Source organism: Mesoplodon densirostris, chromosome 4 (assembly GCF_025265405.1).
Source record: "Mesoplodon densirostris isolate mMesDen1 chromosome 4, mMesDen1 primary haplotype, whole genome shotgun sequence".
Taxonomy (NCBI): Eukaryota; Metazoa; Chordata; class Mammalia; order Artiodactyla; family Ziphiidae; genus Mesoplodon; species Mesoplodon densirostris.
In genome coordinates, this window is record NC_082664.1 from 116,816,431 (window position 1) to 116,888,121 (window position 71,691).

The 71,691-nt window shown below is 44.7% G+C and overlaps 2 protein-coding genes across 2 annotated transcripts; both read right to left on the minus strand.

Moving 5' to 3' along the window:
• Positions 1 to 1,289: 1,289 nt before the first annotated feature.
• Positions 1,290 to 27,332, minus strand: CHRNA3 (cholinergic receptor nicotinic alpha 3 subunit). The gene is made up of 6 exons (XM_060095127.1): positions 27,236 to 27,332; positions 25,425 to 25,564; positions 25,267 to 25,311; positions 24,029 to 24,138; positions 8,530 to 9,541; positions 1,290 to 1,418 (listed from the first exon to the last, which is right to left on the minus strand). Exons 1-6 carry the CDS (start codon positions 27,330 to 27,332, stop codon positions 1,290 to 1,292), a joined length of 1,533 nt encoding a protein of 510 aa, XP_059951110.1.
• Positions 27,333 to 31,596: 4,264 nt separating this feature from the next.
• On the minus strand, positions 31,597 to 49,266 carry CHRNB4 (cholinergic receptor nicotinic beta 4 subunit). The gene is made up of 6 exons (XM_060095130.1): positions 49,212 to 49,266; positions 44,776 to 44,924; positions 37,460 to 37,504; positions 37,247 to 37,356; positions 35,167 to 36,154; positions 31,597 to 31,737 (listed from the first exon to the last, which is right to left on the minus strand). Exons 1-6 carry the CDS (start codon positions 49,264 to 49,266, stop codon positions 31,597 to 31,599), a joined length of 1,488 nt encoding a protein of 495 aa, XP_059951113.1.
• Between the last annotated feature and the right edge of the window lie 22,425 nt (positions 49,267 to 71,691).

A 71,691-nucleotide genomic window follows, 5' to 3' on the forward strand; every position in this document is an offset into this window, starting at 1 on the left:
AAGTAAACCTTGAAATGTCAAAAGCAAAGCCAGTAGCTTGATGATAGGAAGTGATGATAGGAAGCTCTATTAAGAAAAAGCTGAAGTGTAAGACCTAAAACAATAAAACTCTTAGAAGAAAACAGGACAGATGCTTTATGACATTGGATTTGGCAATGATTTCTTGGATATGACACAAAAAGCACAGGTAATGAAAGAAAAAGCAGACAGATTGGACTTCATTAAAATTAAATTTTGTGCATCAAAAGACACTATTGACAGTAAAAAGGCAACCCGCAGAATGGGAGAAAATATTTGCAAATCATATATCTGATAAAGGATTAATATCTAGAATACATAGCGACCTCCTAAAACTTAATAAAAAGCGCAATTCAAAAATGGACACAGATCTTGAATAGACTTTTCTCCAAAGAAGATACACAAATGGCCAATAAGCACGTGAAAAAATGCTCAAAATCACTAATCATTAGAGAAATGAAATCAAAACTACAATGAGATAGTGACTCACAACCAATAGGTTTGCTATTATCAAAAAAACAAAACAAGTATGATGAAGATGTGGAGAAACTGGGGAGAATCCACCCTTGTGCATTGTTGGTGGCAATATAAAATGGTATAGTTGTGGTGGAAAACAGTATGGCAGTTCCTCAAAAAATTAAAAATAGAATTGCCATATGATCGAGCAATTCCCCTTCTGGGTAAATCCCCAAAGGAACTGAAAGCAAGGTGTTGGAGAGAGTACACCCATGTTCATAGCAGCATTATCCACAACAGCTAAAACATGGGAGCAACCCAAGTGTCCATCAACAGATAAATGGATAAGCAAAATGTATATACTTAAAACTATTATTCAGCCTTAAAAAGTAAGGAAATTCTGCAATATGCTACAACATGGATGAACCTTAGGGACATTCTGTGAAGTGAAATAGGCGAGTCACAAAAAGACAAATACTGTATGATTCCACTTATATGAGGTACTTACAGTAGTCAAAGTCATAAAGACAAAGTGTAATGATGGTTGCTGGTGGGAGGGGAGAATGGGGAATTATTGTTTAACTGATCTATAGTTTTACAAGATGAAGAGTTATGGGGATGGATGGTGGTGATGGTTACACAACAATGTGAATATATTTAATACCACTGAACTGTGAACTTAAACATGGTTAAGATGATAAATTTTATGCTAAGTGAATTTTACCACAACAAAATATAAAATTAAAAAAACAGTGAGCCCCCTCTCCCCCAATACACATAAGTAATAACCTCATAAGTAACACACAGTTTAGTGCTTATGCATCATCTCTGGCCATCAAAGGTTGCAGAAACAATCCTGCTGTCCCTAAAATGCACACCAGAATGAAAACCCACAGAAATATACGATCAATCACCATGGCAACATACTTCCAGTCGTCTTGAATCTGAAAGACAAAACCAAAAATCATGAAAGAGGAAAAAATAAAGCGGGAAGGAAAAGGCAAGGTGAACACATTTTCAATATTGAATATCTAATAAATGTGTTTCAGTAGAAGAAGCCATTCTGCTGGCCAATATGCAAGAAACCTTTTTTTTCTAATTGATGTAGTCTGAGGAAATCTACCATTCTCAAGTTTCTCTTTATGCACTAGAGAAATAGGAATAAAATATCTGTCATATTAAATCTGTTTTAAATCAGAAATTTCTTAACATCTACGTAACCCTTTTTTTTCCCCCAAATTGAATTCCAATTTATAAAGTTAGTTAAAACCAGTTACTTGATTTACACCTCTGCAGGAGGATTCTGGGCCTTTGTTAGAATAGCTAATACAATCCAACATAATTCAAAGTACTAGCTCTTATCCAGTTTTAGATACTAATTTCCTTTTAACGTCTGTTTCAAAAATGAAATAAGCACATCAGGGCAAGCCCATCATCACTCTTCCTCTCCCACCGCCCCCTCTCCACAATGCCCAACTAGCCAAATATCATCTTCAATTAGAAGGCCAAAGTATCATGGAATTCTGTACAGTTATAGAACAGGTTCAAAATCAGAAATAGATGCTGACCATAAAGTGAAAGATGGAAGAAAGAGCAAGACTAATTGTATAGAAGACAGCTTCAATTTAGGCTTGAAATAGGAAGGAGAACTGCACATTAATTATACTAGACAACTCAGAAAGGAAACCGTAATTGGACTGAGAAAAAGAGAACCCATGAATCAACTGATTTTGAAGAAATCACATAATGAAGAGGCAGCATGTTATTTAGTAATTTAATTAAGTGCACTGAAATGGGGCTGGGAGACAAGGATTTTATTTCACCATTATGAGCTTGAGTGAAAGCGTCCCTCCAATGACACTGGGAAGTCAGTGGATTAGAGCTATAATGCCCTATTTGCCACCGGTTACTTTACTTGAATTCCTAAGACTTTGGGTGTAAAAGATTCCAATATACAATAGACCCTGTGATTCCTGCCCACCCCCTACTGGCTAAACCTCTTAGGGCCTATAGGAGGCAGTGGGGTGGGAAAACCAAGACTTGTTATGATCCCAGCTCTGCTCGTGGGAGAGAGAGGCATGAGAATCTGGGTAAATTATGTGACCTCTCTCAGCCTCAATTTCCTTCTTGGTCAATGGGGGATACGAACAGTACCTACTTCAGAGAGTTGTTATGAGTATTAAATGAGATATGTGCCTGGTACAGGGTCCTTAATGAATAATACCTACTGATATTAATGCTGATTTTAAAAATGACCATTAACCAAGTATAAATCTCCCTCTGAGAGCACTTCACATGGTTTAGCCTGGTGAAGAAAGAGGGGACTTGGGTTTTACACATGAATACAAACAGTGCTGCTAATAGAGCCGGGTGAAAATTTTATGTCTAACTCTGAGTCTTTAAGGCACAATGATACTGGTCATTCTCTGGAAACGTTGGCACTAATGATGCATGAACAGGTAGATGAGTGTTAGGCAGAATGGTGAACTAGCCCAAGCCCGACTCTGTCTCCCAGCCCAACCCTGGAGATGTCCCAGAAACAAGAGGAGACTGTGCCTTAAGGACGGTTAGAAACCTGGGCAGGTGTGGCCTGCTGAGCGTGAGCATGTGGTTGGAAGAGGAGGGTCTCGGTGGAGGGAAGGACTGGGGAAGGCTTGGTTGTGCTCTTCTCTCCCCCAACCCTGTGCCTCTTTCCAGCCTGCCATTCCCAGCCCAGAGATGCAGGCAGGGCCACTTGTCAGCAAAGTAGGGCCTGGCTGAGGGGAACAGCAGAGCAGAGAAGCGCCCACTGACTGGTGGGGCCTGAGGCTTCCCTCCTCGCTCCCCACATCAAAGATGAACAACTGCAGTTGAGTGAAAGGGACGTGGAGGAGATCCTCACCGACAAGGTCAGCTGGAGGGGAGGAAACGCCCCTGAAGGGGCGTCTAGCCCAGTTTGTGGCCATGTGGGTCCTCTGCCTTGGGAAGCCTGGGTTTGGGCTCCCCAAACACAGTTCAGTAAGGATGGCTGACACCCCCAGAAAAGGTGAGTTTACAGGCCCCCAATACACAAACTTAGGTATTTGAAAGAAAATTCATGGAACAGATAGGTTAAGGATTTAAACTAAACAAGACAGTCTTTTGAGACTATCCAGATAGTCACTGGATAGGAGAGAATATTGGAAACACGAAGTTAGGAACAAGCAGTGTTATAGAAGAATCAAGTGGAAATACAAGTGTGAACAACAGACAAGTCGCAATAAAGAACTCAAGAGCTGGGATGACTGGCAAGGGTAAATACAGGCCCGGAAAGAAACAGGGAGGAGAGTAAGGACCTCACCTGGGGCAGCGATGTAAAAGAAAAGCTAGGAGATGGAGAAGCTAGGAGCAGAGGTATCCCATCTGTACAACAACAGTTCAGGGAAAGAGAAAAGAGGGGTGAACAGGAGATCTTTACAGAAATAACGTTGACTTCCCCAGAGTTAAAGCGAGATGAAAAACCTTGGAATTAAATGGCTCACAGGAATGCCAAACAGACTAGGAGAGACCCACACCAACACGTTGTGTTTGGTGTCATTCGATTTCTCTACAAACAGAAAATTCTAATAGCTTCTAGATAGAATAGATTACTTGCAAAGGAACAACATTCAGATTAACTTAAAACTTTTTCAGAAATGACACTGAGGCAAAAAGGCCATGGAGTGTTATTTAAGTATTTAAGGAAAAGAACTTCAACCCTAGAATTTCGTATCCAGCTAAACTCGCACTTAAAAGTGAGGGCACGATACAGTTTTAAAAAAAATATTATTTATTTTTGGCTGTGTTGGATCTTTGTTGCTTCGTGTGGGCTTTCCCTAGTTGCGGTGAGTGGGGTCTACTCTTCATTGTGGTGTGCGGGCTTCTCATTGCGGTGGCTTCTCTTGTTGTGGAGCACGGGCTCTAAGCGCGTGGGCTCAGTAGTTGTGGCTCGTGGGCTCTAGAGCGCAGGCTCAGTAGTTGTGGCGCACGGGCTTAGTTGCTCCACAGCATGTGGGATCTTCCTGGATGAGGGCTCGAACCCGTGTCCCCTGCATTGTCAGGCAGATTCTTAACCACTGCGCCACCAGGGAAGCCCCACAATACATTTTTAAGCCTACAGGCCCCAAAAGGTTTACCCATAAACACTCTTGAGAAGGCATGCCAACACAAAGAAATAAATCCAGGAGGACACCATAAGATAGATGTGAGGGGTGACTATAGACTAAAAAAAAAAGGGGGGCCTCCCTGGTGGCGCAAGTGGTTGAGAGTCCGCCTGCCGATGCAGGGGATGCGGGTTCGTGCCCCGGTCTGGGAGGATCCCATATGCCGCGGAGCGGCTGGGCCCGTGAGCCATGGCCGCTGGGCCTGCGCATCCGGAGCCTGTGCTCCGCAACGGGAGAGGCCACAGCAGTGAGAGGCCCAAATACCGCAAAAAGAAAAAAAAAAAAAAAAAAAAAAAAAGGAAGGTCAAAAACCAAAACATATATTCATGAAAAACCAAAACTAAAGCTCTAGTAACACCCAGGTAACCAAAGCAGTGAGGAAGATCAGAGGGGAAGGACAGTGGGGTGGGGGGCAAAACACAGATACTTAAAAATGTAAGAGACCGATTGATATGGAAACGGAACTTGAGCATGGGTTTAAATCAGTTAGGAAGAGCTAGTAGAAGAATAAAAATAAAGCACATGACTTTCAACCAGCAAAACATATTCAAACTTTCTAGTAAACAGCAAGAACTGAGGCAAAAAAAATAAATAAATGGAAAACATGAAATAAGATGGCCAAAATTTAACCCTAGAAAACAGTAATTACAACACATGTAAATAAATCATTGATCAGAAGTCTGACTCTAGTTGGAATGAATGAACTAACAGATATACATACATATATATAGATATAGATATATCTCTGTATCTGAACCAAACAAAACAACTTGTATCAGGGCTATTAGCTCAGAAGATCATGTCCCTGATCTATGCACACCTCCAAGACCTCAAGAACAACCCATACAGTGGAACCAACTTCAAATGATCAGCCGTCAAATCTGTAAAACGGAGAGTATTAACATGAGACCACAAGCTCCCTAACTAGTTTTCTTACTTGTAACCCAATCCTAGCCCTAACTCTGAACTTAGAGTATTAAACACCTCACAAGTGTAAGCAAGTAGGGGTGACCAACACAAACAACTTGAAAAGAGAATAGCCAAGGCAGGTGACACGATGACACTCCTGTCCCTTTGGGATCTGGTGTGTCCAGGGACAGTCATTCACAGGCTCTCAGCACCCTCAGGAGATGGCTCTGGGAGAACTAAGCCTGTTCATTCCAAGTTCCTAGGAGCCCAGGACAGTTAAAACCAACCAAGTTGGAGCCAGGGAATTAGGAAATTAAAATACCTCTAAAAAACTCTATGTAAACAGCAGCATGTCCATCACACAGTAAGAGAGAAAGAAGGCATCCTTCAGACAGCCTGACTCTCCTCAGAGCACTGAGTAGGCATCTTTATTCTAACACTTGCCACCCTTTCATAAACAGGTTGCAATCCACTGGACGGTGGTCCAGATTTCTGCTTTCTCTGGAAAAACAATGGGACCACATTCACCTGTGGTAACAGATGACCAGAAGTGAGCAGTGGCTGCCCCTTGAGATGAACCATGTGCCTCTAGCTGGCCACATTCAGGCTATTTCACTAATTTACCTTCCTGGCATTTCAGCTGTGACTTCCCTTTCAGTAACATTTTTTTTTTTTTTTTTTTTACTGTCTGCCTCCATCACACATCTTGTGGAAACTCTAACGCTAACTAAAACCCTCGTGAAACTCTTAACACCTTGTATGGTTCCTAGTAAATAATTTTTGGAATAAAGATAGTTTCTAATAGCCCGACAAAGACGATGGGTACTTAGATCTCAATCTTTAGTAAATTATCTCTCAAAAGAAGTGATTATTTTAAAAGTGGATAAAGAAAGGGTAGAGAATATCTGCAAAAGTGATTAGTGTTAGACAAGTGAGATTCTCTAATCATATACTTAATGTCCAACAACTGCTTCAGGGACTTCCTGGTGGTCCAGTGGTTAAGACTTCGCCTTCCAATGCAGGGGGTGTGGGTTCGATCCCTGGTCCCGGAGCTAAGATCCCACGTGCCATAGGGCCAAAAAACCAAAACATAAAACAGAAGCAATGTTGTAACAAATTCAATAAAGACTTGGAAAAAAAAAAAAAAAAACCAACAGCTTCAACTGAATTTAAAGGAGGGCCTGACTTTTTGACTAAATTTCTGGTATCAGTGGGAGGTTTTGCATTGTTACAGTCACAAGACGGGCTCAGAGTTGCTCAGATGGGTGGGGTGAGGACACGGGGCCACTGTTGCTATCTCCCTCCTGTCTCATCTACTTTTTTTTTTTTGCGGTACACGGGCCTCTCACTGCTGTGGCCTCTCCCATTGCGGAGCACAGGCTCCGGATGCACAGGCCCAGCGGCCATGGCTCATGGGCCCAGCCGCTCCACGGCATGTGGGATCCTCCCGGATCGGGGCACGAACCCGTGTCCCCTGCATTGGCAGGTGGACTCTCAACCACTGCGCCACCAGGGAAGCCCTCATCCACTTTAATATGCCGTTCACAGCTGAATAAAAGAGGCTCCAGACATTCCCTACCAACATTAATTACCTACAGTGCATCAGGAGCTGAAATTATCTGGTAATTAGCTCTTTGCTAATAATCAACTTAAAGCAGAACCAGTTAATTTTAAAGCAGAGCTTTTTAAAAAATTATTGAACATGATTCTGGTAACCTTGGGGGTAAACAGAGTGGGAGCAGCCAAACACCTAAGTGTAAAGCTTCCCCATTACTAATACCTATCACTAGTTCTAGCGTAAGATTTTTGAAGGAAATAGAAGTTCACCCAATTAAAAAAAGATGGGCAAGAGTGTGAATAGATATTTCACAAAAGAAGATATCCAAATGGCCAATAAGCATATGAAAAGGAGCCCTAATCATTAGTCCACAGGGACAAGAAAGGCCACTTCACCCCCGTTTGGCGAGGAAAGGCAGCAGCTGGGACTCTCAAACATTGCCAGGGGGCGTGTCAATTGGCTCAAACCCTTTGGAAACCTGACAGTGTCTACTTAAGTGAAAAATACACCTCTCCAATGATCCAGCAATTCCACCCTAGGAATGTAGCCAGGAGAAACGAGTGTATATATTCACCAAATGGTATGTATAAATTTATAGCAGCTTTATTCATATCCTCCCAAACTGGAAATAACCAAATGTCCAACAACTGTAGAATGAATAAACAGAAGGCAGTGTTGTCAATACTGTAGAATCTTACACACCAATAACAAACCAAAAGCATAAACCTCAGACATCTTTGTACACTTTGCTGAATGAAAGAAGTCCGATATGAAAGTTTATACTATGCAATTCCACTTATATGAAGTTCAAGGATAGGTAAAATTAATTAACATAAAAGAGGTCGGGATCAGTGGTTACTGAGGAGGGAGGGAGGGGGTTGCTGACTGGGGAGGGGCACAAGGGAACTGTGTGGGGCACTGGAAATGTTCTATATCTTTACCTAGATCATGGTTACGTGGGTGTACACATAATGTAAAAATTCAGAGATGTAGACTTAAGGGGTGTGTACTTTATGTAAATTACTCTTAAAGGGGAGTAGGGAGACAATTAGTAAAGTTTAAAATGTCAGCTCAGCTGATCAATACTAATTGGAGATCATCTGACCTCATGCCCTCTTCCAGCCTACCTCCTAATCCACTCACTCAGCATCAGGTGTTCCAGTGGCCCAAACTGCTGGCAGCCCAGCAGCTAAATGCAGGGCACCACATACAACCTTTATCATCCCATTTTACAGATGAAAAGACAGACTCACAGAGGTCAGGCAGTGTATCCAAGGATAAATAACTGGTAAATGAGGAGCTGGTCTGAACACAAGCCACTGATGCCAGTCTAATTCCTTAACCCCACCCTAAGCCTTGCCCACAAGGAACCAATAAAATGTTTGTTGAATGAATGAATGACCAATGTAATAACAGACATATCCTTACCTCTTTGGCTTCATTTTGTGCTTTCATATTTTCAGCAATATACTTGACACTTTGGATAGCTTCTTTGATTTCCGGTGACAGAGCAGAGAGGGACAGCACGGCATTGACAGATTCAGAACTGGAGCTTCTCGTGAGATTGGCACTGAAATTCAGGATTTTGACCCTGCGGTGGTGGCAGTGGCCACATAGCCCGTCCTGGCAGGGGTAGCCTTCTTTGCAGCTCTTGGACTCTATGTGGCTGAAGCAATTCAGGTTTGAGAGCTCAGCACTATTGAAGGGTCTTGGCCTCTGAGTGTTACCCTCACTGCTTGCCGGCCTGGTCATGAACATGACCCTGGGAAGAAAGTTCAGGAATATGGTCTTCACCCACATGGGCATCGTGTGCGTGGTGGGGGTCCTATAGTGCACGTTGAGCACGAAGACGGTGATGACGATGGACAAGGTTACAAAAATCATGGTGAACAGGAGGTACTCGCCGATCAGGGGAATCACCAGAGAGGTGGACGGGATGGTCTCAGTGATCACCAGGAGAAACACAGTCAAGGAGAGGAGGACCGAGATGCAGAGGGTCACCTTCTCGCCGCAGTCAGAGGGCAGGTAGAAGACGAGCACAGTCAGGAAGGAGATGAGCAGGCAGGGGATGATGAGGTTGATGGTGTAGAACAGGGGCAGGCGCCGGATGTACAGCGAGTATGTGATGTCCGTGTAGATCTCCTCGCAGCAGTTGTACTTGATGTCATGTTTGTAGCCGGGGGCTTTGATGATGGCCCACTCGCCACTCTCCCAGTAGTCCCTGAGGTTCATGGAGGAGCCGATCAGGACCAGGTCGATTTTTGCCTTGTCATAGGACCAGGAACCAAACTTCATGGTGCAGTTCTGGTAATCGAATGGGAAGTAGGTCACATCGATTTTGCACGAGCTCTTAAAGATGGCCGGGGGGATCCAAGTCACTTCCCCCGTGTACTTGAGCAAAGCTTTGGTCTTGTCGTCCACCTGGAAATCCCCAACAGCACTGCGGAGACAAAGAGGAGGTGTGCGGCACACAGGTCATTACCACGTGGTCATCTTGTCCAGCTTCTCCCGCCGCCAGCAGGTAAACGGCAAGTGATGATTTGTAAAACTGCAGAATATGAGAGCTCAAAGTGCTGTAAAAGGTCTCGCAGTTCACCATCCCATTTACCAGTGGGGATACTGAGGCCCAGGACCCCCCAACCCCCAACAATCTGACACACTCATCACCCCCCCGCCCTGGGGCATGTCATGGGTTCATTCCACACAACTCCCAACTTGATATTTATGGAGACACTCCCAAATGCCAGAGATTTTTTTTCTCTTTTAATTGAAGAAGTAAAAGGAATTAATGAAAGTGGTCATCAGGAGGCAGGTGTTTAGGTGACCTTTGGGGATATTTGCCACTTGCTGTCCCTACGGTTTGGCCCTGGTAATGCCTCCTCATTCTGTCTGCATTGGGAGCCCAATGTGTGTACACACACGGATGTCAAACCAGACCGTGGACCTGGAAGGGGCTGCAGAGACCACCGTAGGAGCCCACTGCCATTAAACTGAGCCTGTTAGATGGGTCTATTACCAGGCCCTATCTCTCGACCCTGGTTCTACCGTTTACCAAACTCCCCATTCCTCCCTGTACTGTTTTAGAATGAATAATCATGTTTTCTGATTCCTTGTCTTTCAAACCCAGCATGACAGGTTCCTTTGCCTTCTGTGTCCCTATCCTTCCCCATTTTCTCCCCATGTTCCTTCTCCCTTCTGTTTAGCTATGTGCACCGTTTCTATGCAGAGACATACATTCTTCCTAGAATTGGCTTGTTGGCATTTATCAGCTGGTTTGTGCAGTGGAAGATTTGCTGACGACCAGCTCAACACCCTGTCCAGTCTCGCATCTGAGCATGAAGCCAGCCAGTCCTCATGACAATGGCCTTGCCCAGTGAAAGCTCTTGACATTTCCGTGGGTCAGCCCTGTTGATTTCTTAGAGTTCTGCATTTGAAGGCATGTACGTCCTTCTAAAGGGAGCAACCACTATACCCATTTGCCTGAAGAGCTGGAAAAAAAAAAAAAAAGACAAACTTGAACACTTAGGGATATCCTGTCTGGTTGTTACTGGATAGCACTGTGTGAAGACAGGAGGGGGTGTGTCCAGGGCCTGTCTCCTTGTTGGTCTCTGGCCCTCCCACCCTCACGTGCGTCTGTCGAGCAGGACAGTCGATACACGTGAAGACTTGATGTCAAATCCACTACCCGCCTTCACTCCAGCCGGCTGGGTTGTCCCAAAGGTGCCCTGCTGTGTTTATATGTTCTTAGCCCCACTTTATCCTACTGGGCCCTCAATTCCCCACAAGAAGATGATTCACAGCTCCAGGAGGAAAGCAGGGGTATGAGAAGTGGGGAGGGGGTGGGGACCCGCACAGCCCCAAGTGGACTTGACCATGTTGGGCACCAAGGAGTCCTGGGAGGCTGGCCTACACTATGCAGAGGGCTGAGAGGACCCCTGGGAAGGCAGAGGCCTCCAGAACAACTTTCCTTAGGGCATCCTGGATCAACAAAATGGACCTTCAGAGCCCAGGGACTAGTCCAGGGCAAAGTATGGCCCACTGGCCTGCCCCCTATTTCTGTACATAAATTTTTATTGGAGCACACAGCCATACCCATTTGTGGTCTATTGTCTGCAGCTACTTTTAAGCTACAAGGGCAGGACTGAGTAGCTGCGACAGAGACTCTAAGGCCCACAAAGCCTAAAATACTTAACTACCTGGCCCTTCACAGAAAAGCTGAATGATCCCTGCTTTAGTCTGATCCCCTCATTTTACTGACGAGGAAACTGAAGGTCAGAGAGCAGGACTCGCTTGCTCAGGGTCCCACAGAGAGTTTGTGGCAGAGCCCTGACCAGTCGGAACTTGAGTCCTCAAGTCTGTGTGTCCAAAAGGCCAAACACTGGAGATCAGCTTACCTTAGTTGCTGGTGCACATGTCTGCTATTTTCCAGGGATCCTGGTCACTGTGGCGGCTGCCTACAGACGCCCGCAGCTGTGTCTGCCCAGACCAGGAGGCCTGCTTGCTGACAGTGTCAGCGGCCTAGCTCTGCCACCAGGAGACCGAAGATGAAGACCTCGCTGGGTACCAGGGTCTGGCAGAGCCCCAGCCCCAGAGACGGCGCTCGGTAAGTACTAGCTGACTGAACGGATGACCAAAAAAAATAAATGAAGCTCTCACCCCCCTGCCTGCCCAAGAGATGGCTGGCAGCAAGGGTCAGCTGAGGGGGAAAGGTCTCACTCAGCCAGTGTGTTGCTGAACCATGTGAGTTGATTAAAAAAAGAAAAGGCAGGCTGGGTGCAAATGATTAGTTGAGGTATCACTTTAATAGAAGGAAAGAGTAAGAGCTGAAGTGGGGCGAGGGTGGTGAGTGGTATGAGAAAGACCACGATGGCATCCGTTTCTTTAACCTTTCCAAATTTCCTCAGAAAAACAAGGCAACAAGATAGCAAAAGAAAAATCCCACTGCCCACGTGGTCAACAAAGTTAGGTTACGTGGAACTCCAAGAACCTCAGGTGTGAGAGAGTGGGGTCGAACCACCACCACCAGCGGGAACTGCGTGGGATTCGGGTGGGGTTAGCTGCTGTGGAAGTGGCTGAGGGAAGAGGAAGGGGAGTTCTCCTGTCCCCAGAGCCCCAGACAGAAATCACCAAGAGGTATCTGCCCCTCAAAAAAGAGGACCCCGCTCTGCACTGCATCCTCAGCAAGGGGAACGGTGAAACAGAGATGGCGCCACAGGTTCCAGTTTGTGGGAGAGGACAAAAAGATGGGGAGCCACCAGGGTCTGCAGAGGAGGCTGGGCTGGGCTCGATCTCAGAAATACCTCCCACCCCAACTGCCTTCCAGAAGGACAGAGACCCACCCAGAAAAAAGCTGCATAGGGTAGGCTTCAAATTGAACAGCGTGGGAAACTGAGGGTAAGAAAAAGAAGATGGTTGAGAAAGTAGAGAAGCAGGTGTCTAGAAGTGGCAGCTCTCAGACTGTGGAGGTGGCTACACGGAGTATTTATATGCTTCAAGGGAACCACTTGAGGAGGGAACTCCCAAGCAGGTGACACAAGAGACCCACCCTTACCCACTCCCATCCCCTCTGGGAACCTGTCCTAAAAGTACAGCAAAGGCCATCTATTTAAACAAGAGCAACAGAAAACGATTAGACTGAACCTCATATTAACATATTGTAAGAAAAATATGAAAAGTAATTGAATAACAATAACATACAAGCAGACAAGTGCACACCGCAAATATATAACCTCAGAGAAAACCATAATTCAAAAAGAGACATGTACCAAAATGTTCATTGCAGCTCTATTCACAATAGCCCGGAGCTGGAAACAACCTAAGTGTCCATCATCGGATGAATGGATAAAGAAGAAGTGGCACATATATACAATGGAATATTACTCAGCCATAAAAAGAAATGAAACTGAGCTATTTGTAATGAGGTGGATAGACCTAGAGTCTGTCATACAGAGTGAAGTAAGTCAGAAAGAGAAAGACAAATACCGTATGCTAACACATATATATGGAATTAAAAAAAAAATGTCGTGAAGAACCTAGGGGTAAAACGGGAATAAAGACACAGACCTACTTGAGAATGGACTTGAGGATATGGGGAGGGGGAAGGGTAAGCTGTGACAAAGCGAAAGAGAGGCATGGACATATATACACTACCAAACGTAAGGTAGATAGATAGTGGGAAGCAGCCGCAGAGCACAGGGAGATCAGCTCGGTGCTTTGTGACCGCCTGGAGGGGTGGGATGGGGAGGGTGGGAGGGAGGGAGATGCATGAGGGAAGGGATGTGGGAAGAGATGTATATGTATGACTGATTCACTTTGTTATAAAGCAGAAACTAATAAAAAATATATATATAACCTCAGAGCAGATGATGAAACTGATAATCCGACATTACAAATTAAGCTAATAGAAAGAATGATCTTTAGAAACTTTGAAAGAGCAGCATAAATTAGAAATAGAAAAGTTAAGAATTTGGGTAAGCAACAGGAGGATGAATAAAGAACTGACAGAACTTAGGAAAGAATGGGAAGAAAGAAATTAAAAAAAGCATTTTAGAAATAAAAACTAAAATGTAACAATAAGCAGATACCATGGAAAGTATTGTGATGAAAATAAAAAACAGAAAGGAGAAAAAAAATTCTTTTAAATCAAAAAGAGACAAAGAAAAAGAATTTGAGAGAAAATAATATGGAGAGAATATAGGTAAAGCAGTTCAAATATATGTGAAAATGGAGTTCCTGGAGAGATAAAGCAATAGAACAGATCTTAAAAACTCTAATTCACAAAAAGTTTACTGGAATAAAAGAAGGCTTATTATGTATATGGTACAGAGTAAAACAACTAGATTTTAAAGATAAAGGATAAAATATCTTTGGGTTACCCAAGAAGAAGAACAACCCCCTTGTAAACAAGCTGACTATGCATCCCAATTCATCCAGGACAGTCCTGGTTTACATCTGTGGTCCTGGCACACTTATTAAGAGTCCCTTTTCTCTCCCCAAAGTCACCAGATTTTACAAGAAAAAAAGAAAATTAGACTGGCAATCGTTTTTGACAGCAACACTTCATACCAGAACATGAGTCAGCATTTTTAAGATTTTCATGGAAGGAAAATATGAGCCAAGGATTTTATATCAGCAAGATGACCTAAAAGTATTACCTAAAAAGGCTACAATGAGTTATGAACTTGTAAGAGCTTAGGGTATATTGTGTGTCCACGAACACTTTCTGGGGATTCTACTAGAGAACGAACTTCAAAGAACAAAACCATGGCAGGAGAAACTGGCATAAGAAGGTAAAAAGTGTTTCTAGTGTGTTGAAATGAAAAGAAACTGGGCTTCCCTGGTGGCGCAGTGGTTGAGAGACCGCCTGCCGATGCAGGGGACACGGGTTCGTGCCCCGTTCCGGGAAGATACCACATGCCGCGGAGCGGCTGGGCCCGTGAGCCATGGCCACTGAGCCTGCGCATCCGGAGCCTGTGCTCCACAACGGGAAAGGCCACAACAGTGAGAGGCCCGCGTACCGCAAAAAAAAAAAAAGGAAAAAGAAAAGAAACTCTCACCAGAGGTTTAGAGAAACTGAAGTTTTAGTTAGGAGAGAGGAATTGAAGGATATTCCTTAAATCTTATTTTCAGCTTCAGATTCCAAGGAAATTCCTTATGATATTTGCTCCTCTCCATATCCGATTGAAGCTTTTCACTGTCTCTCAGTATTGTTAAAAGCACACATCCCTAAAGCACCCCAGCTGTTCACCCAAGATTGCCAGCAAGAAAACAGCTATGAAATTAAAATCATAAGATTAAGATCTGTGCCCACTTTCTTAATTCTAACTTAGCAAAAATTCTTACCACCCTGCTCAGCTCCTTAAGAGCCTTTGGACCAGGAGATTGCTAGGATGGCGCATATTCTGCAAACCAGTTAATTTATCTCCTGTCCCAGTTCTTTAAGGACCAATTTACAAGTTGCATGAAAGAAACATATTTATGAATGCTGTCTTTTCTTGGGAAAGCAGTAAACAAAACATGGACCTCTAAGAGTTTTATAGTTTCTGGCCTTCCATTTAGGTCTTTAATCCATTTTTAGTTTATTTTTGGGAATGGTGTTAGGGAGTATTCTAATTTCATTCTTTTACATGCAGCTGTCCAGTTTTCCCAGCACCACTTGTTGAAGAGGCTGTCTTTTCTCCATTGTATATTCTTGCCTCCTTTATCAAAGATAAGGTGACCATATGTGTGTGGGTTTATCTCTGGGCTTTCTATCCTGTTCCATTGATCTATATTTCTGTTTTTGTGCCAGTACCATACTGTCTTGATTACTGTAGCTTAAACCATAATTCAAAAAGAGTCATGTACCCCAATGTTCATTGCAGCTCTATTTACAATAGCCAGGACATGGAAGCAACCTAAGTGTCCAGCGACAGATGAATGGATAAAGAAGATGTGGCACATATATACAGTGGAATATTACTCAGCCATAAAAAGAAATGAAATTGAGTTATTTGTAGTGAGGTGGATGGACCTAGAATCTGTCGTACAGACTGAAGTCAGTCAGAAAGAGAAAAACAAATACCGTATGCTAACACATATATATGGAATCTAAAAAAAAAGGTTATGAAGAACCTAGGGGCAGGACGGGAATAAAGACGCAGACCTACTAGAGAATGGACTTGAGGACGTGGGGAGGGGGAAGGGTAAGCTGGGACAAAATGAGAGAGTGGCATGGACATATATACACTACCAAATGTAAAACTGATAGCTAGTGGGAAGCAGCCACATAGCACAGGGAGATCAGCTCAGTGCTTTGTGACCACCTAGAGGGGTGGCACAGGGAGGGAGGGAGATGCAAGAGGGAAGAGAGATGGGGATATATGTATATGTATATGTATATGTATAGCTGATTCACTTTGTTATAAAGCACACACCATTGTAAAGCAATTATACGCCAATAAAGATGTTAAAAAAAATAAAAACACGGACCATCTTTGGAGTGGTTAAAGAACACTTCTCTTTTAACCCATGACTAGAAAGTGGGATTCAGCCAAAAACGTAGCTTCTCTAGTCCCAATACGAACAGTAAAACATATTGATTTGTACTAATACGGCATACAAACCTAAAAATAGAATGCTTTAAAATCTGATTAGACTAATTCTATACGAAGTGTTTTGTTGAAAAATACTCAGTGGTTTTTTAAGACATTAGAACTCCAGAGATAAAGCATGGTTACAAAATTGAAGTCTGTCAATAACCTGGAGAACAAACTAATACACACTGTAAAATATCAATTAAAATTATGTTTGTCTAATAACAGAGGTTAAATGTGGAAGGTGTCAGGTTTGTATGGGCTTAGGAAAGAGCGGCAGGTTTTGGAGGTGCCACAACGGGCAGATTCAGATAGGCAGAGGAAGAACCTTTGAGAGAGGGAAAAAGGTGCAGCTTCCTGTGGCTGGCGGGCAGATGCACGTGTGCAGCAGGGAGGGAGCATTCGTCGGGTGAGTGAAAGAATGAAGCTTGGAGAGGAACCAAGATGGCGGAGTAGAAGGACGTGCTGTCACTCCCTCTTGCGAGAACACCAGAATCACAACTAGCTGCTGGACAATCATTGACAGGAAGACACTGGAACTCACCAAAAAAGATACCCCACATCCAAAGACAAAGGAGAAGCCACAATGAAATGGTAGGAGGGGCGCAATCACAGTAAAATCAAGTCCCATAACTGCTGGGTGGGTGACTCACAGATTGGGGAACACTTATACTGCAGAAGTCCAGCCACTGGAGTGAAGATTCTGAGCTCCACATCAGGATTCCGAACCTGGGGGTCCGGCAATGGGAGGAGGAATTCCTAGAGAATCAGACCTTGAAGCCTAGTGGGAATTGATTGCAGGACTTCGACAGGACTAGGGGAAACAGAGACTCCACTCTTGGAGGGCACACACAAAGTAGTGTGCGCATCAGGACCCAGGGTAAGGATTAGTGACCCCAGGGGAGACTGAACCAGACCAACCTGCTAGTGTTGGAGGGTCTCCTGCAGAGGCGGGGCGGGGGGGGGGGCACTGTGGCTAACCGTGAGGACAATGACACTGACAGCAGAAGTTCTGGAAGTACTCCTTGCCATGAGCCCTCCCAGAGTCTGTCATTAGCCCCACCAAAGAGCCCAGGTAGGCTCCAGTGTTGGGTTGCCTCAGGCCAAACAACCAACAGGGAGGAAACCCAGCCCCACCCATCAACAGTCAAGCGGATTAAAGTTTAACTGAGCTCTGCCCACCAGAGCAACAGTCAGCTCTACCCAGCACCAGTCCCTCCCATCAAACCTCTTAGATAGCCTCATCCACCAGAGGGCAGAGAGCAGAAGCAAGAAGAATTACAATCCTGCAGCCTGTGGAAGAAAAACCACATTCACAGAAAGATAGACAAGATGAAAAGGCAGAGGGCTATGTACCAGATGAAGGAACAAGATAAAACCCCAGAAAAACAACTAAATGAAGTGGAGATAGGCAACCTTCCAGAAAAAGAATTCAGAATAATGATAGTGAAGATGATCCAGGACCTCAGAAAAACAACAGAGGCAAAGATCGAGAAGATGCAAGAAATGTTTAACAAAGACCTAGAAGAATTAAAGAACAAACAGAGGGCTTCCCTGGTGGCGCAGTGGTTGGGAGTCCGCCTGCCAATGCAGGGGACACGGGTTCGTGCCCCGGTCTGGAAGATCCCATATGCCGTGGAGTGGCTGAGCCCATGAACCATGGCCGCTGAGCCTGCGTGTGCGGAGCCTGTGCTCTGCAGTGGGAGAGGCCACAGCAGTGAGAGGCCCACGTACTGCAAAAAAAAAAAAAAAAAAAAAAAAAAAAAAAAAAAAAAAAGAACAAACAGAGATGAACAATACAATAACTGAAATGAAAACTACACTAGAAGGAATCAATAGCAGAATAACTGAGGCAGAAGAACGGATAAGTGAACTGGAAGAATGGTGGAATTCACTGCTGCAGAACAGAATGAAGAAAAAAGAATGAAAAGAAATGAAGACAGCCTAAGAGACCTCTGGGACAACATAAATGCAACATTCACATTATAGGGGTCCCAGAAGGAGAAGAGAGAGAGAAAGAACCCGAGAAAATATTTGAAGAGATTATAGTCAAAAACTTCCCAAACATGGGAAAGGAAATAGCGACCCAAGTCCAGGAAGCACAGTGAGTCCCATACAGGATAAACCCAAGGAGAAACACGCCGAGACACACAGTAATCAAATTGGCAAAAATTAAAGACAAAGAAAAATTATTGAAAGCAGCAAGAGAAAAATGAAAAATAACATACAAGGGAACTCCCATAAGGTTAACAGCTGATTTCTCAGCAGAAACTCTACAAGCCAGAAGGGAGTGGCATGATATACTTAAAGTGATGAAAGGGAAGAACCTACAACCAAGATTACTCTACCTGGCAAGGATCTCATTCAGGTTTCTTGGAGAAATCAAAAGCTTTACAGACAAGCAAAAGCTAAGAGAATTCAGCACCACCAAACCAGCTCTACAACAAATGCTAAAGGAACTTCTCTAGGCAGGAAACACAAGACAAGGAAAAGACTTACAATAACAAACCCAAAACAATTAAGAAAATGGTCATAGGAACATACATATCCATAATCACCTTAAACATGAATGGATTAAATGCTCCAACCAAAAGACACAGGCTTGCTGAATGGATACAAAAACAACACCCATCTATATGCTGTCTACAAGAGACCCACTTCAGACCTAGGGACACATACAGACTGAAAGTGAGGGGATGGAAAAAGATATTCCATGCAAATGGAAATCAAAAGAAAGCTGGAGTAGCTATACTCATATCAGATAAAATAGACTTAAAAATAAAGAATGTTACAAGAGACAAGGAAGGACACAACATAATGATCAAGGGATGAATCCAAGAAGAAGATATAACAATTATAAAAATATATGCACCCAACATAGGAACACCTCAATACATAAGGCAACTGCTAACAGCTATAAAAGAGGAAATCGACAGTAACACAATAATAGTGGGGGACTTTAACACCTCACTTACACCAATGGACAGATCATCCAAAATGAAAATAAACAAGGAAACAGAAGCTTTAAATGACACAGACCAGATAGATTTAATTGATATTTACAGGACATTTCATCCAAAAACAGCAGATTACACTTTCTTCTCAAGTGCACACAGAATATTCTCCAGGTTAGATCACATCTTGGGTCACAAATCAAGCCTCAGTAAATTTAAGAAAATTGAAATCATATCAAGCATCTTTTCTGACCACAATGCTATGAGATTAGAAATGAATTACAGGGAAAAAAACGTAAAAAACACAAACATATGGAGGCTAAACAATATGTTACTAAATAACCAAGAGATCACTGAAGAAATCAAAGAGGAAATCAAAAAATACCTAGAGACAAATGACAATGAAAACATGATGATCCAAAACCTATGAGATGCAGCAAAAGCAGTTCTAAGAGGGAACTTTATAGCTATACAAGCCTACCTCAAGAAACAAGGAAAATCTCAAGTAAACAATCCAACCTTACACCTAAAGGAACTAGAGAAAGAAGAATAAACAAAACCCAAATTTAGCAGAAGGAAAGAAATCATAAAGATCAGAGCAGAAATAAATGAAATGGAAACAAAGAAAGCAATAGCAATGATCAATAAAACTAAAAGCTGGTTCTTTGAGAAGATAAATAAAATTGATAAACCATTAGCCAGACTCAACAAGAGGGAGAGGACTCAAATCAATAAAATTAGAAATGAAAAAGGAGAAGTTACAACAGACATGGCAGAAATACAAAGCATCCTAAGAGACTACTACAAGCAACTCTATACCAGTAAAGTGGACAACCTGGAAGAAATGGACAAATTCTTAGAAAGGTATAACCTTCCAAGACTGAACCAGGAAGAAACAGAAACTATGAACAGACCAATCACAAGTAATGAAATTGAAACTGTGATTAAAAATCTTCCAACAAACAAAAGTCCAGGACCAGATGGCTTCACAGGTGAATTCTACCAAACATTTAGAGAAGAGCTAACACCCATCCTTCTCAAACTCTTCCAAAAAATCACAGAGGAAGGAACACTCCCAAACTCATTCTCTGAGGCCACCATCACCCTGATACCAAAACCAGACAAAGATACTACCAAAAAAGAAAATTACCAACCAATATCACTGATGAATATAGATGCAAAAATCCTCAACAAAATACTGGCAAACAGAATCCAACAACACATTAAAAGGATCATACACCATGATCAAGTGGGATTTATCCCAGGGATGCAAGGATTCTTCAGTATATGCAAATCAATCAATGTAATACACCGTATTAACAAATTGAAGAATAAAAACCATATGATCATCTCCATAGATGCAGAAAAAACTTCTGACAAAATTCAACACCAATTTATGATAAAAACTCTCCTGAAAGTGGGCACAGAGGGAACCTACCTCAACATAATAAAGGCCATATACGACAAACCCACAGCAAACATCATTCTCAATGGTGAAAAACTGAAAGCATTTCCTCTAAGATCAGGAACGAGACAAGGATGTCCACTCTCACCACTATTATTCAATATAGTTTTGGAAGTCCTAGCCGTGGCAATCAGAGAAGCAAAAGAAATAAAAGGAATACAAATTGGAGAAGAAGAAGTAAAACTGTCACTGTGTGCAGATGACATGATACTATATATAGAGAATCCTAAAACTGCCACCAGAAAACTACTAGAGCTAATCAATGGATTTGGTAAAGTTGTGGGATACAAAATTAATGCACAGAAATCTCTTGCATTCCTATACACTAATGATGAAAAATCTGAAAAAGAAATTATGGAAACACTCCCGTTTACCACTGCAACAAAAAGAATAAAATACCTAGGAATAAACCTACCTAGGGAGACAAAAGACCTGTATGCAGAAAACTATAAGACACTGATGAAAAAAATTAAAGATGATACCAACAGAAGGAGAGATATACCATGTTCTTGGATTGGAAGAATCAATATTGTGAAAATGACTATACTACCCAAAGCAATCTACAGATTCAATGCAATCCCTATCAAATTACCAATGGCGTTTTTTACAGAACTAGAACAAATCATCTTAAAATTTGTACAGAGACACAAAAGACCCGAATAGCCAAGGGGGTCTTGAGGGAAAAAAACGGAGCTGGAGAAATCAGACTCCCTGACTTCAGACTATACAACAAATCTAGAGTAATCAAGACAATATGGTACTGGCACAAAAAAAGAAATATAGATCAATGGAACAAAATAGAAAGCCCAGAGATAAACCCACGCACCTATGGTCAACTAATCTATGAGAAAGGAGGCAAGGATATACAATGGAGAAAAGACAGTCTCTTCAATAAGTGGTGCTGGGAAAACTGGACAGCTACATGTAAAAGAATGAAATTAGAACACTCTCTAACACCATACACAAAAATAAACTCAAAATGGATTCGAGACCTAAATGTAAGACTTAGATGAAAACATAGGAAGAACACTTTTTGACATAAATGACAGCAAGATCTTTTTTGATCCACCTCCTAGAGTAATGGAAATAAAGACAAAAATAAACGAATGGGACCTAATGAAACTTCAAAGCTTTTGCACAGCAAAGGAAACCATAAGACGAAAAGACAACCCTCAGAATGGGAGAATATATTTGCAAACGAATCAATGGACAAGGGATTAATCTTCAAAATATATAAACAGCTCATGCAGCTCAATATTAAAGAAACAAACGACCCAATCCAAAAATGGGCAGAAGACCTAAATAGACATTTCTCCAAAGAAGACATACAGATGGCCAAGAAGCACATGAAAAGCTGCTCAACATCACTAATTGTTAGAGAAATGCAAATCAAAACTACAATGGGGTAGCACCTCACAGCAGTTAGAATGGGCATCATCAAAAAATCTACAAACAACAAATGCTGGAGAGGGTGTGGAGAAAAGGGAACCCTCTTGCACTGTTGGTGGGAATGTAATTTGATACAGCCCCTATGGAGAACAGTATGGAGATTCCTTAAAAAACTAAAAATAGAATTACCATATGATCCTGCAATCCCACTACTGGGCATATACCCAGAGAAAACCATAATTCAAAAAGACACATGCACCCCAATGTTCATTGCAGCACTATTTACAATAGCCAGGTCATGGAAGCAGCCTAAATGCCCATCAACAGACGGATGGATAAAGAAGATGTGGTACATATATACAATGGAATATTATTCAGCCATAAAAAGGAACGAAATTGAGTCATGTGTTGAGCCGTGGATGGATCTAGAGACTGTCATACAGAGTGAAGTAAGTCAGAAAGAGAAAAACAAATATAGTATATTAACGCATGTATGTGGAACCTAGAAAAATGGTGCAGATGAACTGGTTTGCAGGGCAGAAGTTGAGACACAGATGTAGAGAACAAATGTATGGACACCAAGGGGGGAAAAGCTCAGTGGGTTGGGGATGGTGGTGTGCTGAATTGGGTGATTGGGATTGACATGTATACACTGATGTGTATAAAATTGATGACTGATAAGAACCTGCAGTACAGAAAAACAAACCAAAAAAACAACTAATACTAAACTTTCTTTGGGTTATTTGTATGGAAATATGTTAATATAAATGTTTCAAACATTACATGAAATTTCTAAAAATCTTATATGTGCTGGTATAATGTTATAAGTCATAATTCTAGATATTACTTTAAAATGTATATCTCAGAAATAACTAAATTTCCTTGTCAATTGCATTATTATGAACTTTCATCAAATCTTTAACTGTGGTCATTTTTAAGTCTTCTGTCATTTACAGAGAGTTCTGGGTGTACTCTGATGCTTTCGCAAAATGTTCCTATAAAAGGGTTTCAGGGCCTCCCTGGTGGCGCAAGTGGTTGAGAGTCCGCCTGCCGATGCAGGGGATACGGGTTCGTGCCCCGGTCTGGGAGGATCCCATATGCCGCGGAGCGGCTGGGCCCGTGAGCCATGGCCGCTGAGCCTGCGCGTCCGGAGCCTGCGCGTCCGGAGCCTGTGCTCCGCGACGGGGGAGGCCACAACAGTGAGAGGCCCGCATACCGCAAAAAAAAAAAAAAAAAAGGGTTTCATCTTCAAGGAATTCATGGAAAAGACTCTGACAAGTACAGTTTTCTGGTAACTGACTGTACTGCTGAACTGAATGAATAAGCATTTTCAGAACTCTAATGGAAAACTGATGAATTCATAAAAGTGCTAACAAAAGATCAAGATGAAAAAAAATGAATTACATGGGACTGAGTGAACTGATGAGGATGATTATAATTTTTGTGACTTTCTGTTTGAATAAAAAAAAAATCCCACAAGGACTCAGAGGCAAAAAATATACAAATCAATTTTCACTGCAAAGTAAAGGAGCTGTTACAGTGGAGGATTACTGGACTGAATGTCAATATTATGACATAATATGAGTGTGTTTTGTGTTTGGTAGTTGCAATCATTGTTGCTTTTGTTGTGGTCATCCATTAAGAAAAAAGAATGAAGCTTTCCTGTGGTCTAACCATGGGGCGCAGCTGCAGCCTGACTTACAGGGAAGGTCAGGTTCTGCCTTGGTGACAGAAGCCCATCCCCATGTATTTCCTTCCTTGCCCTTCCTCCAGTCTGTAATTGCATATTTGGATACTGTAACTCATTCCTGCCTTCCCTGGTGTGTCTGATAAACTCCTAGAGGCAAGGGGGAGGGTATGTATCTTGTGCCACAGTGTCTCTAGGACCTGGCATATAGTAGGTCAATAAATACCTGTGGAATGAACCAAATGAATGGAGCTCTCTTGGAAAAGGTCCCAGGAAGACCAGGCTGTAAAGCACAGCAGGCCAAGGACCCAGGTCCAGGCTGACAGCCCTGAGAGGTGGGGGCCACCCAGCACCTTACTTGTTATACAGCACAATGTCTGGCTTCCAGATCTTCTGTGCAGGGACACGCATGAACTCTGCTCCATTGTAGTCGGAGGGGTCCCACTTCAGCTTGTAGTCATTCCAGATCTGGGGGGAGAAGGCAAGGAGGGAGAGGGGGGCAGTGGAAGGACAAGCATGGTTTTACTTCTTTTGACACCACTCATCTTGGTGACCTCCCCACCTCGGCTGCACATCAGAGCCGCCTCTGCAATGCAGACCACACTGGCCCATTCCTCATGTGGGTGCTAGTGGGGAGACAGCACCGGGCTGAGTGTGCAGGCTGCCTCCTAGCTGCCCCCATGAGTGGGGCAAGCCCAGCCCCCATCAATCAGTCAGGACCACTAGGGCTTTCTCCAGTCATTTCCAGCGCCAGGTCCAGGTCCCTGCCTTAAGCTCCTGCTGTTTACATTCCTGAAATGGCTTGGACATGCCATCAAGCCCCAGTAACGGCGCTAAGGACACACAGAACCCTCTTCCACCTCCGGGTTGAGCAGGGTTAGCCTCTGAAGGGTCTGAGGAAGGAGCCATGATCCCACCAGGGCCCAGGAAGTGTTTGGGTGCAGAGGCTGGGAGATGTGAGTCCTGAGCACCTGAGGGGAGAGAGGTGATGCTGTGGCTGGAGGGAACGTGTACCATAGGGTGCTGAGTGGGCACCGTGCCCATCTGGCTTGCCAGCCTCCTAGGAAGGAAGCCTGAGCTGGTGTAAGGATCACCCTTAGGCCAGTGAGTTATCTGTCCATGTCTGCACAAAGCCTCCCTGGGGAGAACATGTGGAAGCCCATTTCTTTGGTCCCAATCTGAACAGGAAAATCCAGAACCCCGGCTCCCACCCTCCCAACAACAACAACGGCATATGATTCTGACTTAAGGATGAGTTTTTAGCAAGAGGAAGGGGAAGAGGTGCCTCAGGCGCCAGACTAGAGTCAGGGCCAGGGCTCCAGGCCCGGGTCAGCCCCATTTTGTCTGAGCATGGAGGTCTCTCTTTCCAGGACGCAGTCTATCGTCTGTGACTTGAGGGGCTGGGCCCTGCAGTCCTTCCACAGGGGTGTAGAGCAGTGTATATGACCCCAAGCCCAGGTAGAGACAGACCAGCCAGTCAGTGGACCTCAATCTGGGTCCACAGGAGTGAAGTAGGGGTTTTGGCCCTTGGTTCACAGACAGCAAATAAAGTAGTCACCACCAGGGGGCAGCAGTACCCAGGGTCTGGTCACTTACTTGCTTGAGCCACAGGTTGGTCTCCATGATCTGGTTTACTTCATCCTAGAAAGAGAGATTAAAGTAGACGGTGAATTACAAAAACAAGGCTAGTTCTGGGAAAGGCTATTCCAGAAGCTCCACACCCCACGGCCACAGCTTGTGGCTCTGGCACTCACCACCTTCACCAGCTGAGACATGGACACTTCAAACTGGATGATGACTGGATCAGACACATTGGCCACTGGCCTGATGATCTCATTGTAATCTTCGAACAACCGCTCAAACAGACGATGCTCGGCGTCGGAGGCTCTGGCCACTGAGGGAAGTAGCCCTGTCAGATCCTGGGGAAGTCACTTTTCCCCTCACCAGGGACACCATCCACCTACAGCCTCCTCTCCATCTGCTGAGGGTACTCTCTGGAACTCCAGACTTTCAGACTAGTCCTACTCCTTGAAGTTAAAGACTAGGAAACTGAGGCCCAAGAGAGAAGGGATTCCATCAGGTCACACACATTCGTTGAGAAGCATAATGATTACAAGCCTGGGCTCTGAATTTGGATAGATCTGGTGCAAATCCTGACAGACTACTTGTGAGCTGTGTGAGCTTAGGCAAGTGGCTTAACCTCTCTAAACCTCATTTCCTTCATCTGTGAAAGACTATAAATGTATCCACCTCTTAGGGTTGTTATGAGTGAAGTGCTTAGCTCCATGCAGGCATATGGTAAGAGCTCATGAACCGTCCTCACCATCTTTGTTACTGCATGGCAGCAGTGGGATCCAAATGCAATCTGCCTGCATACAGCCCCAATGGAGAGACGACCAGTCCACTCCCAGGGCAGGAGTACCCCAGGGCCCAAGGGAGACTACAACCTAGGACTGGGGCTTCCTTCTTCCCACCCAGGACCCTGTAGGGGTTTGGCCACCAAACATCTTAGAAGCGGGTGCCTACGTGGCTCCCATGATCTCAAGAGTGCGACCCACGGTTCCTGCTGATGTTGTCTTCACATCCTGATCAAAGACCCTTCCCTCTCTGAAACCCTTGGGGACCCTCTGTTTATAAGCCACACTCCAGACATCTTGAGTCAGCTGTCTGTTGTTTCTCACGGATCTGGGAAAAATCTGGGGAAGGGATGAGGGGAATCCTTTAAGTCCAACCCAACTTCTCCAGGGATTTTGACTGCCTCCCCAAATAAAGAAGCGGCCACATTCAGGAGCTCGGTGGGGAGTGTTCCGCGCTCTGAGTAGTGGGGGCCTCAGCACCGGAGGGGCAGGAACAGCGCTCTGAGTGCACGGTCACAACGTGGTCTCCCAACAGACTTCCCCACCCAGCTGCAGGGACCGCCTGCAGCCCTGCCAAATCCCTCGTCCCCTGGTATCTACCACCCTTCCCAGGACACTCAAAAACCTTTCTGTCAGGGCCGGCTTCTCCCTAACAGCCTCCTCTTAGAGACCGGGCAGAAGGCGAAGGCGGGGAGGTGCCAGGAGTGCGAAGAGGCGAGGACAAGGAGGAGAGGCTGGCGCCCCTTAACGACTCCCCTCTGCCCCAGGTGGCCTTGATCAAATCTTGAGCCCTCTCTGGCCTCAGCTTCCCCATCTATTCGTAAAACGAGGAGGTGGACGGGATGCAGACAGTGGAACCCGCGGCCTGGGCGCGTCAGTTCAGCACCCAGTGCGCCAAGCAGGACAATGGGCAGGGCCGAGACTCGAATCTGTAACGCTGGGCTGTGGAAGGAAGGGCCCCAGTGCGGGCCCTCCTCGCGCCTCCCGGGAGCGCACAAATCACTTTCAAGGATGGGGCAGCCGAGGAGGAAACACGCATCCCCCACCTAACTCGCCGCCGGGCCGGAGCCAGTCCACGCGAGTTTCGGGTCCCCAGCCACGGCGCTCTTCTCCCCACCTCCTCGCGCTGCGCTCCGGGCCGCATCCCCTTCGGACCCCGCTCGGGCGGGGCGCCCGTCCCTCCAGTCCCCCTCGCCCCGCGCCCGTACCTGGCAGCAGCAGCAGCAGCAGAAACAGCAGCAGCGGCGGCGGCGCCCAGGGAGGCAAGAGCTTCGCGACGCGGACTCCGCGCGGCTGGGCGCCCATGACTGGTCTGTCCTCTGGCCAGAGGTTCCGCGCGGACCGGGCGGGCGGCGTGGGGCGGAGGGCAGACGGAGCAGAGCCGGACGGTCGGGAGCCGGCGGGACAGTGGCAGAGAGAGACTCCAGGCGCTGCCCGCCCACTCGGAGCGGGACCAGGGCGCGGCGCGCGGAGCCCCGGCAGCTCCAGCCCCACCCCCAATCCCGGGCGCAGCCCCGCCCGCCGCTGTGGGGTTTCCGAGCCTCTGCGGGGGAGAGAGGTGCGCTCGCGTCCGAGAACAGGGATGCGCTGGCCCTCTAGTGCGCTGTGCTGGGAGGTCTCATCCCTCCCTCTGTGGTCGGTGTAGACCACGGACGGCTCCGCGCCGGGCCAATCCGGGCAGGTACTGGCAAACCACGGGGAAGAACAGGGGTCGAATCTGTTCCTGGCTTCCAGGGTGAGTGCGAGTCTCTCCTTTCCCCCGGGCTTGGGGACCACCGGGCTAGACGGACGGTCGCCGGCCTGCCTGAAAGGTTCTAACACATCCTTAAGACGAGGACTCAAGATTTCGACACTATTAAGTAATTGTTAAATATTTTAGGAGTGATAATAGTATTTGTGTTTTTAAGAGTCCTTAGGGTTACCATGAGGAGGAGGGTTGCAGTTGAAACAATATCGGCCATTGAGTTGGTAATTGATGAGGCTAGATGAGAAACACCTGGAGGTTTGTTATCCTAGTTTACTGTCGAATATGTTGCAATGTCTTGATAAAAAGTAAAACAAAAGACAGAAATAACAAAATTAAAAATAAGTCTTGGAGATGGAGCCATCAGAGAAAGCACTGCCCTTCCTGGCCCCTGGACCCTGCAGAACCTCCTCTGCCCACCGGCCCATCTGCACCCTGGGTGCACCAGGATGGTTCTGTGATGGAGCAGACCACCCTGGGGCCCCTTGGTCTCTCGGACCACCCACCAGGAGTGGGGTGGGGTACCTGCAGGCTTCCTTGGAGTTCCTCTATCACAGGACAGGTCAGTCACCTTTATTATTTCCAGAATGGGTCACCTACCCACATTAAAACCAAACAAAAGGAGACATTTTGCAGGATTCAGAAAATGTTTGTAAGAATTGGGACTTACTGTCAGGCCCCCATTTCGAGAATTTTCATTCTCCTGACAAGAATCCCTTTATCTGGAAAATATTGCAAATCACATATCCAACCAAGGACTTGTATCCAGAACATATAAAGAACCCTCAAAACTCAAAAGGAAGAGTAGATGGGTATGAGTGATCTTATTGGGGTGATGTCAGTGTTCTAAAACTGGGTTATAGTGATAAACTTACTAAACTCATTGAACTGTACACTTAAAATGTGTGAATTTTATGATATGTAAATTATACCTAGTTATTTTTAAGATCTCAAGTAAGAAAACTAAAACCCAGTTTTACACATGAGCAAAAGAGTTAAACAGACACTTGACCAAAAAAGGCAAAAAGCTCACGAAAAGATGTCCAACATTTGCTGCTAGTGTTGCAGCAAAAATAGAAATGAGACTTCTGTTTTCTGATAAACAAGGAAAATAAGGAAACAATGAACAGGCTGGGGAAACAACATAAACAGGCCTGAAAGAGTTAATCAATCGTGGTTATTCTTTAGCTGTTACTTCTAGCAAACACTTGTAGCTAGACGCCCTTCACAAAGCTGATTACTCTCTGACTCCATTTGAATTACCCTTTGCACCTGGCATTTCTTCTCCCGCTACACTCCCTTGTAGCACTCTTCATTTCGGACAGAAGGTCCCGGGCTGATAACTTCAGGGACACCAGACCCGGTTGTTGAGCCACCTGATGACAGCTTTGACCATGAATTTGTAGAACAAAAGAAATGCAAGACTTTCATTACTTTGAGCTTTATCACCTACCCCAGACCATGAACCCCAGGCTATATAACCTTTCCCTATTCCCCAGGGAAGGGGGCACAGCTCTTGAGGCTCTAGCTTGCTGTGTTACCCCCTTTGCCAGGCAAAGATTAAAGCCATTTTTCTCGTTTGTCCAAAACTCTGTCTCCATATTTCTTTTTGGCATCGGTACACAGCCAATATTTTGGTATCACTAGCCATTAGGGAAAGCAAATTAAAACCAGGGTGATATACCACTTAACAGCCACTGGGATGGCTAAAATAAAAAAATACTGTCAATACCAAGTGCAGATGAGGAAACAGAGCAACTGGATCTCTCATACTTTGCTGGTGGGAATGCAAAACAGTATGGCTACTCCAGAAAACAGTTGGACAGTTTCATATAAAGTTAAACATACTCTCCCCATATAACCCAGCAATCACATTACTGAGTATTTATCTAGAAAATGAAAAGTTTTGTTCACACAAAATCCTATAAGTGAAATGTTTGTAGTAACAGTATTGATAATTGCCCCAAACTGGTAACAACCTAAATGTGCCGTATGATGGATGCAAAAGAACAAACTATTGTTACACTCTTCAACTTGGATGAATCTCAAAGGCATTATGCTGAGTGAAAGAAGCCACTCTCCAGTGGTTCCATACTAACGTTGGTGCGTGCAGGATCTTTAATTGTGGCCCGTGGGATCTAGTTCTATTTCCCTGACCAGGGATTGAACCTGGGCCCCCTGCATGGGGAGCATGGAGTCCTAACCGCTGGACCACCAGGGAAGTCCCCATTAGAGGTTATTCTTTTTTTTTATATATAAATTTATTTATTTTTGGCTGTGTTGGGTCTTCATTGCTGCACGCAGGCTTTCTCTAGTTGCGGTGAGCGGGGTCTACTCTTCATTGTGGTGCGCGGGCTTCTCATTGCAGTGGCTTCTCTTGTTGCGGAGCACGGGCTCTAGGCGGGTAGGCTTCAGTAATTGTGGCAAGTGGGCTCAGTAGTTGTGGCTCACAGGCATAGTTGCTCTGCGGCGTGTGGGATCTTCCCAGACCGGTCTTGAACCCATGTCCCCTGCATTGGCAGGCAGATTCTTAACCACTGCACCACCAGGGAAGTCCCTAGAGGTTATTCTTGAAGAGACTAAACTATAGTGATGGAAAAGCTCAGTGGTTGCAGGGGGTTAGGGGTGGAGGGGCACGTGACCATAAAGGAGTAGCAGGTGGGAGCTGTTCTGGGTGATGAGTGACTCCTACATCCCGATTACATGAATCTATACATATGTTAAAATTAATAGAACAGCACCTAAAAAGTCAGTTTTATTGTATAATAATTTTTAAAATAGATTTTTTGAAAAGTCCTCCTCCATCGCACAAATATTTTGAGTGCTTACGACATGCCAGGCACTGTGCAAAAGACAGTATGTAGGGGAAACCAATCAGAGCATCTGTGAGGGAGACACACCTGACCCAGCCGGGATAAAAAGCAGAACATGACCATGGAGCGGAGCATGGAGGAGAGAGCCATTCCTTTCAGCTGGGGAACCAGGGAAAGCTGCTGAGGGGAGGGGGCATCTGAGATTGAAGGAGGAATAGGAGCCATGTCTTCATTCAACAAACATTTATTGAGCACCTACTATGGGCCGATCTCTGTCCTAGGCCCTGAGGATACTGCAGCGAACACGAAGGGCCAGGTCCCTGCTCTCACGGAGCTCACACTCTAGTGGGTGAGAGCCTCGGGTACCGAGGGCTGCTGGAGGAAGGTGTCGGGGTAACGTGGCTGTGGGGAGAATGCTTTGGAATGAGTGACTGGGGAAGGCCCCTGGGGGAGGTGACATTGGACAAATGATGGATTGGAGCCGAGCCCTGAATGATGCAGCCGTGGGAAGAGCTTACGAGACATCTGGGGAAGAAGGTTTGGGTAGAAGGTACAGCAAATGCAGAGGCTCTAAGCTGGGAAGATCTTGAAGCATGTAAGGGACTACAAGGAGGCCAGTGAACCTAGTGGAGAAGGAGGGGTGGAGGGAGATGGAGTGAGAGGTAAGCCGGCACGCGGACCAGATGCCTGGCACACTGTGGGTGCCACTGCTACACGCATCTTTATCCCCAGTGCCTGCTTCAGGGAAGGAAGCCAGGCCGGAATTAAGGTGTCCAAAGACCCTCCTGCAGCAGGTTTCCTGGGGTTCCTCCAAGGCCTTCAGAGAGGATGGTCCAGGCCCCCCCATCCTTGCCCCTCCCATGGCCATGGCTGTTTGATGGGGCTGATGGCTGACAGACTCATTTATTTAGGGCCTCATCAGCCGTGACCCAGAAGGAAGCAGCAGACTGTCCGTCTGGCCACTCACATCATCACACCCCGCATCCTGGGGGCCTCAGACATGCAGGGCAGCCTAGGGCCCTTCAGAAGGCGTGTGGGTCTGGAAGAGGGGAGGTAGGAAGAGCCCCACAGTGCCGAGCACGCACACAACCACGAACACCCACAGGAACAGCCGGTCCACCACCATGGCCACGTACTTCCAGTCCTCAATGACCTGTGGGCAGACAGAGGGGCCGGTTACAGGCACCGAGCGTGGAGGTCCTCCCTGCTTTCCCTCCTCCCCCGAGCTGGGGCCTCACTACCTGGCCAGGGACCCCGTAGGCCACTTAGAACATGGAGTGGTAAGTTCTGAGTCTGAGGCTGGTCTTTCAGCTGGGTACCTGGGTGCCTCTCGGGTCCTCAATCCACCCCTACTCGCCCTGCATGGCATCAGGGAGCCACTGGGAACCAGGCTGTATGGGAAGGTTAGGAATGGAAGGGGTTATTAACACCACATATGTGATTCGAAACCAAACTGGATTATAAATAAGGGGAATGAAACCTGAGGATCACAAGGCCCCTGCTCTCATTTTCACCCCAAGCCCCCTGCCTGAGCTGGCTTCGCCCAAAGGAAGACTTGAGGTGCACCTAGCTGAGAGGCGGTTGGGCAATGGGACCTGCAGGACACCTGGAAATCCTGTTTAATTTGCGCAGTTCCATTAATGGCAGTGTCTGCTAGTTCCTGTAATTAAGACCCAGCCTCCTTCCACATCATCTGGGTTTCTCTCCACCTCCTTCCCCGCTCCCCCATCTTCTCAGGCCCAGGTGTGGGGTATAGGATTGGCAGAAACATGGCTAGCCTCCTGAGGTGCCACCACAGATGTGCCTGCCTCCTTGGCCTGGGGGAGATGCCCCCAGAGAGGCCCAGCATTCTGGTCTCCCTTCCCCTCACCCGCTTTCACACCCCAGCCTGTCTGGATCCTTCTGCATGCGTACTTGTCCTGGTGGAGAGTGGCTGCATCAGCAGAACTCAGCAGAGGCTCTGGAGCTGGAAATTCGGGCAGCAATGGGCAAGCGATGTCGGTGACCCAATTTGTCAGAGCCCTGGTCAGTGGTGTGCATCTCCCCTCCAGGATGATCCCTGCTCAACCAGCCCCACACCCCCAGCCAAACACAGCTGCTGTTTCCTAGATGCAGCAGGCACCTCCCACTTTCCACACGGCATTCTTGGGTTTCTTTATGACAGCCCTAATTGCAAACAACTCTGTGTGTGTGTGTGCGCATGTGTGCACGTGCGCGTGTGCGTGTGTGCATGCGCGTGTGTGTGTACGCACCTTTCCCCCTCTTTTTATATTTTTGTGCTATTTATAGTGACCAGTTAATCACCAGGGAGGGTGAAAGTGCTGAAGATGAGAAACAGCCCAGGCTGGCTTAGGGGCGGGCATGCTCTGGAAGGGAAGAAAGCCTCTTCTCTCCAGCTAGACATGAGAAAGTCGATCAACCAATAAGGCCCCCATGTGTGTCAGTTCAGGGCAAGGCACTGCGAAGGGCAAGGAATGTTAAATGACATCAGAAAGGTCTGAGTACGGAGCTTGGCTCTGCTCTGTGCCAGCTGTGTGACCTTGGGCAAGTTAATGAGCCTCTCTGGGCCTAGCTTTTTTTTCTATTGTAGAATCGGGATTCAAGTAAATGACACTTCACAGGTTCCTGTCAGAATTAGCAGTAACATATGTCACGTCCTGGTAGAGTGCCTGATGTGTGGTTGGAGCTCAATGAACACTGGCAAATATAATAACTGTGGGCCCTGCCTGGCTCCTTCCCACAAAATGCTTTTAATTAATTGAGTTAGAAAGAGGCAGAGGCCTGTGAGTGTCTAGGGGGTAGTGAGACCTTTAGAAGAGAGAGCTAAGGATGCGGGTGGCTCAGCCAGGGCTACAGGAGACCAGTTTCTCAACCTGCATATGCACAGGAACCAGCGGGGATCTGGTGAAAAATGCAGCTGCTGGACCACCTCCCACAGAGATCCCAGCTCAGTCAGAACAGGTGGCCCCAAAGCTGTATTTTGAAAAGTTGCCCAAGTGGTTCCTAATTAGCCAGGAGGGCCCCAGTCTGTATATTAATATTTGGGAGTCAATGAATTAGGTGATACTGAGCTACTGAATGGTTCTGAACTAAAGCAAGCATAATTAAATTAATTTTTTAGAAAGTGAAATCTGATAATCCTATAGAGCTGTGCTTCTCAAACTGGACCGAGCCTAGGAATCCCCTGGGGATCTGGTGAAACTGTAGCTGCTGAGCCAGCAGGTCTGGGGTGGGGCCTGAGATGCAGCATTTTTAAACAGCTCCCAGGTGAGACCGGTGCTGCTGGTCCAAGGACCACACTCTGAGGACAAGGGTGTAGAAGAACTTGTGTCCTATATTCCGCTTGTTAGCAATTCTTTCTTTTTTTTCACAGTGTAATTTTGGAGCTTTTCCACCCTGCTCTTTTCTCTTGGCACTAAATAATGGAATCCCCGTGCTTTCCCTTGAGAATGTGGCTAGTGAAAAGGAATCACAGAAAGGTAAGAACAAGGCGATGCCCTCCTTTTCACATGCAGCTGCATGTTGTGCCGTAAAAACCTGTTCAAAGAATCTGATTTGATAAGGTGTTAAAATGCAAACATTCCCAAGACTCTGAAGCTTGTTCTCCAACACAGTCTGGAAATGTGTGTGCAAATTTCTAACCGTACCATCACGTTCTGTGTTTAGTTATAAAATTGTCCTTTGAAGCATTAACTTGTTCAGAGGAGTCGGTCAAGACACCTAAACTCTAGAACTCACGGCTTTGTCCTGTGGAAGTAAACTTAACCTCTTTTTAGAAATCTGTAATTGTACTTGATAATTTATTATCCTGGTAGCAATAATATTTAAATGGATGGTTCTATACTCCTAAGAGTTATAAACGTTTGTATGGCTTCTTGGCAAACCTGACAAGGATGGGAGCATACGCCCTTGGTGCCCTGGCCCACCTGTGTCCCTAAAGGCTGCAGAATCATTTTCCAGCCCACGACAGCCTTCCACTTTCTGCCTGCTTCTCCTCTCTTCTCTGCCCCAGGGCTTTCTCTAGCACCAAAACTGCTTGCTCCACAACCAGTTGGCAAAACCAGGAAGTGCAGGGGAGTTAATGCCCCCAAGGTTACTAGAGCCTTGGGGATGGGAGCTAATGGGCAAATACCCTCCTCCCTCCTGGGGGATGATTCTGAGGCTTGCTGCCATGCTTCCAGCTTCCGCAGAGGCTCTCTGACTGGACTAGCCCCCAGAGCCCGTGGCAGTATCCTTCTCACTGAAACCGACCTTGGCTTTCCGCCTTTCCCTGTCTCACTTTCTCTGCTTCCTCACTGTGTTTCCTGGGATCACTTCTCAAAAAAACTCCCTCTGCCCAGGTGCTTATATCAGGCTCTGCTTTTGGGGAACCCACAACAAACCAAAAAGGATCACTTGGACTTCCTTCCTATCCCTCGATGCACGAAACTAGAATAAAACTCATTTCAGTCTTGGATTCCTTATTCAAACAAAGAGTTTGAGAACCCTTGTCTCATGAATTAACTTCAGGAAATGGGAAACTGACTATATTATCCCAGCCTCTTCCATTGGGCGGGTGTTGGGGGCTGGGCTAGCAACTTACACTCTGGTCCTGATCGTCACTCTTCATGTGCTGGGCAATGAAGCTGACACCCTCTAAAGCCTCCTGCACATCCTGCTTGAACCTCCCAGAAGACCTCAGCCGGAAATCCCTGGGGATACCCGCTGAGTCAGAGCCGGCTGGAGACTTGGGAGCAGCAGAGGCAGGGTTCACAAAGTACATGGAGTTCCCGTAGAGGTTGGAGGAGCTGGCGGGGCCCATGGCCGAGGCGGTGGTGGCGGCCTTGGACTTGGTCAGGTGAGCCTGGCTGGGCTGGGGGGCCCTGAAGGGGCTGCTGTCAGGGCGCTTCATGAAAAGCAAAGTGGGCAGCTTGTGTAGGAAGCAGCGCTTGACCCAGGGCGCCATGGTGTGAGTGCTGGGTGAGCGGTGGTGCACATTGAGCACACAGACGCTGGTGACGATGGAGAAGGTAACCAGCACCATGGTGAACATGAGGTATTTGCCGATGAGCGGCACGTCGAGGGAGGTGGGCGGCACGATCTTGGAGATGAGCAGCAGGAAGACGGTGAGCGCCAGCAGCACGGAGATGCACAGCGTCATCTTCTCACCGCAGTCGGAGGGCAGGTAGAAGACGAGGATGGCCAGGGAGGTGATGAGCACGCAGGGGATGATGAGGTTGATGGTGTAGAAGAGCGGCTTGCGCTTGATGATGAAGTCGTAAGTCACGTCCACGTAGCTGGGGTCCTGCGGGTTCACCGTCCTTCGCCCAGGGAGGGCAACTATGTCCCATTCACCACTGGGGGTGAAGTCATCCATGCTGGCCGTGGGTGACTTGAGGACCATGTCGATCTCTGTGTGGTCGTAGGTCCAAGAGCGGAACTTGAGGGTGCAGTTCTGCTGGTCAAAGGGGAAGTGCTTCACCTCGATCTTGCAGGCACTCTTGTAGATGGCCGGGGGCAGCCACATGATGCTTCCACTGGAGCGGACCACCACATTGGTATAGAGAGACACCTCGTAGGTACCGTCGGCACTGGGGGTGGGGGCAGGGCATGGAGGAGAATATCATGAAATCCATAGATGATGCCCGGCTGTTCTTAGAACTCGCCAAAGAGCCCTGCAGGATTATTTCTCACTAATCACTCTTCCAAACCCCCATGCCCTCACTGGAAAGGCCTGCTTTACTTGGCAACTGCCTGGCGGCGAGAGCCCTGCCATGAAACAGCTTGAAGGCTTTACGTAGATTTGCTCATTTAAGCCTCACAACAGTCCAATGACGTAGATATTATTATCATCCCCATTTTACAGATGGGAACAACAAGGCTCAGAGAAGTTGTCCTCTTCAAGGTCAGAAAACTAGTAAGCAGTACAGCTAAGATTTGAAGTCAGGTCTTTCTGTCCTTAGACCACCTACTCCTAATCATTTCTTGCTTCTGCTGGTACAACTACGACCTGGGAAGTCTCTTTATCCCCCTCCACCTACCTGAGATATTTATGCATATCAAATCAGTGCTACCAACACCCAACACTGACAAAGCAACCAAAGGTCAGAAAGAGGACAGTACGGGGCTTCCCTGGTGGCGCAGTGGTTGAGAATCTGCCTGCCAATGCAGGGTACATGGGTTCGAGCCCTGGTCTGGGAAGATCCCACATGCCGCGGAGCAACTAGGCCCGTGAGCCACAACTACTGAGCCTGCGTGTCTGGAGCCTGTGCTCCGCAACAAGAGAGGCCGCGATAGTGAGAGGCCCGCGCACTGCAATGAAGAGTGGCCCCTGCTTGCCCCAACTAGAGAAAGCCCTCACACAGAAATGAAGACCCAACACAGCCAAAAATAAATAAATAAATAAATTAATTAATTAAAAAGCAAGTTTAAAAAGAAAGAGGACAGTATGGAGGACAGAAAGAGCACTGGACTTGGGGTCAGGATGGTGGCCCTGGTCCCAGCTGTGCCTGAGTGAGTCACAAGACCCTCCCCATCTCTGGCCTCCAGTTCCCCATCTGTAACTGAGGGTGCTGGCTCTGCTCATCTCTAATTCCTCTTGCAGCCTGACAGCTTGGAAGTCTGGGTGAAGCACAGGACTGGAGGCCTGGCCCTCACCACCTTGGCCAACCCTGCCACTTAACTTGTTGTAAAGCACGATGTCAGGCAGCCAGATGCGCTTTGCGGGGATCCTCAGGATGTTCACACCCTCATAGCGGGAGCTGTTCCAGGCCAGGCGGTAGTCTGTCCATTCCTGAGCAGACAGGCAAGGCCCCGTCACTTGTAGGTCCCTCGCCGCCAAGGGGCAGCCCTGGAGAAAACACCTTCTTGGGCTGGGGACCCGGCAGGGCACTTACCTGTTTCAGCCAGACATTGGTGGTCATGATCTGTTCTCGCTCATTCTGGGGAGGGAAATGAGGTTATCAGTTCACCTGTTAGGAGGTGATAGACCCCATTTTATCAAGCAAAAGTCTCTGAGCTCCAAGGCCATGTGACCAACCACCAACTTAACATCCTCGGAGGGCTCAGACGTATTTCCCACCCAACATGCCTGAGACAAACCTCATGATCTTCACCCAGACCTGGGCCTCCACTGGCATCATCATCTCAGTGAATGGCATCCCCCAGCCATACAATTCCACAAGCCAGAAACCTGGCAGTTGTCCCTGATCCCCTGCTCTCTGATCCATAAGTAAGTCCTATAGATTGTACCTCCTACATGAGCCTCAAATTTGTCTGCTTCTCCCCATCTCCTCTGCCACCATCATCTATTACCTGGACTATTGCAGTAGCCTCCCAACTGGCCTTCCTGCTCTGCCTTGGCCTGCCTTTAGTCTATTCTCTATAGAGCAACATGGGTAATCCTTTTAAAATCTCAGCTCCTCAGACTACATCTCTCTGCTGAAACCCCCCACTCCCCTCCCGTCTCATGTAAAGTGAAAGCCAAAGTTCTGCCCAGGGCCTACAAGGCCATCCATGATCTGCCCCCCTCCCCCAGCTCCATCCCTATTAACTCTAGTACCTCTTACCTCAACACTTTCCTGTTTGCTCATCCCACTTCAGCTATACGTGTCTCTTTGCTTCTGCCGTTGCACATTATTCCCTCTTCCTGGAAATCCACACAGCTGACTTCCTCACTTTCTTCAGGTCTTCCCTGACCTTTCTACATAAAATAGCACCCCGTTCCCCTCTCTCCCTGCTTCATTTTTCTTCTTTTTAAAAATTAATTAATTAATTAATTAATTAATTAATTAATTAATTAATGTTTTTGGCTGTGTTGGGTCTTCGTTGCTGTGCACAGGCTTTCTCTAGTTGTGGCAAGCGGGGGCTACTCTTTGTTGCAGTGTGCGGGCTTCTCATTGTGGTGGCTTCTCTTTGTTGCAGAGCACAGGCTCTAGGCATGCGGGCTGCAGTAGTTGTGGCTCGCGGGCTCTAGAGCGCAGGCTCAGTAGTTGTGGCACACGGGCTTAGTCGCTCTGCGGCATGTGGGATCTTCCCAGACCAGGGCTCGAACCCATGTCCTCTGCATTGGCAGGCGGATTCTTAACCACTGCGTCACCCCTGCTTCATTTTTCTTTATAGCTCTTATCACCATTGGCCACCTCTATTTGTGTATTATATGCCACCTCCTACTAGCATCTAAGTTTCTTGAGGGCAGATAGCACCTAGAAGGGTATCTGGGATGTATCAGATGTGCAATAAATATTTTCTGAAGAATATAAGAATCCTACCACAATAATCCAGGCCACCATAATCCATCTCTCACCTGAACCACTGCAAGACCCTCCCAACTGGTCTATGACCACTCTGCACACATACCCCATACAGACACACATCTATTCTTCCTCTGCAGCCAGAAGAAACTTCCAAAGTTCCTGCCATTTCCCCCTTAATCCTATGTTTACTTAGGTCACTTCTGTGGCTTCCTTCACATATAAAATAAAAATCCAGCTCCTTCACAGGGTCTGCAAGGTCTTGCCAACTTTCCCGGCTTCATTTCACCTTTATTCTGTGCCCTTCCCGCAACATCCACCCCGACCCTGGCCTTCTTTAGTTTTCCAAATGTGTCTTGTGCTCTCAGTCTGTACCAATTTCCCTGCCTCCTCTTCACCAAGATAACTTCCAGCATCTTGATATCAGCTTGGGAATCACTTCCTTTAGGAAACTTTCCTGAATCCTCAACTAGGTAAGCATATCAGTAGAAAAAGGTTCAGTTGCCAGTAACAGAGAGCCAGAGTAACACTGCCTTAAATAAGTTTATTTCTCTCTTGTAACAGTTTGGATGTACAGGCATACCTCATTTTATTGTGCTTCACAGATACTGCATTTTTTCCAAATCAAAGTTTTGTGGCAATTCTGTGTGGAGCATCTATTGGCACCATTTTTCCAGCAGCACTTGCTTACTTTGTGTCTTTGTGTTACATTTTGGTAATTTTTGCAATATTTTAAACTTTTTCATTATTACTGTATTTGTTACAGTGATCTGTGATTAGTATCTTTGATGTTACTACTGCAAAATATTACAACTCACTGAAGGCTCAGATGATGGTTAGCATTTTCTAGCAATAAAGTATTTTAAAATTAAGTTATGTACATTGTTTTTTAGACATAATGCTATTGCACACTTAATAGACTACAGCATAGTGTAAACATAAGTTTTATATGCACTGGGAAACCAAAAATAATCATGTGACTTGCTTTATGGTGATATTCACTGTGTTGCGGTGGTCTGAAACCAAACCTGCAGTATCTCTGAGGTATACCTGTAATATGGTGGCTTTGTTCTACAAAGTCCTTAGGGACCCAGGTTCCTTCCAGATTTTTCTCTACCACACCTAGAGTGTGGCTCTCATCTGCAGGGTCCACAATGACTGCTGCAGCTCCAGTCATGACACCCACATTCCAGACTGTTGAGGGGTAGATGGGAAGAGGAGAGAGAGGATACATGCCAGTTGTCTCCCCCCAACCCCAAATGTCTTGTATTAATTAGAGTATTTAGGCCATTTACATTCAGTGTAGTTACTGATAAATTTGGGTTTAAACCTACCATCTATCTGTTTTCTGTTTATTCCCTTTCTCTCTTTTCTTGCCTTATTTTGGATTAACGATTTTATTATCCATTTCTCCCAATATTAATGTGACTCTTCTTTAGGTAGTTACTCTGGAGTCTGCAATATGCATATACTTGACTTTTTAGCATCTAATATAAATTAGTTCTTTCATCACTTCCAGAGCAAGGCAAGAACTTTAGAACATTTCAATTTCATCTACCCGCTCCTTACTTTTGGGTTATTGTCATGTATCTAATTCTACATATAATTAAAACCTTGCAAGATATTTTTTTCTGTTTTCTTATACTGTCAATATCAATTCAAATTCACCCATATATTTACCCTTTCTGTTGTGCTTCATTCTTTCCTACATTTCTATATTTCCATCTGGGATCATTTTCCATATTGGGTCTTCTTGTATTAAATTCTTTCTCTCTCTCTCTCCTGAAAACATCTTTATTTCACCTTCCTTTTTAAAAAAAAAAAAAATTAATTAATTAATCAATCAATTAATTAATTAATTAATGGCTGTGTTGGGTCTTCGTCGCTGTGCGCAGGCTTTCTCTAGTTGCAGTGAGTGGGAGCTACTCCTCGTTGTGGTGTGAGGGCTTCTCATTGTCGTGGCTTCTCTTGTTGTAGAGCACAGGCTCTAGGTGCACAGGCTTCAGTAGTTGTGGCATGTGGGCTCAGTAGTTGTGGTTTGAGGGCTCTAGAGCTCAGGCTCAGTAGTTGTGGCCCACGGGTTTAGTTGCTCCGTGGCATGTGGGATCTTCCCAGGCCAGAGCTCGAACCCCTGTCCCTTGCATTGGCAGGCAGATTCTTAACCACTGTGCCACCAGGGAAGTCCTCACCTTCATTTTTAATTATATTTTTACTGGTAGTATATTTCTAGGTTTGCAGTTTTTTCTTGCAGCACTTAAAAAATGTCATTCAATTTTCTGGCTTCCATATTCAGCTGTTAGTTTTATTGTTGCTTCTGACTTTTGTTTCCCCCAACTGCTTTTAAGATTTTCTTTGTCTTTGGTTGTCAGGAGTTTGAGTATGATGTACCTGGGCATGATTTTCTTTGTATTTACCCCTCATAGGGTTCATAGAGCCTCTTGCATATGTAGCTTAATGTCTTTAGTCAGTTTTGGAAAATTCTCAGTCAGTATCACTTCAACCTTTGCTTCTTATTTTTATTCCCATTCTTTCTGGAACTCCAAATACACGTTAGACCTGACATTTTTATCCTGTATCATATTATCTCCTTTTCTGTATTTTCCTTTCTTTTTTCTATAATTTTTCTAGATATTTTCAATTGACCTCTCTTCCTGTTCATTAACTTTCTCTTCTGCTATGACCGATCTGCTATTAAACCCATCTAATAAATTTTAAATTCTCCATCATTATAAGTTTCTTGAACATATTAATGCATCACATTTTCTTTTTAAGAATGTTTATTTATTTTGTTTATTTTTAATAGTGGTAAAATAGACATAAGTTTTACCATCTTAATGGCAGTTATTTAAAAGTCTACGTCTGATGACGCCAATATTTGAATCATCTGTGTGTCTGTTTCTCTTCTTTTCTCTCTTCGATTTTTCTTATTTAGTCTTGTCTTATGGCCTGCCTAGTAAGTTTTTATCTGACTTTATCTGCCTCCAGGGATGACTGACTTTGGCTTTATGGCAGGCAGATAGAGGAGGGACAGATCCCCTTCATCTAGTCTGTGACTGAGCTGGTTCAAAGCAGGTTTTAGTTCTTGTGAGGGCTGGTCTGTTCTTGATTCACTTTGACTCTTAGCGATGATCCTTGCAAGTTCCTCACCAAGGCCCCATCTCTTTAGTGGGGCTCCAATTCCAATTTGTGTCATCCTAGCCCTGTAAGAGTGTCAAGCATTCAGCCAGGCTTCCCAGCCTCTTAGCCACCACTCTGTAATCAGCTCCCTAGCCCCGTGGCTCTATACTGTTTACCAATCATCAAATGACAGGAAAAGCACCAGAAGCTATCAGGGTCACCTCCTGGATCCTGGTCCTTCAAGTCCTGGCTAAGCTCTCTAAGACCTTCAAACAGATTTGGGGGAGGACAGGCATTTTTGTCCCCCTTTTGTAATTGTTCTTGTGCAAAAGTTTCTGCAACAAGATACTCTGTCATTACAGAAAGTTGAAAACCTTCATCTGTCTTAAAAAATAATTTTTTTTAAGTTGAGGTACAATTTACATACAGTGAAGTTGAGGTACAATTCACATACAGTGAAATGCATAGATCTTAAGGATACAGTTTGATCAGTTTTAACAATGCATTATTCAGGTAACCCACCTCCTTTCAAGGTATAGAACATTTCTACCACCCAGAAAGTTCTCTCCTTCTTTAGTCCGGTGCCTCAGTCCCCTTTACTCCCCCAGCAGCTGCCTTCCCAAAGGCAGTCCTGGCCTTCCCAAAGAGCTGCTTCTGAAGGCTTGCTGGCCTTACACAGCACAAACTCCCTGCCTGCTCCCTAGAAACTTCCATCTTTAAACTGGTTATGCCCATAACCCTCCCTCCTTGAAAACCAAATCCTGAAATACGAAAGGAAAAATAACCCCCAAACCTCATATTTGTTCTGTACACAGCTTTCAGGATTATGACAGCTCACAGTCCTACACTCATAGGCATGGGGCTGGAGGCTGTGTGCCCTCCTCCTTCTGGTAACTTCTATTATCCCACAGGGACCACAGAGCAGATCTGGCAGGGGCAGCCTTAGCCTGGAAGTGTGGCTAGAGCTGCCTTCCTGTTCCCCCTCACCAGGGCAGCAGCTGCAAGGCAGCAGCTGCAGGGCCGCAGCTGGGCTCATTCCATTAAGCAAAAAGCCTTTGGCTGGACAATAACACTCAGACACCAGCCTGGGAGCAGCCTGGCCGGAAGCACTTATTCCTTCGAGTTGGCCTGTGGAGGGGAGAGGGACAGAGAGCACAGGCTTTTCACCCCTCCCCCATTCTTAGGCTGTGCTTCCTTCCAGGGGAGGAAGCCAGCCATTAATCTGGCCAAAGCCTTCGTGAGGGCTATAGGTTGGAGGGGCTGGGTTTGTGAGGGCTGAGTGTGCTAGAGAGAGAGGGTGGCAGTAAGAAGGCATCCACCAGACCAGAGGAGGCTCAGCCGCATTGGTTGGCTCCCCAAGGCTCAGGAGGAGAGGAACGGTGGATTTCCAGTGCGCTGGCAAGGTCTTGGGAAAAGGAGTGGCCAGTCAGTGTGCAGGGCTGGGAGTCAGGCAATTTGGGATCTACTTCTGGCATCGCCAGAGCTCCTGGACAAGGTCCTAGGTTGTTCATCTGATATCTTTTTCCATATGCATAAATTAAGGAATTTGCCTAAACTTTGAGACCCCTGACTTGGCCTCTAAGTCATGATTCTTTCATTCCAAAAATGCTATCTGTGCCTTTGCACGTGCTCTTCTCTTTGCTAGGGATATCCTGCCCACTTTGTGCACTCTAGTTTCCCAGTTTGGAGTCACCTGCCAATCCATATCCCAGAACCAGTTAAAATGCTTTGGCTTCAAGCATAGCTGGATGTTCAACAAAACATCCAACCACGAGTGGCTAAAACAATAAGGACATCTGTTATATCACATAACAAGAGAGCAGGCCAGTCATTTCAGCGTTGGTTAATGCAGTAATTCAATGATGTCAGGATTCTAGGTTGTTGAAAGTGATGTTAGGACTCTGTGATTCTCTTGTTTTCCCCCCACAATCATAAGATGGAGGCCATGGTTCCAAATATAAAACCTTCACATGACAATGTCTATGGCAGGAAATGGCAAATCTTTTCTTGGGTCCCTTTTTGAGTGTGAGGAAAACTTTCCCAGAGGCCCCCACCCCTTTAGGCAGCCCCTACATCCCAATGCCAGGGCTACAGCTCTTGCCTAAGCCTTAACTGATTATTGGCTGGAGGAATAGAATTACCACGGTTAGCTACAACTTAACAATACGTGGCAAGGAGGCCGGAGGAGGGCCCATGAAGTTCGTGAGTATCCAATATCAAGTCATAGTTTTATTAACAAAGAAGTTGTGAGGCAGAAATGTCCACTGGGTAGGCAGCCAATGGGCCTGCCGTAGACAAGGTGGGCCTCCAACATGGCCATAAGCTTCTCCTCCCTCTACCCTATCATCTCCCCCAGTCTGCTCAACAGATGACCTCACATACCCCCTACCTACTGGGGGGAGATAGGAACGAGGGTACAGAAACCGATGGGTACAGAGGCCCAGGTGTAGGGACAGGACCAGAGGCAGCTGCTGCATCGGTCTAGCCAACTGAGGGTCTGGGTAAATGAGGGCGGTCACTGCAGGTATGGAAATGAAGAATGGATTACAGAGTGCAAAAGTAGGGTTGTCAGGTCTTGATGTGTGGATGTGGGGCCTCGTAGGGAGTGCTGAGGAAGGCTGAGGCACTAGGGAGTTCCCCTTCTCCCCTCTGCTATCTCTGAGTTGGGGGTGCCTGAGGGGACCATGGCTCATTGTTAATCTTCCCTGTGGCCCTTTCCACATCCCCACGCACAGGTTTGGAACCCTGCCCCTGGAAGCAGCTCTGCGGGGAGCATGCCTATGAGGAGCATGTAGCATACTGTGTCCAGCCGTGGGGAAGGCACAGCTGTCCCCTGTACCTACCACACTGATGAGCTGCGCCAGGGACAGCTGCAGCTGGATGGAGATGAGCTCTGAGGAGCTGGTGGCTGGGCGGATCAGGTTGTTGTAGCGGGTTTTGTTCAGGAGGTCATCCATGAGCTTCTCCTCTGCGTTGGCCACGTGGCAGTCCCCTGGGAAAACACATAGTCAGATCTGCTGGGTCCTCATCCAGCTGATGGCAGTGAAAGGGAGAGCTGCGAGGGCCAGAGAGCACAGGTGCCCTCGGGGCCAGCTGGAGCAGCTAAGGGGCTGGCAGGCCTGCCTCTCCTTGGAGACTTCAAATTAAATCTACCCAAGACAGAGCTCAGCTCTCTCCTCCCACGCCCTACATTTCCTCCTCCTGTTCCGTCTAGCAATGAATGGCACCCCACGCTCTAGACATCTAGTCCAAAACCTGGGCATCTATTTTGACCCCTTCCTTGGTTCATCCAAGGGGCCACCCAGTTCTGTCTCTTCTACTTTCCAAATCTCTCAGTCTGTCCTCCCCTCTCCATCCCTCCTGGTCCTGGCTCACCACCCTGCCCCAGGCTCTTCCAGTAGCCTCCTTGCTGGTCTCCCCACCCCCACTCTGCCCCTGCCATCATGTCCCATTCAGTGCCAGAGTCGTCTTCCTACAGCTACTGAACCAGAGCCCATCCCTGCCCGTAACCTCTCAGAGCTGTAGGCAGAGTTCAAATCCAAACGTTTCGGCTTGGCATCCAAAGCCCCTTGGCACCAGCATTTCTTCCTCAACCTGATCTCTTCTTACCTCTCCACCTCTACGCCCAGGTACTGTATATTTTGGCCATATATACTGCTTTCCTTTCCCCATGTGGCCTTCATTGTCTCACTTCTAAATCTTCAAGCACACTCTTTCTTCTGCCAGGATGGCCCCCAGGCGACCAGCCGTCAAATATCTGAGTCTTCTTGTGCCAGGCACTGTGTTATGCGCTGGGGGTAACAGCCAGCAAAAACCCTGGCTCCTGCCCTCAGAGAGCCTCCTGTGTAGTGGAGGAGAGATACTATTCAAACGTGGGTTTGTGTGCAGAGCTGGGGAGATGGTGGTGCTTTCACTAAAAGAGAAAAGGCCTGGGCTAGGGGGAGTTTCCTGGGATCAGATTTGGCCCTACAGGGTTCAGGGTGCACCTTGAGACACCAAATGGAGAGGTCCAGCTGGCAGTTGGGTCCTGGTCTGGAGCTTAAAGGAGAGGTCTGGGCTCAGAACCATACCTGCGAGCCAGCAAACGCAGCCTCCTGCAAGGAGCCTGACCTGGCCGGGAGCCCCACTGAGCTCCCACAGCCCCAGATCTGCCCCTTTTCACAGCCCAGATCTCTTGCCATGTGGTGTTTGGGTCTTTGTCCCATCTCCCTCACATGTCTGGGAGTGAAGGGGAGGTTCAGGAACTCGATCTTTCACTCTGGTGATGACAGGTAAGGGCAGTTTGGGGAGGGGCCTGGGAAAGAGGGAGGTCAGGGACACCTGAGCAGGAGACCCCAGGAACAGGGGAAGAAATGCGGGTGTGCAGAGGAAACAGTGTTGGGGCAGACAAGAAAGTGGGAAAAGGATAAGGGAATAAGGGAGGCTGAGGAGGTGGGGTTGGGTCTGCCGGCTCACCAGGCCCAGGACTGGGATTACATCCTCTGCTGAGGGGCCAGTTCACTCTGTTTTACCAAATCCCACCCTCTGGATGCGGCCAGAGGGCCCAGAGTGTGAACTGCCTGACAGAGCAAGTCTGAGGTGGACTCCTGGGTGGGTGCTGGGCTGGACACGAGGCCACGGGGAGCAGCCACCACCCTGCCTGCTCCATGCACTTTCCAACTCATTGCCTATCTGGAGCAAATGCAGCATTTAGTGCCTGTGAAAGATGCTCCCAGGGCACCTACTGCCCACTGTCCCTCCCCCAGCCTGCCCCAGGCTGTCCAGAGGGGGTCCTGTGGATGCTTGGCCTACATTCTGAGCCCTGCCTCTCATACCCTGGACCCCCTCCCAGAGGCCAGCTGCTTGAATACCTGGAAGCCAGTCTGTAGCCCCAGGTTATAGCTGGGTCTCTCCCATAGCCCCTCTTTATTATATATATTTGAGTTGACCCATCATTTCAGCAGGGTGTGACTTGCCCAAGTCCATCAAGTATGTCTGGGACAGCTCGGGTCAGAATCTGAGGCTCCTGGCCCCCAGCCCTGCAGTGCTGGGGGAGGCTGGATCCCACATGTCTGCAGCCCCAGGAGGCTGGCGTACCTAGGTACCTGAGAGGCATGGGCTGCTCTGCAGGCTGCGGGGGCTTGTGTTCCTGCTCCAAGCCCACCTGGGATGCTCAGGTTGCTCACCTTTGGGCCTGTCCTGCCTCTCAGTCGTTCAGCTGGCCCCCAGGGACCCTCACCCATCTTGAGGACCAGCTGTGGGATCCAGAGAAAGAGGTTCTGAAAACCTTAGACCATTTAGTCCACTCTCTATTTCTTATCTGGGGAAACTGAGACCAAAGAGGGTGAGGAACTTACTCAAGGAGTCCCAGCAAGTCAGAGGCAGAGCCAGTTAGAGGCCCTCCCCTAACCCCTGTGCCTTCTTTCGCGCCCTTGCTAACTTCCCCGTAAGGAGCCTGTCCCTGCAGAAGCCATGTTGGTGTCCACAGCCAAGTGTGTACTCATGCCTGTGCCTGTGTTTGTACTTGTATACGTGCATGAGGGGCAGAGGGGTTTCCAAACTATATTTGTTTAGGCTTTTCAGTCTACTGCTTGCTTTATGCCTATGAGGCCTGCCGGGTTCAAAAGACAAGGAACAGGCCTCTTACCCCCAGATGACAGGGGTGGCCCAGAAGAGGTGGAAGCTTCTGGGGCACAGTTGGGGGTCACCTCCCAGCCCTGGGGCCGGCACAGTTACACAAAGAGGCCACCACTAGGGGTCAGTCATGACCCAGTGATTCTGAGAAGGAGTGGGCCCGCCCTGCCTCTGTCCAAGGCCTTGTCTTCCTTGGCCTTCTCTGGAAAAACTGCTCCCCGCCAGTGAAGGGTTAACAGTCTGAGAGGAAGCCATGGCTGGAATTCTAAAACGTGTGAGTGTGTGTACAGTCTGAAAAAGCAGAGCTAATGGTAAAAATCTATATGGGTAAAATGGAAAGGCAATACCTATTGGTTTGGAATACAAACCACACAAAGTAAAGGGTCAGTGGAATCTTGGCAAGTGGGCATCTGAAAGGCAGAGTGATTTTCAGTTGGGGATGTTTGTCCTTAACTGAGGAAAGGAACAAGAGATTTGTATTTATTAAAAGGCAGCTATGGATTTTTTTCAAAAAGTTGAGGTTCTTACATTTTACAAAAAGCTCACAATATACTATCAGTAGCTTCTCCAATCATGTGCAAGAATCACCTGGATGCTTGTATAAATGCAGATTCCCAGGCTCCATTTCCAGAGATTCTGATCCTGTGAGCCTAGGATGGGGCCCCGGGGATGTGTAGTGGGTGTTTCTGATGCAGGTGGCCCCAGGACCGTACTTAAGAAACACTGCAACTGACTCACATCTGAGTCCCTAAGTACGTAGTCAAGGCATATCATCCCCATAGAACAGATAGGGAAACTGAGGCCCAGAGAGGGTCACTGAGCAAGTGGTGACAGATCCAGGATGCACACATGGAGTGCAGACACCATCTTTGGTGAGATCTCCGCTTCCCTATAGGAACTTCATATGTCCCCCTACCCCTTACCACCAACACCCCTGGTGGTGTGTTTCTGTCCAAGGAAGATATAGCCCTGGTCCTCTAGGCTGACTAGGGCTTGGAGGACAAGCTTGGGCTGGAGGGTAGGAGCTGAAAGAGTCCTTGGAACTCAGGTGGGGAGACTGAGGCCGGGAGCAGACAATCCTCACATCTGGACTCTGCCTGGGAAGGGCTGACTGGATTTCCCTTCTGGGTGTCTGCAGGCTCCTGAGGGGCAGGCTCCACTTCACCAGCCCCGCACTCAGCCAAGCTGGCTGTCCCGGCCAGCCAACCCCTAGCAGTGGGTGACCAGAGGCAGAGGTGCCATAAAAGTGTGTTTTCTAGGAGATCCACCCCCAAACACACTTGGGCTGGCGAGTTGGGTAGCCCCACACCCCACCCTCAGGCTAAGTTTCCCTATCTACAGTAGCGCTGGGATTGAGCAGAGCTTCCTGTCTAGCGGGTACCACTCAGCCCCGCTGCCCAGCCCAAAGGCGCTCCATATGGAGGGTGGCCCTGGCGGCCGCGCAGAGGACAGCCGTCCCCACCCCAAACGTCGCAGACCCACTCATCCTGACCCGCCCCTGCTGCCGCGAGTGGGCTTAGCCCCGCCCACGCCCCCATTCGTCCCGGACAATCTCGGGCCACTCCCCTGGATGCTGGACACCCTCCCTTCCCTCCCACCTGTGGCCAGTCCAGCCGGGCTCTGGCCGACCCAGGCGTCCCTCCCTCCTTCCCCGAAGAGAACTCACCTCGCCCGCAAAGGGCAACCAGGGAGAAAAGGAGCAAGGGGAGCGGGCTTCTCATGACGGGCGGGGGCTGGAGAGGCAGCCGAGGCGAGTTCAGCGGCCGGACCACCCGGGCACCGGCGGCCGCGGGCAGGAGAGTGAGAGCCGGTGCCCACGGCCTCGGAGGTTTGAAGTCTTGATGACGGCGGGCACTAGGACCCCGCGGAGAGCCCAGCCAAGCCCCGCTGGGGGGCAGCAGCTGTGAGCTACGCCCACAAGGGGATGGGGTGGGGCGGAAGAGACCCCAGGGGCGGGGCCGGCACCAACCCAGCGGGACTGGCTGTTTTCGGCCAACTGCCTAGGGTCGTCTCCCAGCGGTTGGCCTCTGCGCTTCCCGACCTACTCTGGCCTCCAACTTTCCTTGAAGGGAGGTCGGGGGGACCGTGCATGCACCCTTTGTACAGTTGGGGAGACTGAGGCAGACGCTGGCTCTGGATCCCTCTACTGTTGGGGAAAGTGGTTGTACTCCAGCCGGGAAGTCCCTGGGCTTTGCCTGCCGTCAGGACTCAGGAGGTCTTTCAGAAAAAGATCTCAAGTCTATGCTCATGCGGTTTGCTGAAAAAAAGGAGTACTGCAGGGAGTGGGGAGTAAGCCAGCTGGAGTGGGGCGCAGCTATCTGCAGACATTGGGGAAAGGGCGCTTAGGAAAAGTGTGTGGAATTTGGGAGGGTGAAATAGCTCAGGGTCCCCTTATCTAGATTGGGTGACTGGGGAAGGGACAGGATGGAGCCAGAGTGGGCTGGCTGTGTCCTCCCCCTTGAGCCTTACAACCTGTGCTGACCCCAGGCAGCTCTGGTGACTCAAGGGAGCAAGCACCCCCTCCTCCAGCCAGGTGGTCCTGGGTAAGTGTCAGAATCAGTATCATTCCCTTGGGAGCTGGGGGACTTCACAGGATAGGCATCAGCACCAGGGCAGCCCTACTTTTGGACCTGGCCAGAAGTGGTGCCTCAATCCAGGATCCAAAAGAGCCTTTGGCATATTCCTGTAGCCCATGGCACTCCTCGCTCACACTCCAGCTCCCCACCCACCCCCTCCCCTGTCTGGGTCCCAACAGGCAAACCTAACAACTGAGACTTCCCTGGTGGCACAGTGGTTAGGAATCCATCTGCCAATGCAGGGGACATGGGTTAGAGCCCTGGTCTGGGAAGATCCCACATGCTGCGGAGTAACAAACCCATGTGCCACAACTGCTGAGCCTGTGCTGTAGAGCCCATGAGCCACAATTACTGAAGCCTGCGTACCCTAGAGCCCACACGCTGCAACTACTGCAACTACTGAGCCCGCGTGCTGCAATTACTGATGCCCGCCTAGAGCCCATGCTCCGCAACGAGAGAAGCCACCACAATAAGAAGCCTGCACACCGCAGCGAAGAGTAGCCCCTACTTGAAGCAACTAGAGAAAAGCCAGGCACAGCAATGAAGACCCAACACAGCCAAAACAAAAAACAAAACAAAAAACTAACAACTGGAGGGAGGGTGGGAAGAGCAGGGTCTGGGAGAGTGATCGCCTACAAATGGCAGCTTTACCACCTTCTCTCCAGGACTCTCAGTCTTGCTATCATATTGCTTCCCCCAATGTCTTTTTTTGCTATAATTTGACATGTTGACATATTCTTTTAAAAAGAACACTGTTGAAATGGAGCTGACTTTCCCTTTAAGATGGCTTGGAGAATTAAGGTTTGAGTGCATCCTCTCTTCTCCAAACTGCAGCAATAAATAGGTGAAATATATAAAGCAAACCAAAAAGACATAGCCAGGCTGAAAAAATAAGATCTCCATGAACTAAAATCAAAAAAGAAATGCAAAGTGATGGGGGGGCTGAAGCCTGGAGCCTGCTGGGCTCTGGAAGCCAAAGGCAGTGGCAGGTCCTTAGGGATAAGAAGGGACTAAAAGACTCCTGGCTAGAAGCTGGGGGCTTAGATGTACCCCAGTCCCTGAAAGGATGCTAGGGTAGGGATGCTGCTGCTGATCTGTTGTCTGAGGCCCTAACTTCATAGGATGTGTATTATCCCTCATATACCACAGTATGGGAGCTTGAAAATGCCATCAAACTTGGAGGCATCTGCAAAACCTTAAGTTAGGTAAGCAAAGGTTGGAGGGTAGGAAGGGAGAGAGAGAGGGAGCGGATATGATGTCCATTCAAAACAGCCTAACTTGTGCTGGAACATAAGTGAAGTGCTCAGGGAATGATCCGGAAAGGATTCCACTGACCAGATCTGGGACAATTTTAGCATTAAAATAAATAATGACAATGATGAATGCTCACTGAATAAAATTAGAAACGTTAAGACTATATTGAAGTAAATAAATGATAAAAGTTTGATGAGAAATGAGGAACTTACATAGTTTCAAAGTACCTCCTCACAAAATACTTATTAATTATAAGGGGGAAAAGAGTTGACGGAGGAGAAACTTTGCAGATACCACCTGTGGTAGGCTGAATAATGATCCCCAAAGATGTCCACATCCTAATCTTGGAACCTGTGGATGTCACTTTATATGGTGAAAGGAACTTTGCAGATGAGATTAAATTAAAGGTCTTGGGATGGGGAGATTTTCCTGGTGGGACCGATGTAGTCACAGAGATCCTTATAAAGGGAGACAGGGGATCAGAGTGAGAGAATGTATGTGAAGATGGAAGCAGAGATTGGAGTGATGTATATATGAGCTAAGGAATGCCAAGGCAGCCTCCAGAACTGAAGAGGCAAGGAACAGATTCACCTTTGGAAACTTCAGAAGGAACCAGTCATGCCAGTACGTTGATTTTAGCCCCATAAGACTGATTTTGGACTTCTCACCTTCAGACCTGTAAGAGAAAAAAATTTATGTTTTTCAAGCCACTACATTTGTGGTAACTTCTTACAGCATCATTAGGAAACCAATATACTACCTTAACCAAGTGATCAAAATTAGTATCATGAATAATGGGGCAAATCCAAATTGTACATTACCTGATAGGTTGCAGTACACAGAATTCCTTCTGTGATATTCCTGCCAAAGATGTATGACTTGAATCTAATCGTGAGGATACATCAGACAAACCCAGATTATGGGACATTCTATAAAATAACTGATCTGTTATCATCAAAAGTGTCAAGGTTGTGAAAGTCAAGGAGAGACTGAAGAACTCTTTCAGATAGAAGGAGACTCAAGTGACACCACAACTAAATACAACGCTTGATTCTGAAACAGATCCTTTTGCCATATAGGACTTTATGGGGACAACTGGCCAAATTTGAATGGGGTCTGGGGATCAGATGGTAGTACTATGTCAATGTTAACTTCTTGATATTGATGGCTATATTTTGGCTATATAGGAGATATCTTTGTAGATAATGCACATGAAAGTGTTCAGAAGCTTGTGTGGTAAATGTATTCAAAATGATGCAAGGGGGAAAAGTTCTGTGTATGGTACTTGCAACTTTTCTGTAAATTTGAGATTTTTTTTAAAAAAAAGCAAAGTGAGCCTACAAACCAAGATTTGAGAACATAAGAAATGAAAGGCTAAGAAAGGTAGCAAACGAAATAAAGAAATCGGCGAATTCACTCCAGATGAAATACATTTTTACAGAAGTATAACAAATAATTTTTAGAAAGAAAAGAAAAAGAGGAAATGCTACCCAAACTTATTTGTTGAGGATAGTATAATTATGGTACTAAACCAGACAAGGACATACAAGAGAATTATAGACCAATATGATTTATGGGTATTTGTCACAGGGAGATGGCATGGATTAGTGGTTAGTACGTGGCCCCTGGAGCAAGGCAGTCTGGATTTGTATTCTGGTGTCACTGCTAATATTCTCTGTGACCTTGGGGAGGTGACTTGACTTCTCTGTGCCTCAGTTCTCTCATATTTCAGAGGAGGAAATAACCTTCAAAACAATAGGCCTTCTAGGATGAAATGAAATAATTCATGGAAAATGCCTTAATGGTGCCTGAAACATAGAAAGCACCTAATAAATGTTACCTATTATTAGTTTTCATGAATGTAGATTCAAAAATTCAAAATAAAATAATACCAAAGTTGAAAATAGCAGTGTACACACAAAAATAATGCATCATGGCAAAGTAAGGTTTATTCCAAGAATACAAGAGTGAGTCAACATTAGATAAATCACTAATGTACCTTAACAGATTACTCATGCAATGCAAACTGTTAGCAAACTAGCTTCCTTAACCTAATAAACATGTAGCAATGATCAGACTTAATGGTAAAATTTTAAAAGCAATTTCCATCAAAGTCAGGAATTAGACAAGGATGCCTTCTATCATGGTTTCTATTCAGCACTACACTGGAGGTCCTAAGCCTTCATGTGCTAGCTTAAGTTATATGAAATTGCCAGTTTTTAAGGTCACAGGTTGCCCAACAGCAGCAATTTATATGATTCAACCTATAAAAGAAAGAAAGAAATTTAAGAATTGGAAAGGAAGCCTACCTGTATGTGAAGACAATATGATTGTCTATGTGGAAAATCCAAGAGAATATACAGATAAATAATTAAGACTAGTAAGAGAGTAGGTTGCTGAATTCAAGATCAACTTTAAAAAATTATTAGTATTTTATACATGAGTAACACCAAATTATAACATATAATAGAAAAAGAGATTCTATTCACAACAGCAACAAAAATCTGAGAATGCATCAAGCAAAAGATACACAAGACCTTTCATGCAGAGTATTATAAAAATTACTCCAGGACTTAAAGGAAGAACTGACTAAATGGAAATATACAATGTATTTATGAATGTAAGCACTCAAATTATAAAATGGAAGTACTTATATTTATGAACAGGAGGACCTATATTGCAATTATATCACTTATTACCAAATTAATCTATAAATTTGATGTGATTCCCACACAAATCCCAATAGAATTTTTCATGGAAATTAATGCGTGGATTGCAAAGTCCCTGTAGAAATCAAGGGGCCAAGAATAGTGTAGCAGACACCAATGGTGCCCTGCCCCTATCCCTCAGCATCACCAACCCCATACATGCCAGGGAGTTGATGCCTCCAAGAGCAGCCTTAGTGTATTAATCATGCCTTTTTATTTTCTGATGTTTTGACATCTGAGGCTTTGCTGATCCTGGAGAGACTCCCCCTCCCAGGGGTTAGCCAATTTCTAGAGATAATAAAGGACTCACCTGCAAGTGCAACTTTCATATGCAAACCAACCGTCAAAAGCCCATAGCTCTCAACCACCTCCTTATCAGGCTCTTATGCTCCAGACCACTATCCATCTGCCCTAATCATCCTAGGGCCAAGTACTAGACAACTACAGATAGCTGATATGCCCTCGAGGCCACTGAAATTATTCAAACTAGTCAGTACTAAGCCTGTTTACCTTGCTTTGCCTCTCCTGCAGAAATCACAATAAAGACTCATGCTATGTTTCCTCTCACTCCCTCTGCCTCCTGACTGAACTTGGTGATTCCCCCTGTGGCCCTACATGCCATGCCATGCCTCCTGTTTGTACAGATCTGTCGGTATGGAAAACTTCTTCCTTTATGACAGTCATTTCTATGTTTGTATGTCTTACCTTACCAGATTAAAACAAATCCTGGGTACATTTTAAAAATAGCCAATGAGGAATGAGAGTTAGTAGATAAATACTCCAGTTTCTTTGCCCCTCAGTTGGAGTAACTCTGAAGTGCCCAGTGAGACTGCGCTCAGGTGACCTTCCATCTTGCTCATTAATGCACCTCCATTGACTTTCTTCCTTTCCCTATCTCACTTCCCCACTGTCTTACCTGTTCTTCCTGGGACTGCTTTCTAAAGAAAATTCTTGCATCCAAATCCTTGTCTCAGGCTGTGCTTCTAGGGCAACCCAAATTAATACATTTTTAAAGAATAAGAATGGTATATGGGGTGGTGGTAATGGAACTTATTAAGATATTTAGACATATGATAGTGCCATAGAAATTAAGACAATGAAGTGTTGTCAAGGGGATGGACAAATAGATCACTGGAAGAGAACAAGAGACCTGTGACACATGGAAATGTGAAATGAGACAGATGTTTCCGTGTAGATCAATGAGGAAAGGATGGAATGTTCTGTAAATGGTGTTGGGACAATGGATTATCCACATGGAAAGTAAACAAAGTTAGATCCCTAGCTCCCATCATACCAAAAATAAATACCAGGTTGATTAATTATCTAGTTGTGCAATGAAAAACTTTAAAAACTTTTAGAAGGAAATATAGGAAGATATCATGATGACTAGGGTAAATGTCTTAGTCAGTTTGGACTGCTATAACAGAAAACTATCGACTGGGTGGCTTTAATAAACATTTATTTCTCACAGCTCTGGAGGCTGGAAGTCTGAGATCAGATCTGCCACATGGTTGAGTTCTTGCTGAGGGTCCTTTCCCTGGTTCACAGACAGCCACCTTCTCCTTGTATCCTCACATGGCAGGGAGCAGAAAAAGAGAGGAAGCAAGCTCTTCATGTATCTTCTTATAAAGGCACTAATCCCATTCATGAGGGTCCACCCTCATGACCTAATCACCTCCCAAAGGCCCCACCTCCTAACCATCACATTAGGGGTTAGGATCTCAACGCATAAATTTGGGGTTGACACAAATATTCATTGCATAACAGGTAGAAAGTAATTTCTTAAACAAAATATTAAAAACATAATTCCCAAAGAAAAATGTTGTTAGGTCTGACTTCACTAAACTATTTGAACTTCTCTCCAACCAAACATACCTCAAATTAGGTTTCAAGAGAAACCACAGAGTGAGTGAAGATCCTTGCAACTATATAATCAACAAAGAATACATTCCAGAATACTTAAGAAATTCCTATAGACATTAATATTTTAAAAAGTTAACCAACCAAAGAAACAAAAAGGCAAATGCCACAAACACGTAATTCACAGGAGAGGAAACTTAAATGGCCCACAGACATAGGAAAAGATGTGGGGATTTTTGTTGTCGTTTTTTAATTGAAGTATAGTTGATGTACAATATTGTGTTACTTTCTGGTGTACAGAAAAGTGATTCAGCTCTACATATATAAATATATATATATATTTTAGATTTTTCCCATTATGGTTTATTACAAGATATTGAGTATAGTTCTCTATGTCCTTATTGTTTATTTTATACATAGTAGTGCATAAATGTTAATCACAAACTCTTAATTTATCCCTCCTCACCCTTTCCCCTTTGGTAACCATAAGTTTGTTTTCTATGTCTGTGAGTCTGCTTCTGTTCTTTAGGTTTTTTTAAACATCTTTATTGGAGTATAATTGCTCTACAATGGTGTGTTAGTTTCTGCTTTATAACAAAGTGAATCAGCTATACATATACATATATCCCCATATCTCTTCCCTCTTGCATCTCCCTCCCACCCTCCCTATCCCACCCCTCTAGGTGGTCACAAAGCACGAGCTGATCTCCCTGTGCTATGCGGTTGCTTCCCACTAGCTATCTATTTTACATTTGGTAGTATATATAAGTCCATGCCACTCTCTCACTTCGTCCCAGCTTACCCTTCCCCCTCCCTGTATCCTTAAGTCCATCCTCTACATCTGTGTCTTTATTCCTCTGCTGCCTCTAGGTTTTTCAGAACCTTTTTTTTTTTTTTTAAGATTCCATATATATGTGTTAGCATACGGTATTTGTTTTTCTCTTTCTGACTTACTCACTCTGTATGACAGACTCTAGGTCCATCCACCTCACTACAAATAACTCAATTTCGTTTCTTTTTATGGCTAATATTCCATTATATATATGTACCACATCTTTATCCATTCATCTGTCAATGGACACTTAGGTTGCTTGCATATCCTGGCTATTGCAAATAGTGCTGCAATAAACATTGTGGTACATGACTCTTTTTGAATTATGGTTTTCTCAGGGTATGTGCCCAGTAGTGGGATTGCTGGGTCATATGGTAATTCTATTTTTAGCTTTTTAAGGAACCTCCATACTGTTCTCCATAGTGGCTGCACCAATTTACATTTCCACCAACAGTGCAGGAGGGTTCCCTTTCCTCCACACCCTCTCCAGCATTTATTGTTTGTAGATTTTTTGATGATGGCCATTCTGACTGGTGTGAGGCGAAAGCTGATTGTAGTTTTGGTTTGCATTTCTGTAATAATTAGAGATGTTGAGCATCTTTTCATGTGCCTATTGGCCATCTGTATGTCTTCTTTGGAGAAATGTCTGTTTAGGTCTTCTGCCAATTTATGGATTGGGTTGTGTGGTGTTTGATATTGAGCTGCATGAGCTGCTTGTAAATTTTGGAGATTAATCCTTTGTCCATTGCTTCATTTGCAAATATTTTATCCCATTCTGAGGGTTGCCTTTTTGTCGTGTTTATGGTTTCCTTTGCTGTGCAGGAGCTTTTAAGTTTCATTAGGTCCATTTGTTTATTTATTTATTTTATTTACAACTTTATTGGAGTATAATTGCTTCACAATGGTGTATTAGTTTCTGCTTTATAACAAAGTGAATCAGTTATGCATATACATCTGTTCCCATATCCCTTCCCTCTTGTGTCTCCCTCCCTCCCACCCTCCCTATCCCACCCCTCCAGGCATTTACAAACCACCGATCTGATCTCCCTGTGCTATGTGGCTGCTTCCCACTAGCTATCTACCTTACATTTGGTAGCGTATATATGTCCATGCCTCTCTCTCGCTTTGTTACAGCTTACCCTTCCCCCTCCCCATATCCTCAAGTCCATTCTCAAGTAGGTCTGTGTCTTTATTCCTGTTTTACCCCTAGGTTCTTCATGACATTATTTTTCTTAAATTCCATATATATGTGTTAGCATATGGTATTTGTCTTTCTCTTTCTGACTTACTTCACTCTGTATGACAGACTCTAGGTCTATCCACCTCATTACAAATAGCTCAATTTCGTTTCTTTTTATGGCTGAGTAATATTCCATTGTATATATGTGCCACATCTTCTTTATCCATTCATCCGATGATGGACACTTAGGTTGTTTCCATCTCCGAGCTATTGTAAATAGAGCTGCAATGAACATTTTGGTACATAACTCTTTTTGAATTATGGTTTTCTCAGGGTATATGCCCAGTAGTGGGATTGCTGGGTCATATGGTAGTTCTATTTGTAGTTTTTTAAGGAACCGCCATACTGTTCTCCATAGTGACTGTACCAATTCACATTCCCACCAGCAGTGCAAGAGTGTTCCCTTTTCTCCACACCCTCTCCAGCATTTATTGTTTCTAGATTTCTTGATGATGGCCATTCTGACTGGTGTGAGATGATATCTCATTGTAGTTTTGATTTGCATTTCTCTAATGATGTTGAGCATTCTTTCATGTGTTTGTTGGCAGTCTGTATATCTTCTTTGGAGAAATGTCTATTTAGGTCTTCTGCCCATTTTTGGATTGGGTTGTTTGTTTTTTTGCTATTGAGCTGCATGAGCTGCTTATAAATTTTGGAGATTAATCCTTTGTCAGTTGCTTCATTTGCAAATATTTTCTCCCATTCTGAGGGTTGTCTTTTGGTCTTGTTTATGGTTTCCTTTGCTGTGCAAAAGCTTTGAAGTTTCATTAGGTCCCATTTGTTTATGTTTGTTTTTATTTCCATTTCTCTAGGAGGTGGATCAAAAAGGTTCTTGCTATGATTTATGTCTTAGAGTGTTCTGCTTATGTTTTCCTCTAAGAGTTTGATAGTGCCTGGCCTTACATTTAGGTATTTAATCCATTTTGAGTTTATTTTTGTGTATGGTGTTAGGGAGTGTTCTAATTTCATTCTTTTACATGTAGCTGTCCAGTTTTCCTAGCACCACTTATTGAAGAGGCTGTCTTCTCTCCACGGTATATTCTTGCCTACTTTATCGAAAATAAGTTGACCTTATGTGTGTGGGTTTATCTCTGGGCTTTCATCCTATACCATTGATCTAAATTTCTGTTTTTGTGCCAGTACCACACTGTCTTGATTACTGTAGCTTTGTAGTATAGTCTGAAGTCTGGGAGCCTGATTACTCCAGCTCCATTTTTCTTTCACAAAATTGCTTTGGCTATTCGGGGGTCTTTTGTGTTTCCATACATATTGTGAAATCTATTGTTCTTGTTCTGTGAAAAATGCCATTGGTAGTTTGATAGGGATTGCATTGAATCTGTTGATTGCTTTGGGTAGTATAGACATTTTCACAATGTTGATTTTTCCAATCAAAAAACTCGGTATATTTCTTCATCTGTTTGTATCATCTTTAATTTCTTTCATCAGTGTCTTATAGTTTTCTGCGTACAGGTCTTTTGTCTCCTTAGGTAGGTCTATTCCTAGGTATTTTATTCTCTTTGTTGCAGTGGTAAATGGGAGTGTGTCCTTAATTTCTCTTTCAGATTTTTCATCTTTAGTGTATAGGAATGCAAGAGATTTCTGTGCATTAATTTTGTATCCTGCTACTTTACCAAATTCATTGATTAGCTCTAGTAATTTTCTGGTAGCATCTTTAGGATTCTCTATGTATAGCATCATGTCATCTGCAAACAGTGACAGCTTTACTTCTTCTTTTCTGATTTGGATTCCTTTTATTTCTTTTTCTTCTCTGATTGCTGTGGCTAAAACTTCCAAAACTAGGTTGAATAAGAGTGGTGACAGTGGGGAACCTTCTCTTGTTCCTGATCTTAGTGGAAATTGTTTCAGTTTTTTATCCTTGAGAATGATGTTGGCTGTTGGTTTGTCATATATGGCCTTTATTATGTTGAGATAAGTTCCCTCTATGCCTACTTTCTGGAGTATTTTTATCATAAATGGGTGTTGATTTTGTCGAAAGCTTTTTCTGCATCTATTGAGATGATCATATGGTTTAATTCCTCAGTTTGTTAATATGGTGTATCACATTGTTCGATTTGCATATACTGAAGAATCCTTGCATTCCATGAATAAACCCCACTTGATCATGGTGTATGATCCTTTTAATGTGCTGTTGAATTCTGTTTGCTAGTATTTTGTTGAGGATTTTTGCATCTATGTTCATCAGTGATATTGGCCTGTAGTTTTCTTTCTTTGTGACATCTTTGACTGGTTTTGGTATCAGGGTGATGGTGGCCTCGTAGAATGAGTTTGCGAGTGTTCCTCCCTCTGCTATATTCTGGAAGAGTTTGAGAAGGAGAGATGTTAGCTATTTTCTAAATGTTTGACAGAATTTGCCTGTGAAGCCATCTGGTTCTGGGCTTTTTTTGCTGGAAAATTTTTAATCACAGTCTCAATTTCATTGCTTCTGATTGGTCTGTTTATATTTTCTGTTTCTTCCTGGTTCAGTCTTGGAAGATTGTGCTTTTCTAAGAATCTGTCCACTTTTTCCATATTGTCCATTTTATTGCATATAGTTGCTTGTAGTAATCTCTCATGATCCTTTGTATTTCTGCAGTGTCAGTTGTTAATTCTTTTTCATTTCTAATTCTATTGATTTGAGTCTTCTCCCGTTTTTGTCTTGATGAGTCTGGCTAATGGTTTACCAATTTTGTTTATCTTCTCAAAGAACTGGCTTTTAGTTTTATTGATCTTTGCTATTGTTTCCATCATGTCTTTTTCATTTATTTCTGATCTGACCTTTATGATTTCTTTCCTTCTGCTAACATTGGGTTTTTTTTTTTCTTCTTTCTCTAGTTGCTTTAGGTGTAAGTTTAGGTTGTTTATATGAGATGTTTCTTGTTTCTTGAGGTAGGATTGTATTGCTATAAACTTCCCTCTTAGAACTGCTTTTGCTGCATCCCATAGGTTTTGGGTCATCGTGTCTTCATTGTTATTTGTTTCTAGGTAGTTTTTGATTTCCTCTTTGATTTCTACAGTGATCTCTTGGTTATTGAGTAGTGTATTGCTTAGCCTCCATGTGTTTTTGTTTTTTCAGATTTTTTTCCTGTAATTGATATCTAGCCTCATAGCGATGTGGTTGGAAAAGATACTTGATATGATTTCAATTTTCTTTAATTTATCAAGGACTGATTTGTTACCCAAGATATGATCTATCCTGGAGAATGTTCCATGAGCACTTGAGAAGAAAGTGTCTTCTGTTGTTTTGGAGGCAATGTCCTATAAATATCAATTAAGTCCATCTTGTTTAATGTATCATTTAAAGCTTGTGTTTCCTTATTTATTTTCATTTTGGATGATCTCTCCATTGGTGAAAGTGGTGTGTTAAAGTCCCCTACTATGATTGTGTTACTGTCAATTTCCCCTTTTATGGCTGTTAGCATTTGCCATATGTATTGAGGTGCTCCTATGTTGGGTGCATAAATATTTACAATTGTTATAACTTCTTCTTAGCTTGATCCCTTGATCATTATGTAATGCCCTTCTTTGTCTCTTGTAATAGTCTTTATTTTAAAGTCTATTTTGTCTGACTTGAGAATTGCTACTCCAGCTCTCTTTTGATTTCCATTTTCATGGAATATCTTTGTCCATCCCCTCACTTTCAGTCTGTATGTGTCCCTAAGTCTGAAGTGGGTTTGTTGTAGACAGCATATATATGGGTTTTCTTTTTATATCCATTCACCCAGTCTATGTCTTTTGGTTGGAGCATTTAATCCATTTACATTTAAGGTAATTATTGATATGTATGTTCTTATTACCATTTTCTGAATTGTGGGTTTGTTATTGTAGGTCTTTTTCTTTCTTTTTTTTTATTAGTTTCTGCTTTATAACAAAGTGAATCAGTCATACATATACATCTGTTCCCACATCCCTTCCCTCATGCATCTCCCTCCCTCCCACCCTCCCCATCCCACCCCTCCAGGCGGTCACAAAGCACCGAGCTGATCTCCCTGTGCTCTATGGCTGCTTCCCACTATCTATCTACCTTACGTTTGGTAGTGTATATATGTTGTAGGTCTTTTTCTTCTCTTGTGTTTACTGCCTAGAGACGTTCCTTTAGTATTTATTGTAAAGCTGGTTGGTGGTGCTGAATTCTCTTAGCTTTTGCTTGTCTGTAAAGGTTTTAATTCCTCCATCAAATCTGAATGAGATCCTTTCTGGGTAGGGTAATCTTGGTTGTAGATTTTTCCCTTTCATCACTTTAAATGTGTCCTGCCACTCCCTTCTGGCTTGCAGTGTTTCTCCTGAAAGATCAGCTGTTAACCTTATGGGGATTCCCTTATATGTTATTTGTTGTTTTTCCCTTGCTGCTTTTAATATTTTTTCTTTGTATTTAATTTTTGATAGTTTGATTAATATGTGTCTTGGCATGTTTCTCCTTGGATTTATCCTGTATGGGACTCTCTGTGGTTCCTGGACTTGATTAACTATTTCCTTTCTCATATTAGGGAAGTTTTCAACTATAATCTCTTCAAATATTTTCTCAGTCCCTTTCTTTTTCTCTTCTTCTTCTGGGACCCCTATAATTTGAATGTTGTTGTGTTTAATGTTTTCTCAGAGATCTCTGAGACTGTCCTCAATTCTTTTCATTCTTTTTTCATTATTCTGCTCTGCAGTAGTTATTTCCTCTATTTTATTTTCCAGGTCACTTATCTGTTCTTCTGCCTCAGTTATTCTGTCTGCTATTGATTCCTTCTAGAGAATTTTAATTTCATTTGTTGTGTTGTTCATCATTGTTTGTTTGCTCTTTAGTTCTTTTAGGTCCTTGTTAAATGTTTCTTGTATTTTGTCCATTCTAGTTCTAAGATTTTGGATCATCTTTACTATCATTACTCTGAATTCTTTTTCAGGTAGACTGCCTATTTCCTCTTCATTTGTTACGTCTGGTGGGCTTTTACCTTGCTCCTTCATCTGCTGTGTTTTTCTCTGTCTTCTCATTTTGCTTAATTTACTGTGTTTGGGGTCTCCTTTTTGCAGGCTGCAGGTTCATAGTTCCTGTTGTTTTTGGTGTCTGCCCCCAGTGGCTAAGGTTGGTTCAGTGGGTTGTTTGGGCTTCCTGGTGGAGGGGACTAGTGCCTGTGATCTGGTGGATGAGGCTGGATCTTGTCTTTCTGGTGGGCAGGTCTGCATCCGGTGGCGTGTTTTGGGGTGTCTGTGACCTTATTATGATTTTAGGCAGCCTCTCTGCTAATGTGTAGGGTTGTGTTCCTGTCTTGTTAATTGTTTGGCATAGGTTGGCCAGCACTGTAGCTTGCTGGTCGTTGAATGGAGCTGGGTCTTAGCGTTGAGATGGAGATCTCTGGGAGAGCTTTCGCCATTTGATATTACATGGAACCAGGAGGTCTCTGGTGGACCAATGTCCTGAACTTGGCTCTCCCACCTCAGAGGCACAGGCCTGACACTTGACTGGATCCCCAAGACCCTGTCAGCCACACGGCTCAAAGAAAAGGGAGAAAAAAAGAAAGAAAGAAAGAGAAAAATAAAATAAAATAAATGAAGTTATTAAAATAAAAATTAATTATTAGAAATTAAAAAATTAAAAAGTAATAAAAGAAGAAAAAAAAAGAAAAGAAAGAAGAGAGCAACAAACCAAAAAACAAATCCACCAATGATAAGAAGCGCTAAAAACTATACTAAAAAAAAAAAAAAACGAGACAGACAGAACCCTAGGACAAATGGTAAAAGCAAAGCTATACAGACAAAATCACACACAGAAGCATACACATACACACTCACAAAAAGAGAAAAAGGAAAAATATGTATATATGTATCGTTGCTCCCAAAGTCCACCACCCTAATTTTGGGATGATTGGTTATCTATTCAGGTATTCCACAGATGCAGGGTACGTCAAGTTGATTGTAGAGATTTAATCCTTTTCTCCTGAGACTGTAGGGAGAGTTTCCCTTTCTCTTCTTGTTCACACACTTCCTGGGGTTCAGCTTTGGATTTTGCCCCGCCTCTGTGTGTAGGTCACCTGAGGGTGTCTGTTCTTTGCTCAGACAGGACGGGGTTAAAGTAGCTGCTGATTAGGGGGCTCTGGCTCACTCAGGCCGGGGGGAAGGAGGGGTACGGAATGCGAGGTGTGCCTGTGGCGGCAGAGGCCGGCGTGACGTTGCAACAGCCTGAGGCACGCCATGTGTTCTCTCGGGTAAGTTGTCCCTGGATCACAGGACCCTGGCAGTGGCGGGCTGCACAGGCTCTGGGAAGGGGAGGTGTGGATAGTGCTCTGTGCTTGAACACAGGCTTCTTGGTGGCTGCAGCAGCAGACTTAGCACTTCATGTCTGTCTCTGGTGTCTGCGCTGATAGATGCGGCTTGCGCTGGTCTCTGGAGCTCGTTTAGGTGGTGCTCTGAATCCCTTCTCCTTGCTCACCCCGAAACAATGGTCTATTGCCTCTTAGACAGGTCCAGACTTTTTCCTGGACTCCCTCCTGGCTAGCTGTGGCGCACTAGCCCCCTTCAGTCTGTGTTCACACAGGCAACCCCGGGTCCTCTCCCTAGGATCTGACCTCCGAAGCTGGAGCCTCAGTTCCCAGCCTCCACCCACCCCGGTGGGTGAGCAGACAAGCCTCTCGGGCTGGTGAGTGCTGGTTGGCACCGATCCTCTGTGCAGGAATCTTTCCACTTTGCCCTCTGCACTCCTGTTGCTGCGCTCTCCTCCGTGGCTCCGAAGCTTCCCCCCTGCCCACCCCCCATCTCCCCCAGTGAAGGGTCTTCCTAGTGTGTGGAAACTTTTCCTCCTTCACAACTCCCTCCCAGAGGCACAGGTCCCATCCCTATTCTTTTGTCTCCGTTTTTTCTTTTGTCTTTTGCCCTACCCAGATACATGGGTAGTTTCTTGCCTTTTGGGAGGTCTGAGGTCTTCTGCCAGCATTCACTGGGTGTTCTGTAGAAGTTGTTCAACACGTAGATGTATTTCTGATGTATTTGTGGGGAGGAAGATGATCTCCATGTCTTACTCTTCCGCCATCTTGAAGGTCTCCTGTTTCTGTTTTGTAAGTAAATTCATTTGTTTCATTTTTTAGATTTCACATATAAGTGATATCATATGATATTTGTCCTTCTCTGTCTGACATACTTCACTTAGTATGTTAATCTCTAGGTCCATCCGTGCTGCTGCAAGTGTCATTATTTCATTCTTTTTTAAGGCTGAATAACATTCCACTGTATGTATATACACCACATCTTCTTTATCTATTCATCTGATGATCCATTCCAGGTCTTGACTATAGTAAATAATGCAGCTATGAACATTGGAGTACATGTATCTTTTTGAATTAGTTTTCTCTGGATATATGCCCAGGAGTGGGATCGCAGGATCATATAGTAACTCTAATTTTAGTTTTTGAAGGAACTTCGATACTGTTCTCCATAGTGGCTGTACCAGTTCACATTCCCACCAGCAGTGCAAGAGTGTTCCCTTTTCTCCACACCCTCTCCAGCATTTATTGTTTGTAGATTTTTTGATGATGGCCATTCTGACTGGTGTGAGATGATATCTCATTGTAGTTTTGATTTGCATTTCTCTAATGATTAAAGATGTTGAGCATTCTTTCATGTGTTTGTTGGCAGTCTGTATATCTTCTTTGGAGAAATGTCTATTTAGGTCTTCTGCCCATTTTTGGATTGTGTTGTTTGTTTTTTTGTTATTGAGCTGCATGAGCTGCTTATAAATTTTGGAGATTAATCCTTTCTCAGTTGCTTCACTTGCAAATATTTTCTCCCATTCTGAGGGTTGTCTTTTGGTCTTATTTATGGTTTCCTTTGCTGTGCAAAAGCTTTGAAGTTTCATTGGGTCCCATGTGTTTATTTTTGTCTTTATTTCCATTTCTCTAGGAGGTGGGTCAAAAAGGATCTTGCTATGATTTATGTCATAGAGTGTTCTGCCTATGTTTTCCTCTAACAGTTTGATAGTTTCTGGCCTTACATTTAGGTCTTTAATCCATTTTGAGTTTATTTTTGTGTATGGTGTTAGGGAGTGATCTAATCTCATACTTTTACATGTCCCTGTCCAGTTTTCCCAGCACCAATTATTGAAGAGGCTGTCCTTTCTCCACTGTACATTCCTGCCTCCTTTATCAAAGATAAGTTGACCATATGTGTGTGGGTTTATCTCTGGGCTTTCTATCCTGTTCCATTGATCTATCTTTCTATTGTTGTGCCAGTACCATACTGTCTTGATTACTGTAGCTTTGTAGTATAGTCTGAAGTCAGGGAGCCTGATTCCTCCAGCTCCATTTTTTGTTCTCAAGATTGCTTTGGCTATTTGGGGTCTTTTGTGTTTCCATAAAAATTGTGAAATTTTTTGTTCTAGTTCTGTGAAAAATGCCATTGGTAGTTTGATAGGGATTGCATTGAATCTGTAGATTGCTTTGGGTAGTAGAGTCATTTTCACAATCTTGATTCTTCCAATCCAAGAACATGGTACATCTCTCCACCTATTTGTATCATCTTTTTTTTATTTTTATTTTTTTTTATTTTTTTTGCGGTATGCGGGCCTCTCACTGTTGTGGCCTCCCCCGCTGCGGAGCACAGGCTCCGGACGCGCAGGCTCCGGACGCGCAGGCCCAGCGGCCATGGCCCACGGGCCCAGCCGCTCCGCGGCACATGGGATCCTCCCAGACCGGGGCACGAACCCGTATCCCCTGCATCGGCAGGCGGACTCTCAACCACTTGCGCCACCAGGGAGGCCCTGTATCATCTTTAATTTCTTTCATCAGTGTCTTATAATTTTCTGCATACAGTTCTTTTGTCTCCTTAGGTAGGTTTATTCCTAGATATTTTATTCTTTTTGTTGCAATGGTAAATGGGAGTGTTTCCTTGATTTCACTTTCAGATTTTTCATCATTAGTATATAGGAATGCCAGAGATTTCTGTGCATTAATTTTGTATCCTGCTACTTTACCAAATTCATTGATTAGCTCTAGTAGTTTTCTGGTAGCATCTTTAGGATTCTCTATGTATAGTATCAGTCATCTGCAAACAGTGACAGCTTTACTTCTTCTTTTCTGATTTGGATTCCTCTTATGTCTTCTTCTTCTCTGATTGCTGTGGCTAAAACTTCCAAAACTATGTTGAATAAGAGTGGTGACAGTGGGCAACCTTGTCTTGTTCCTGATCTTAGTTGAAATGGTTTCAGTTTTTCACCACTGAGGACAATGTTGGCTGTTGGTTTGTCATATATGGCCTTTATTATGTTGAGATAAGTTCCCTCTATGCCTACTTTCTGCAGGGTTTTTATCATAAATGGGTGTTGAATTTTGTTGAAAGCTTTCTCTGCATCTATTGAGATGATCATATGGTTTTTCTACTTCAGTTTGTTAATATGGTGTATCACGTTGATTGATTTGCGTATATTGAAGAAACCTTGCATTCCTGGAATAAGCCCCACTTGATCATGGTGTATGATCCTTTTAATGTGCTGTTGAATTCTGTTTGCTAGTATTTTGTTGAGGATTTTTGCATCTATGTTCATCAGTGATATTGGCCTGTAGTTTTCTTTCTTTGTGACATCCTTGTCTGGTTTTGGTATCAGGGTGATGGTGGCCTCGTACAATGAGTTTGGGAGTGTTCCTCTCTCTGCTATATTTTGGAAGAGTTTGAGAAGGATAGGTGTTAGCTCTTCTCTAAATGTTTGATAGAATTTGCCTTTGAAGCCATCTGGACCTGGGCTTTTGTTTGTTGGAAGATTTTTTATCACAGTTTCAATTTCAGTGCTTGCAATTGGTCTGTTCATATTTTCTATTTTTTCCTGACTCAGTCTTGGCAGGTTGTGCATTTCTAAGAATTTGTCCATTTCTTCCAGGTTGTCCATTTTATTGGTATAGAGTTGCTTGTAGTAATCTCTCATGATCTTTTGTATTTCTGCAGTGTCAGTTGTTACTTCTCCCTTTTCATTTCTAATTCTATTGATTTGAGTCTTCTCTCTTTTTTTTCTTGATGAGTCTGGCTAATGGTTTATCAATTTTGTTTATCTTCTCAAAGAACCAGCTTTTAGTCTTATTGATCTTTGCTATCGTTTCCTTCATTTCTTTTTCATTTATTTCTGATTTGATTTTTATGATTTCTCTCCTTCTACTAACTTTGGGATGTTTTTGTTCTTCTTTCTCTAATTGCTTTAGGTGCACGGTTAGGTTGTTTATTCAAGATGTTTCCTGTTTCTTAAGGTGGGATTGTATTGCTATAAACTTCCCTCTTAGAACTGCTTTTGCTGCATCCCATAGGTTTTGGGTCGTTGTGTCTCCATTGTCATTTGTTTCTAGGTATTTTTTAATTTCCTCTTTGATTTCTTCAGTGATCACCTCATTATTAAGTAGTGTATTGTTTAGCCTCCATGTGTTTGTAATTTTTACAGATCTTTTCCTGTCATTGATATCTAATCTCATAGTGTTGTGGTCGGAAAAGATACTTGATATGATTTCAATTTTCTTAAATTTACCAAGGCTTGATTTGTGACTCAAGATCTGATCTACCCTGGAGAATGTTCCATGAGCACTTGAGAAAAATGTGTATTCTGTTGTTTTTGGATGGAATGTCCTATAAATATCAATTAAGTCCATCTTGTTTAATGTATCATTTAAAGCTTGTGTTTCCTTATTTATTTTCATTTTGGATGATCTGTCCATTGGTGAAAGTGGGACATTAAAGTCCCCTACTATGAGTGTGTTACTGTCAATTTCTCCTTTTATGGCTGTTAGTATTTGCCTTATGTATTGAGGTGCTCCTATGTTGGGTGCATAAATATTTACAATTGTTATATCTTCTTCTTGGATCGATCCCTTGATCATTATGTAGTGTCCTTCTTTGTCTCTTCTAGTAGTCTTTATTTTAAAGTCTATTTTGTCTGATATGAGAATTGCTACTCCAGCTTTCTTTTGGTTTCCGTTTGCATGGAATATCTTTTTCCATCCCCTTACTTTCAGTCTGTATGTGTCTCTAGGTCTGAAGTGGGTCTCTTGTAGACAGCATATATATGGGTCTTGTTTTTGTATCCATTCAGCCAATCTGTGTCTTTTGGTGGGAGCATTTAGTCCATTTACATTTAAGGTAATTATCGATATGTATGTTCCTATTCCCATTTTCTTAATTGTTTTGGGTTCGTTATTGTAGGTCTTTTCCTTCTGTTGTGTTTCTTGCCTAGAGAAGTTCCTTTAGCATTTGTTGTGAAGCTGGTTTGGTGGTGCTGAACTCTCTCAGCTTTTGCTTGTCTGTAAACGTTTTAATTTCTCCATCAAATCTGAATGAGATCCTTGCTGGGTAGAGTAATCCTGGTTGCAGGTTTTTCTCCTTCATCACTTAAATTATGTCCTGCCACTCCCTTCTGGCTTGTAGAGTTTCTGCTGAGAGATCAGCTGTTATCCTGATGGGGATTCCCTTGTGTGTTATTTGTTGTTTTTGCCTTGCTGCTTTTAATATGATTTCTTTGTGTTTAATTTTTGACAGTTTGATTAATATGTGTCTTGGCGTATTTCTCCTTGGATTTATTCTGTATGGGACTCTCTGTGCCTCCTGGACTTGATTAACTATTTCCTTTCCCATATTAGAGAAGTTTTCAACTATAATCTCTTCAAATATTTTCTCAGTCCCTTTCTTTTTCTCTTCTTCTTCTGGAACCCCTATAATTCGAATGTTGGTGCGTTTAATGTTGTCCCAGAGGTCTCTGAGACTGTCCTCTGTTCTTTTCATTCTTTTTTCTTTCTTCTGCTCTGCAGTAGTTATTTCCACTATTTTATCTTCCACATCACTTATCTATTCTTCTGCCTCAGTTAATCTGCTATTGATCCCATCTGGAGTATTTTTAATTTCATTTATTGTGTTGTTCATTGTTGCTTGTTTCATCTTTAGTTCTTCTAGGTCCTTGTTAACTGTTTCTTGCATTTTGTCTATTCTATTTCCAAGATTTTGGATCATCTTTACTATCATTATTCTGAATTCTTTTTCAGGTAGACTGCCTATTTCCTCTTCATTTGTTAGGTCTGGTGGGTTTTTATCTTGCTTCTTCTCCTGCTGTGTGTTTTTCTGTCTTCTCATCTTGCTTATCTTACTGTGTTTGAAGTCTCCTTTTTGCAGGCCGCAGGTTCGTAGTTCCCATTGTTTTTGGTGTCTGTCCCTAGTGGCTAAGTTTGGTTCAGTGGGTTATGTAGGCTTCCTGGTGGAGGGGACTAGTGCCTGTGTTCTGGTGGTGAGGCTGGATCTTGTCTTTCTGGTGGGCAGGTCCACGTCTGATGGTGTGTTTTGGGGTGTCTGTGGACTTTTTATGATTTTAGGCAGGCTCTCTGCTAATGGGTTGCATTGTGTTCCTGTCTTGCTAGTTGCTTGGCTTAGGGTGTCCAGCACTGTAGCTTGCTGGTCGTTGAGTGAAGCTGGGTGCTGGTGTTGAGATGGAGATCTCTGGAAGATTTTCACTGTTTGATATTATGTGGAGCTGGGTGGTCTCTTGTGGACCAGTGTCCTGAAGTTGGCTCTCCCACCTCAGAGGCACAGCACTGACTCCTGGCTGCAGCACCAAGAACCTTTCATCCACACGGCTCCGCAATTTGGGATGATTCATTGTCTATTCATGTATTCCACAGATGCAGGGTACATTAAGTTGATTGTGGAGCTTTAATCCGCTGCTTCTGAGGCTGCTGGGAGAGATTTCCCTCTCTCTTCTTTGTTCTCACAGCTCCCGGGTCTCAGCTTTCTGCATTGTAGTTTTGATTTGCATTTCTCTAATAATTAGAGATGTTGAGCATCTTTTCATGTGCCTATTGGCCATCTGTATGTCTTCTTTGGAGAAATGTCTATTTAGGTCTTCTGCTCAGTTTTGGATTGGGTTGTTCATTTTTTGTACTGAGTTATATGAGCTGTTTGTATATTTTGGATATTGAGCCATTGTCAGTTGCATCACTTACAAATATTTTCTACCAATCTGTTGGCTGTGCCTTCGTTTTGTGTATGGTTTCCTTTGCTGTGCAAAAGCTTATACATTTGATTTGTTTATTTTTGCTTTTATTTCTATTGCCTTGGGAGACTGAACTCAAAAAACATTGATGTCACAGAATATTTTGCCTATGCTCTCTTCTAGGAGTTTTATGGTGTCTTATCTTGTATTTAAGTCTTTAAGCCATTCTGAGTTTATTTTGTGTATGGTGTGAGGGAGTGTTCTAACTTCATTGATTTACATGCAGCTGCCCAGCTTTCCCAACCCCACTTGCTGAAGAGACTGTCTCTTCTCCATTGTATATTCTTGCCTCCTTTGTTGAAGATTAATTGACTGTAGGTGTGGGGGTTTATTCCTGGGCTCTCTATTCTGTTCCATTCATCCATATGTCTGCTTTTGTGCCAATACCATGCTGTTTTGATTACTGTAGCTTTGTAGTGTTGCCTGAAGTCTGCGATGGTTATGCCTTCATCTTTGTTCTTTTTCCTCAGAATTGCTTTAGCAATTCTGGGTCTTTTCTGGTTCCATATAAATTTTAGGATTATTTGTTCTAGTTCTGTGGGAAATAAAATAGGAAAAAATGTTTATCCTCAATAGGAGTAGGAAGATGCAAATAGAAACAACAATGAGATACTATTTCATATGATTTTGAAAGCCCTATAATAGCAAGTGATAGTAAGGATACAGAACAACAGGAATGCTCATATGCTGCTGCTGG

Coding starts and splice junctions, on each gene's coding strand:
- CHRNA3 (XM_060095127.1), bottom strand. CDS start 27,332: ATGGGCGCCCAGCCGCGCGGAGTCCGCGTCGCGAAGCTCTTGCCTCCC. Junction 9,542..24,028: donor GACATTGTGCTGTATAACAA/GTAAGGTGCTGG, acceptor TTGTCTCCGCAG/TGCTGTTGGGGATTTCCAGG. Junction 1,419..8,529: donor CACAAAATGAAGCCAAAGAG/GTAAGGATATGT, acceptor TTTGTCTTTCAG/ATTCAAGACGACTGGAAGTA.
- CHRNB4 (XM_060095130.1), bottom strand. CDS start 49,266: ATGAGAAGCCCGCTCCCCTTGCTCCTTTTCTCCCTGGTTGCCCTTTGC. Junction 37,505..44,775: donor TGGCGCAGCTCATCAGTGTG/GTAGGTACAGGG, acceptor TTCCCTCCCCAG/AATGAGCGAGAACAGATCAT. Junction 36,155..37,246: donor GACATCGTGCTTTACAACAA/GTTAAGTGGCAG, acceptor CCCCACCCCCAG/TGCCGACGGTACCTACGAGG.